The sequence below is a fragment of the Acinonyx jubatus genome, chromosome B3 (genome assembly GCF_027475565.1).
Source record: "Acinonyx jubatus isolate Ajub_Pintada_27869175 chromosome B3, VMU_Ajub_asm_v1.0, whole genome shotgun sequence".
NCBI lineage: Eukaryota > Metazoa > Chordata > Mammalia > Carnivora > Felidae > Acinonyx > Acinonyx jubatus.
This window is the reverse complement of record NC_069386.1, coordinates 75,824,747-75,896,835: the sequence shown is the minus strand read 5'-3', so window position 1 is coordinate 75,896,835 and position 72,089 is coordinate 75,824,747. Positions and strand designations below refer to the sequence as shown.

The 72,089-nt window shown below is 37.3% G+C and overlaps 1 long non-coding RNA gene across 1 annotated transcript; it reads right to left on the bottom strand.

The window, feature by feature from the left end:
- Nucleotides 1-22,458: 22,458 nt before the first annotated feature.
- LOC128316009 (uncharacterized) lies at nucleotides 22,459-51,299 on the bottom strand. Its single transcript, XR_008299327.1, has 3 exons — nucleotides 50,830-51,299; nucleotides 41,850-41,958; nucleotides 22,459-24,934 (listed from the first exon to the last, which is right to left on the bottom strand). It is a non-coding gene; the product is annotated as an uncharacterized LOC128316009 (long non-coding RNA).
- Between the last annotated feature and the right edge of the window lie 20,790 nt (nucleotides 51,300-72,089).

Genomic DNA, 72,089 nt, shown 5'->3' with positions numbered 1-72,089 from the left:
AATTATTACTATACAACCTTTATTATAAAACTTAGATTATACCCAGATGATAACCAAGGTGAGAAATATCAAATATTTGATTTTTAAGTAAAAACATATGTTGAAAAGCATACCAACCAAAAAAAAAAAAAAAAAACCACCCAAATATTAATTGGAATATTCCAGTTGTTCATTATAGCAGAAGTTACCAAAATGGGTCAAATTGGTTTGATTGCTAACATATGCCTTTGCAAAACCAGGATAGCTATAATAATTTTTTTTTAACTAGATAGATAAAAAAGCCAGACAGGCTTTATTCTCTAGTTGTTACTCATGTTTCCTATATTGATCCCATTCTCAAAAAATGCTTCATAAAAAGATTATTAAATTGTTACCATTAAGTAGTTATGATGGTGCTAAAAGTAAACTTGCAAAAGTTGGGTATGCTAACCAGTAGAAATCTGCGATTCAGAAGAGGAAGAGGTCAGCTTCTGGCAGAAGTCGAGCAGCTGAAGACATGCCTTTACCTCTACTTGTTTCTAATACTCTAATAAAACACAGTACAGGTGTAAAGTGCAAACCCAAAAGGGTAAAGGCAAGAGATGAGAGTCAATAAAAGTTGTCTGTTTTTATCCCTTGCCTTTCGGAAAGACTGAACATAGGTATATGAGAAATCACTGCTTTTTCAGAACAAATAACTTCTCTGAACTTTAGAGAATACTTAAGTTCCTACATGGGCATAAACTGATAGGAAGTAAACAAATTTTCTTGCAGAATCCCAGAGATGTTCAGGAGTGTAAGAACCAGAAACCACAAAAAGTGATAGTGAGTCATAAGGTTAAAATCCAGATTTTGACTAGTATGTGGAAAGGAAGTTAACCTTCCACCCACATTCCATATACTGTTTCTCTCTCACCAAGCAGACAATTTGAATTTTGCACTGTAATAACACGTAAAAAAACCTGGGGTCTGCTAGCCATACCCATCCCACCACTGATTTTGTAAATTACTAATGCAACACAGTCACATCTATTTCTTTACATATCGTCTATGGCTGCTTTTGTGTGGAGTTGAGGAGCCATAACAGAGACTGTATGTCCCACAAGGCCAAAAATATGTATCATTTGCCTCTTTACAGAAAATGTTTGCCAACTTTCACTAAACAAGTCAACTAGAGGAACCCAAACTGGGGTTCACCTAAAAGAGGGATGAAAACAAAGACTGAAAGTAGGGAGATAAAGTTTAATTCTACACACTATACCATCGTTTCCAAACCTTCCAAAACTGTCCTCCGCAGAAAACACCATTCCAGGCTAACATACCTACACAGGGAAATACGTATGTATGGATTTGTTTCTGACAAAATGAGTACTTCAGGTTTTTTGTTTGTTTGTTTGTTTTAAGTTAACTTATTTTCTTGAGGGAGAGAGAAAGCATGTTCATAAGGAGGGGAGGGGTCAGAGAGTGACTCCCAAGCAGGCCTGTGCAGTCAGCAAGGCACAGAGCTAAATCCCACAAATCGTTACATCATGACCTGAGGTGAAATCAAGAGTCCAACGCTTACTTCAGGTTTTATTTTTTAACAAATTAGTCCAACAATTCCAAGGCACAAAATTAACCAGTTTTAAAGTGATTAATGATTAAAGCTCACAAATCAACCCTTCCTCAGGGGAATTGTCTCCCTAATGCCCACTTTGGTCACAGTGCAGATTCTGAGTGCTCCTATTGTACACATGCCCCTCCACAGCAGAAAGGAAGAGATCTTTCACCAGCCACAAGGCTCTAAGTTTGTATACTTAGAACATACTCCATGTTTTGTATATTCTTAAAACCAATTTGTCTGTCAAGCAGGGGCTGTAACAATGGCGCTTGCTAAGCCTCCATCTTTGATGGAATCTGTATGCTAGGACCCTTGTTGGAGGATATTTGAGATCAAGAAAGATACACAAGTAAATTATACCCTGTTAGAAATACTCTGATTCTTGATCTGGGATTTTCCACAGATAGAAACCTTCCAAACCTTCCAAAACTGTCCTCTACAGAAAACACCATTCCAGGCTTCCACAGGAACATCTACTGCTACTGTCAGATGAGTAGCAGATGAAGTGAGCTAGGTCACGAATAGAACAACTTGTTCCCTAAGTCAGCTCACTTGTCCTTGGACTCTAATTACCATGATTTAAGGATGTCCAATTTAGCCAATGAAAAGTGACCTTATAGGGAGATGACACAGACTTCAATGAAGAGAAACAGATGCCTCCAGACAACTACCAACGTTAATCACCAAATTCATGAGTGAATAAGACTTCAACCCTTCTAGTTGAGACCAGACACAGTGGAGCAGAGAGAAGCCATCTCCTGGGGCCTCTGTCCACATTCCTTGCCCATAGAAGTCCTAAGTATAATAATGGATGCTTTATACCATAACTTTGGAGGTTATATTTTCATTGTAATTGGAGCAGGTGATCACCTTATAACAACTTAAGTCATCCTAACAGGTTCATGAATTTTTCCATTGATGTTACACTTTTTCAGAATAAAATATTTTTTAAATTAAGTCTTTAATCATGTGCTTTTTTTCCATTTTATGGCATTAGATATGCTGCTTTCTCTTTAACATCTGGCATTTCCAGGGCAGCAAAACTTGTTTCATAGCACATTAGTAAAGTTGATAGATTCCACAGATTTAACTCTAAAAATCTCCACCTTCCCATTTCCACTGCTCACATAATTAATATATCTCTTTTTACATGTTGACTAGACACAACCTCAACAATTATATTTCCTATATCCACTCAAATCCATATTTATACACTATTATGTTATTTTTTCAAATCACAGCACAGATCTTATCACTTCCCTGAATCAAAACAAAAGGTATTAATTTATGATCTAAGAAGTCAAATGAGGGGCACCTGGGTAGTTTAGTTAGTTAAGTATCCGGCTCTTGGTTTCAGCTCAGGTCATGATCTCATGGTTTGTGAGTTTGAGCCCTGCAATGGGCTTTGTGCCAACAATGCAGAACCTGCTTGGGATCCTCTGTCTCCCTCTCTCTCTGCCTCTACCCAGTTCATGATCTCTCTTTATCCCTCTCTCTCAAAAATAAGTAAACACTAAAGAATTTAAATATTATAAAAGAAGGCAAATCAAGCACATATGTTTATTACAATCTGTCCCACTTAAGAATATACTAAGAGGAAAACAGAAGAGTATATTCCTCAATCAGTAAAGAGTATATAACACAGGATATGAATGGGTAAGAAATGCTAAAACTTATCTGTAAGGCAAAAAATAGTTGAAGATGAATGTATCAATAAAAAAAAAGTTTAAAAAATGTAACAGTAGCAGAAGACACAGCTGAATGGTGTTGAACACCAACAGATGTTGAAGTTCAGAAATACAGTAACAGGCAGAGGTATGTGCTAGACGTAGAAGTAGGAAATGGAGGTATTGAGTGCATGTAGGTTCCACCAAGCTCTTCTAATCCTATTACAGAAAAAAAAATACAGATAAAAAAAAAAGTCATCTCTAAAGAGTTTGAATGGATAGTCTTAAAAGGCACAAGATAACAGGATGTCTGTACCATACAGTTGCAGAGTCTCCACACATTTTGTTATTATGGGCTTAGGGATACCCTACGTAATAGCTAAATTTCTGCAGGCTCATTCTTAGCTTAAGTCTACCAGCCTAAAAGTCCCAACCACCATTAGAAACGACCTAAAAGTCCCACTTACCATATCATTACTGGCACAAAAACAGACATGCAGATCAATGGAATACAACAGAAAACCCAGAAATGGACCCACAACTATATGGGCAACTAATTTTTGACAAAGCAGGAAAGAATATCCAGTGGAATAAAGACAGTCTCTTCAGCAAATGGTGTTGGGAAAACTGGACAGTGACATGCAGAAGAATGAACCTGGACCATTTTCTGACACCATACACTAAAATTCAAAATGGATGAGAGACCTAAATATGAGACAGGAAACAGTCAAACTCCTAGAGGAAAATACAGGCAGCAACCTCTTTGACCTTGGCCAGAGCAACTTCTTCACATGTCGCCAGAGGCAAGGGAAACAAATGCAAACATGAATTATTGGGACTTCATCAAGATAAAAATCTTCCACACAGTAAAGCAAACAATCAAAAACAAACAAACAAACAAACAAACAAACACACACAAAAAAACCTAAAAGACAACCTATGGAATAGGAGAAAACATTTGCAATGACATATCCAATAAAGAGTATCCAAAATCTGTTGTAAAGAACTTACCAAACTCAACACCTAAAATATAAATAATCCAGTTAAGAAATGAGCAGAAAATATGAACATTTTTTCCAAAGAAGACATCCACATGGCCAACACACATGAAAAGATGCTCAACATCACTCATCCTTAGGGAAATACAAATCAAAACCACAATTAGATTCCACCTCACAACTGTCAGAATGGCTAAAATTAACAACACAGGAAACAACAGATGTTGGTGAGGATGTGGAAAATGGGGAACCCTCTTACACTGTTGGTGGGAATGAAAACTGGTGCAGCCACTCTGGAAAACAGTGTGGAGGTTCCTCAAAAAGTTAAAAAACAGAACTATCCTCAGAGCAATTGTAGTACTAGGTATTTATTTACCCACAGGATACAAAAATACTGATTTGAAGGGGCACATGCACCCTGATGGTTATGGCAATATTATCAACAATAGCCAAACAATGGGAAGAGTCCCAGCCCCCATTATAATATTAATTATGAATTACTTTGTGGTGAGCCATATGTACATCATCATAATACAGGAAAAGTAAGCCTGGTACAAAACACCTTTCAAAATCATTTTTTTCCTGATGGTGCTAGATCCTCTCTACGAATTTATTCTCAAGGAAAATTACACAGCCATTCATTGATGCATAGTAAACGTTCATCTTTGTCTGTTAAAAAAAATGTATCCCCTTTGACGAATGTCCTCTCACAACAGTGTCATTGAGCTTGCTTAAATTGTTTATTCATTATCACTGTGAGTAAAATACAAAGTCAAAGAGCTTCATCCACAGGTGTATCTGCACTACTGTGAGTTATAATCTCTCTGAAATCTCTCTTGATTTGCAGCCAATAGATTGTATTTTCTTGCTTGCGCCTTTATACCTCAATACACTTTGTTTCACCTCTCTAATGATATTATTATTCAGTTACATACTACAAATATTTAGTTACTTATTTCATCCTTCCCATGAGATTGAATAGTTTTAAAGAGCAGGCAGAGACATTCTCACTCCTATATTTAGCACCTTGACCACAATAGGGGTTTGTTAAATATGTCCTGAATTGAATGACTCAGACCAAATCACCTTAAGCGATGCCTCTGTGTAAGTCATGGGTAGAGGGCTGTTAAGCTGAACGTTCCAAGGAGAGCTTTAGACAAAGCTTATCAGAGATTCCTTCCCTACTTACTTAATAAAAATGAACATTTATAATGCTAGATTGTAGCTTTTATTAGGTCACCTCCAATTCAAACCCTTCTCGGGCTCCCACTGTCTACTGCATCCATTAACAACACAGACAAATATATAAAGCTTTTCTCGGATCGTAAGGTTCGTTCAGAGCCTTCATTTTTGATAATTATATAACTTAAATTTGCACTCAATAACTATTGGTTAAAAGTATGATTTAATAAATTCATGAAGTATTTTGGAGTAGGAGATCTAAGCCTACTACCTTTTAGTTTACGCAGTCATTGATATGCTATGGAGAAAGCACCCGGAAGTTAAAGCTCTTGTTTCACTTTAAAAAAAAAAAAATCCATAAAAGAGAAAGAAAATTCCTGCCACCCTCACTCAGTAGGATACCACAAAGATTAATGAGGTAATGTAATAAAAAGTGCTTTGAGCTATTCATATGAATGGTGCTTTACAGAGGTACTTTATTGTAATTATTCTCTGCATTTACCTTTAATGCCATATCTAAAGGATTTTGGACTAGAAAAGAAAGTAACTTTCCAGTATACAAAAGTTGTTTCAAAGTCATCTGTTCCAATCTTGACTGTTACTATTTTTTCCTAAGTTAATTAAAATCCTCACCTTACACAATTTGTATTGTAGATTACTGGCATGAATTAAGTGAGATAATGTATTTAAAATCTCTGGTTCTTGGTAAGACCCTAGTAAATGCTTGTTTTTATTGTTGTTATTGTTTTCGGTCAAAGTAGTTATAGTAGAAATTGTTTTGGAAGTTATATTAATACAATTTGCAGAAGTATCTGGAAAAAGAGGGCAGTTCAGGGAAGCCAATTAAAGTTGGAATGTTGGCATTTCACAGGCTATTAGGAATACAGTAAATGAATGGAGATTATACTCTTGTATGGTGGCTGCCTGCTTGTTTGTGTGCTGTTGAGGGACCTATTGTTCCATCATATCACATTTTAAAGTGAACTTTCAAGAACAGTTCACAATGATGGCCTAGTTGAGATGTTGTTCAAGAAGCAACTCATCACTAAGTGATCATTATTGAAGTATTTTCTTTTCTGGAACACAGGAGGTATAACCCAGAGGCAGACTACTTTCAATGTAGTGATAAAATGGATTTTAATAGCCACTGGTAAATAACATACACTGAACAAAAGACATGGTGATAAACCTATATGCATCATACTAAACCTACAGGCACCAGTATTCTTAATTCCAAAATATATTAAAGAGCTATAATAATCAAGACAGTATGGAACTGTCATAAAACATACATCTGGGTCCATCAAAGAAATAGAGAGCTCAAAAATACCACCTCCCCCCAAACCTCCCCTGCCCAACACACACACACAAAGTCAACTGATCTTTTGCAAGGACACCAAGAATACACGATGGGGAAAGAACAGTCTCTTCAGTAAACAGTAATGAGAAAATGAATAATCACACAGAGAAGAAAGAAACGGTACCACTCACAAAAATTTAAATGAAATGGATTAAAGATTTTTTTTAGGGTTAAGGCTTTTTTTTTTCAATATATGAAATTTATTGTCAAATTGGTTTCCATACAACACCCAGTGCTCATCCCAAAAGGTGCCCTCTTCAATACCCATCACCTACACTCCCTCCCTCCCACCCCCCATCAACCCTCAGTTTGTTCTCAGTTTTTTTTGTTTTTTTTTTTTAAAGAGAAAGCATTTTATTTTTTTTTTTAACGTTTATTTATTTTTGAGACAGAGAGAGACAGAGCATGAACGGGGGAGGGTCAGAGAGAGAGGGAGACACAGAATCTGAAACAGGCTCCAGGCTCTGAGCTGTCAGCACAGAGCCCGATGCGGGGCTTGAACTCACATACCGCGAGATTGTGACCTGAGCCGAAGTCGGACGCTTAACAGACTGAGCCACCCAGGCGCCCCTGTTCTCAGTTTTTAAGAGTCTCTTATGCTTTGGCTCTCTCCCACTCTAACCTCTTTTTTTTTCCTTCCCCTCCCCCATGGGTTTCTGTTAAGTTTCTCAGGATCACATAAGAGTGAAACTATATGGTATCTGTCTTTCTCTGTGTGGCTTATTTCACTTAGCATAACACTCTCCAGTTCCATCCATGTTACTACAAAGGGCCATATTTCATTCTTTCTCATCGCCATGTAGTACTCCGTTGTGTATATAAACCACAAATTCTTTATCCAGAAATGGATTAAAGATTTAAACATATGATGAGAAACCAACTAAAAAGCTTCAATTCAGCACAAGAAACAATCAACCAAATGGAAAGGCAATCTATGGAATGGCAGAAAATATATGCAAACCACATATGTGAAAAGGGGTTAATATTCACACTATGTAGAACTCACACAACTCAACACCAAAAAATAATCTCATTATACAGTGGGCAAAGGACCTGAATGTACATTTTTTAAAGAAGACAGACAAATAGGCAACAGGAACATAAAAGGTGCTCTACATTACCAATCATCAGGAAATGCAAATCAAAACCATAATGAGATATCACATCACAAATGTCAGACTGGCTAATACCAAAAAATCAAGAGATAAATGCTGGTGACAATATAAATAAAAGGTAACCCTAGTTCACTGTGGGTATGAATGTAAAGTAGCATAGCTACTATGGAAACAGTATGGAGGTTCACAAAAAATTAGAAGAGAACTACCATATGATCCAGCGATTCCATTGCTGGGTACATATCCCAAAGAAATTAAACCATTATCTTGAAGATATATTTGCACTCCCATTTTCACTGCAGCATTATTCACAACTGCCAAGACATGGAAACAACCTACAAACCCACCAAAGAACTAATGGATAAAGAAAACGTACATATACAATGAAACATTATGCAACCATAAAAAGAAGGAAATTCTGCCACTTGCAATCACATGGATGGCCTCGGCATTATGCTAAAGTGAAGTAAGAGAAAGAATAATACTGTGTGATCTCACTTATGTGAGGAAAACAAAAGAATTTATGGAAATAGAGAGCACATTGGTGGTTGTCAACAGTGAGGGTGTGTACGTATGTGTGAGAGGGTAGGATAAATGAGTACAGGTGGCCAAAGGGGGGCAAACTTCCAGTTTAAAGAGGAGTAAGTTCTAGATATATAATATATGGCATGATGACTATGGTTCACAACACCATACTGTGTATTTGAAAGTTGTTTAGAAAGTAAATCTTGTAAGTTCTGATCATGAAAACAAAAATTCTAACTGTGTGAGGTGGTGGGTGTGTTAACTAACTGTATTATGATCACTTCACAATATCCACATATATCAAATCATCATGTAGCACACTTTCAATATGTCAATTTTATCTCAGTAGAGCTGGAAATTTTGATTAAAAATAGAAAACAAAAAATAAATAAATCTAAGGAGACCCGTGATAGGCAGATATCTGAAACAGTCCCCAGGGATGTCTGCCTCCAGGTACTTCTCTTCTTCTCTACTCAACACTTAGGCTTTGAGTGTTTTATTACATAATTTCCCAAATAGTCTTTCTCTTTTGACCCTATCACTAGCATTTTTTTGTTTTCTTCTTTTTTTAGAATTCACCATCTCTCTCCTTATATTACCCATCTGCTCTTATAGCCTATCTACTCTATCCGTTAGAACCTTTACCATATTAATCATAGTTTTTTTGTTTTTGTTTTCGTTTTATAATTCCCAGTTGGATCATTCCCACTTAGCTGCTATGCCTAGTTCTGTCTCTTCACTTTTTTTTTTTTGCCTTTTGGTATGTTTTATTACTTTTTCTCAATAGTCAGATAGGATATACTGAGTGAAAGGAGCTGCTGTAAATATGCTTTTAGTAATGTGGTGGTGAAGTGTCTGGAGAGGAGAAGCATTCTATACGATTAGGTTTCAGTCTTTCAGGGAGCCTATGCCACTTCACAATTGTTTAATATTTTTCTCCCTCCTTGGGTGTGACAAGATGGCTAGAGTGGGCTGGAGTTGTTTACTTCCCTCTGCAGGCCAGTTACTTTCTGATACTATCCCAGCCTGTTAGACTCCGGTTAATTTCCCCTGAAGGCAGGCCTTATTTCTTTTTCCTCTTTTTTCAATAAACGTTTATTCTTTTTTGAGAGAAAGTGCAAACAGGGGAGGGGAAGTGGGGGCGGGGGGGGGGCAAAGGATCTGAAGCAGGCTCTGCACTGACAGCAGCGAGCCCAACGCGGGGCTCGAACTCATGAACCGAATCGTGAGATCATGACCTGAACTGAAGCTGGACGTTCAACCAACTGAGCCACCCAGGCAGGAGGCAGACCTTACTGAACAGAGCAGAATGCTCTGACATATTCCAAATCGGTTTCTTTTACCTTTCCCCAGCAGGAAGAAAGAGGGGATTTTTTCTCTGATGTTTACCACCGCAATCTCACTGAGCTCCTAGAGGTAAACCTCACCCTATTTTGGGGCCCCCTGTCACTGGATCCCCACAGATTTTTTAAACTCAGATTTGTCCACACCTAATTTTCAGCAATGCACCAATGACATTCTGGTTTTCCTCTCCAGCCACTGGTTCCTGCAGCAGCCTCTGCCCAGCAGCCTCTGCTCTGGGAGCCCAACTTCTTTATTTGCTCACCCGTCTCCAACCTTGAGGTGGTTGCCTTGTCCTCCCCCCTCTTATGGACCAAAGTAATAGGACCAAAGAGTTATTGATTTTTCCGTCTCTTTAGCTTCTTATTTGTTGTTGGGGTAGAGTGGAGAGTTTTGTAGTGCAAAAGGAAGTGTTCAATACCCACTCTATATTTTTATATTCATCTACTCCCAGGCTACTCCTCCATTTTCCTGAAGGGCAAGGAATTTCACCGGCTTCTTTTTCCCCATTGCTTTTGTTATTAAATTAGGCGTTATCGACAATAATGTGGCGACAACCCTAAATTTCAGTCACACAATTACTTGCCCTCCACAACTCAAATAATAATACCACCACCCTATTTCTTAAGCAACATTCTCTCATGATGACATTCTAGACCTTCCCACTGCTGGTTAGTGGTCTACCTAAGAAGCTTTAATTAGCTCCATCTAATATAAATGTCTGAGCTGCCTCCTTTCTTCCCATTAAACTCATCACCTTTTTATTTTACGCTTCGGTTCCTTTCCACTTCATTTCATTTTAACCCTTATACTACCACTAAGCCTCACATGTTTGCTAGATGTAATATATTCTATTATTCTTCCCAGTTATCCACTCTCTTCCCAATAGAGTTTCATACATCTTAGATTTGCCAAGCCTTTCTCTATAATGTGTATAGGACCCTATGTTCTGCTTGACCGTGTGATATGGCTTGCTTTGTTCTAGGAGACGTCAGTGGGCATGACAAGTGCAATGTAGAGAAGACTCTTCTAAGAAGACAAACAAGGTACAACACAGCCAAACCAATGCTGACCTGTCCATCTGTCAGCAATCATGCATGTGTGTTGCTATCATCTACTAAAACTTTAGGGTTGTTTGTTGCCATGGATAAAGCTGACTCCTTCCCAAAATGAGCCCCACGGCTGAGTATCTCTCACCAACGTCCTCTCTTCCACCTTCATTTTCGCCTCACATACAAACAAGACAAAACAAAACAAACTCAAAAAGGTCTCCCTTCTCAAAACATGGTTTCATGTTGTAACAGCTTCTGATACAAAATACATAAATGTATACTTTATTGCCATTATACATTCTCAATTTCCAAACTTAGCAAACTCTGAAGGCAATTGATCAGTCTTTTTAGTTACCCTTGATCAACAACTTCTATTCTCTATTGCTAGTCCAGACCACCTCCTCTCAAAGTGTCTCAGGCAGCCAGCACACCCTTCTTTCTCAGCAAACTGCCTTGCGTCCCACTTCGCATATTTATTGATCTTTATTCGGGCACTTATTTACGTTTGCCGCCATTTTCCTCCCGTTTTCTTCCCATCGCTAGATCCGGTATCACTTTTTCAGATCAAAAGTAATACCATTACTCATGTTTTACCTAGTGACTACCACATCGTACATCTTCTTGGAGTTGATAAAACTATTATCTTCTTTCGCTCCTGAGTTACAAATGTATCATCTTTGTTGTTTTTCCATCCTGCAAAACAAAAGAAGTCCAAACCTGACTGTGTGGGTCCTTCTACCTAATCTGTCTCTATGACACCCAAACTTTTGAGTGTGGTTTATAACTGTTCCTCTCAAACACACCTCAGCACTCTTTCATCTGATTTTTATCTCCACCGTTACATTTACGCTACTTTGATAAACTTGTCATTACCTGAAATTTTTCTTTATGCTTAATTTTTTTGTCATTGTACTGCTCTATCCTATATTTTTATATAAAAATTTTTTTTGTTTATGTTTATTTTGAGAGAGTTACAGAGCATGAGTGGGGGAAGGAGCAAAGAGAAAGGGGGACACAGAATCCGAAGCAGGCTCCAGGCTGTGAGCTGTCAGCACAGAGCCCGAGGCAGGACTTGAACGAACGAACCGTGAGATCAAGACCTGAGCTAAGGACACTTCACCGACTGAGCCACCCAGGTGCCCCTATGCTGCAGTTTTTGACACTTTGAAAACAGGTTTTTTGAGTTTTTTGCCCCCACTTATCCCAATGCAGCCTTCTTCCTTGGATTCTTTTATTTTCCTTTCTTTCCTTTATCTGTGATGAATAAATGAATTTTTAAAAACATTTTTTGCTATTATTTGTATTACTAACATAAATGTATCTCATGGTTATTAATAAGTTTAGTTAAAGTGCTTTTCTTAGGAAACTATGTTTATAATGCACAATTTGATTAGGAATAATTAATTTTGCCTTAAGCCATTAAAGAAATTTTCCCTAAGAATGAAATGCTTGTAATGAGTCTTGGAGAATAACATTAAATAGCAGACAAAGAAGAGCACTTGATGAAGTAGGAGAAAATATGGGTAAAAATATATTCTGTAATGGAGAATTCATTGTGGCTAAAGCACCCAGGAGTATAGTAAGGATGTAGCAAATCATGAGATAAGAAGATGTCAGGTCAGGATAGATTTGACCACCAAAGAGCTTGCCAATGTTTTAGGTGGTACCTGTTGTAAGTCGGAGGTCACTGTAAAAATTTTTGAAGGTATTTTTCATGAATGAGGGTTTTATTTGTTTTTTTTTAATGGAAAGGACTCTCCATAGATGAAGCATGTAGGATTAACCATAAAGAAATGAACTTGAGTATATACATAATGGAATACTACATGGCAATGAGAAAGAAAGAAATATGGCCTTTTGTAGCAACATGGATGCAACTGGAGAGTGTTCTGCTAAGTGAAATAAGTCATACAGAGAAAGAAAGATACCATATGTTTTCACTCTTATGTGGATCCTGAGAAACTTAACAGAGGACCATGGGGGAAGGGAAGGAAAAAAAAAGTTAGAGGGAGGGAACCAAAACATAAGAGACTTTTAAAAACTGAGAACAAACTGAGGGTTGATGGGGGGTAGGAGGGAGGGGAGGGCGGGTGATGGGTATTGAGGAGGGCACCTGTTGGGATGAGCACTGGGTGTTGTATGGAAACCAATTTGACAATAAATTTCATATTAAAAAAAAAAAAAAGAAATGAACTTCATAGTAGTGAGGTGACAGGATATTTGCTGCAATACTGTGGAAAGGCTCCCTCCGTTTCCTTTCCTAGCATGAAAGATGCCTCCACCCCTGAGAAGTAAAAACAAAAAAGAAAAACTCAATATATGTAATACATAATATGCAATATATAATATATAAATCTGTTATATTATGTAATATTATACATGTATGGTTATATATAATGAAATAACGTGTATGTATACATATGTTTTCAAACTGAAGGAAATGATGTTGACTTTAGGTCCTACATCACTACAGTATGTAACACAAAGGAGTCAACAAAGGCAAAGTCCTAACAAAATTAAATGTTTCAGGGGAACCTGGGTGGCTTGGTCAGTTAAGTGTCCAACTCTTGATCTCAGCTCAGGTCTTGAACTCACAGTCATGAGTTCAAACCCCATGTTAGGCTCCATGTTGGGTATGAAGCCTACTTAAAAAAAAAAAAACAATTTCTGATTTCCTTTATTATACAATGTTGATATTGGGTATATGTTCCTTTTCCTATACTAAATAATATTCAAAATAACCAAAAATAACTCAGCTACTTGTTTTGCAAAATACATATTCTTGGAAAACTATGAAGCAACTGAACTTACTTATAAGACTAACTTTTAACAGCTTGCTCAAAGTTACTTGTTCTCCAATCCAAAGCTATTATGTCATGAACTCTGCCCAATACCAACTAGTTTCTAGACTTAGAGGATTCACCATGTAATCATCTAGCCCAGGCCTTAAAATCCTATAAATATCTTCTCCTGAATTCCCTGAGACCCTACTTAAACAATGTCAAGATGGCGTTCTACCTTACTTTAAGTGTAATAAACTTAGATGTAATCCATGGATATGTTTTTTAGGTGCTCTTCTGGGGAGTTCATCATACAGTTAATTTACTGATGCCAGTGGTATATTTCACAGTATTATTATTTATTTATATTCAATTCATGCTAGGAAATATTCACAAGACATATTAAGATTTCAAATTGAAGCACACTGCCCTGGAATTATTGATTTTTAGGACACTGGAAGCTGAACAGAAGGATATGGCTTGGAGAAAGATCTACCTTTTCTACTAGTGAGCTCTGTGAGGGATGGCTCAGTGTCTTTTGTATACACTGCTATAATTTCAGGATCTCATGTTATGATTGGCATATAGTAGGAAATGAATAAGTTGAATTAAAAAAAAGGTACCATTGAAGTCACTGCCATCTTAATGTGTGAATTTAACTAGGATTCCATTGGAAATGTTCCCATATACTTGCAGTGGAAAGGAAATTGATTTCAGGATGATAATTAACTATACGATATTTGGTTAGGGACCAACTAATGACAAATTGCTGAGTGGTTACCAGGCCCTCATATTGCTTTTTGAGATTTTATTTTATTTTAGAGAGTGAGAGAGTGCAAGCAGGGGGTAGGGGTAGGGGGGGTGGGGAGAGGTAGAGAGATTCTTAAGTAGGCTCCATGCTCAACACGTGAAGCCAAGTGGGGTGATACCACAACCTGAGTCTCTGCTCAAGAGACTGGACCACCTAGGCTCCCCCAGGCTCTCATATTCTTAGGGGAAGATATGACCTTGGAAAACTGGATTGTATATGGGCAAAAAAATTCCACCTATTATTGTTAAATGAACTGTACTCTTTCTAATTTATTAGTCATTTTAAGTAGGCTTTTATAAACTAAGCATGTTATCAGAGAAATAAGTAAAACCTCTAATACTTCATAAGTACTTAGAGTATTAAAAAACAGAACAATAATTTGTCTTTAGGGTTAACTTTCCTTGTTAGGAAACATCTTGGAAAGAGAAATTCAAACAAACAACCTCTTTGATGGAGAAAAAGAGTCCGTGGCAGGGTCTAAATGGAAAGGGGAAGAATGAAGGGAGGGATTAAATTCCTTTGCATCAGAAATATAGAGCCATTTTGTTTGTTTCTGTAGTGATTTCTCCAAAATGAAAAGGGACAAGAGGAAAGGAAGGAAAAATAATCAAAAAGTGTCATAAGAACATACATTATTTGAGCAGACATGACAGGTGAATAATTTACTAGTGAAGACTTGATGAAGTAGAAAAAAAAACAACAATACAACTAATTTTACAGAATAATGAAAGCTATCAGGTAGTCTTAAAAGGACTCTATTTTGGGGATGTTGATTGTTACCCTTTACTAAATTGTTCAGTAAATTACCCAGTGCCCACAAATATTGTGTGGTTTCATGAATGGATAGCTTTACATCTAAGTGTGTGTAGAATGGAAAGTATGGGTAGGATGTGGACTTGATTCATGAAATTTATGAATCTGTTGAAGGAGAAGCTACTAATCAGAGATAATTATGATAATGTAAGCCACAAAAGTATTTACTCAAATCTTGAGGTAGATTATATTGTCATTAAATTTATGCACACTGTACAATGTAGATTTAACATCATAGATAACTTAAAGGCAAAGTGACACAAGAGCTAAACTAATACAGAATGAAAACAAAATTCCAAAACAAAAGCCACCACAAAAATAATTCCGTATACGGAACATACTAAAAAGAAGTATTTCTGTTTATTTATTTGTAGTTAACATGCATAAATATTTTTTTCCACATCCTATACAATCTTAGGCAAAATTGGAGAACTTGAATACGGTATAGTGCATAGATATAGTACATCATTAGTTATCACTTTTGATAATTCTGTATTGTAAAATATAGTCCCTGAATAATCCAATTTCATGTTTTCCCATTAATACTGTTTTTTTTTCATAGATAATAGAATGTTTGAGGGGATGCAGATTTGATGGAAGAATGTAAAATGATAAATGGCACATTGAAATCACCACATTCAATTAGGATGTGAGCTTGAAAATTTTACCAGCTTTGAACTTCTAACTCCACCATTAAACATGATTTTCAAAACCATCAACTAAAATTTGTTCAGTACTCTAATTTGTTATGTCCTTAAGTACTTCAGGAGTATAATTTATTGACATTAACCTGTTTGTAAGGATATTTAAATTCTATTTGAACAGCCATTAGGATATATGCCATCTAGTCTCCTCCAAAAAATGAAGCAATAATGGAAAAGTCAAAAGCATAATATGCTGATTTTCTTTTCCTCATGAAAGAAACAAAGAGGAAGAAAGAAGGAAGGGAGGAAGTTGGGGAAGGGAAAGAGGGAGAGCAGTTGTGAATACTGAACACTGAGGAAGTGAGAGGGTTGGACACAATTTGACTGTATCATCCCACCATTTTCTATTATAAATTAAAATATGACCTCTTCGGTTCATTTTGAAGTCATTTGGAATTTTATGCCATCCATCTGTAAGACTTTGGATTATTTATAAGCCTGAAATGGACAATTCATTTTCAATTTCAGAGCTATTTATCTTTCTTCTTCTTATTTTTAAGAGACTGAAAGAGCATGTTCACAAGCAGGGGAGACAGGCAGAGGAAAAAAGAGAAAGAAAATCTCAAGCAGGCTCCATGCTAACCAGAGCCCAGCCCAACCCTGGGATCATGTCCTGAGCCAAAACCAAGAGTCAGACACTCGACCAATTGGGCTACCCAGGGGCACCTTTTATCTATATTTTGAAGAGAAAAACAGGTTGGGGGGGAATTCAAAATCAAATTAATAACCCTGGATTTACCCACAAGGAGAACATTGCAAGGTTTTTGTTGTTGTTGTTGTTGTTGTTGTTGTTGTTGTTGTTAAGCACTTCTAACATTCTTCGTGTAGAAATAAGGAACTCTCTGTGCCACAGTGTACATGACCTGATTCTTTAAACAGAATGCATCCACAGGATCACTGAATAGTCCTATCATATAGATGCTCTTTAAAGGCAAAATCCCTTGATGAGAGATTCTTGGTACCTAACCATCCTCTGAACTCAGCAACAGTTTAAAAGCAAGGTAGGGATAAAACTGGTCATTGGCTACACAAGAACCTCTCGGGTTCTCCTCAAAATACCTTGGAATTTCCATGTCACTCGTTTGTACAGATGTTTTATGTATTTTTAAATTAAATTCTAATGGGAAATATTTACCAAAGAAGGAGGAGAAAAGCCAATTCATTCGCCTTAGGGGTGGAGAAATCAAACTTCCAAAAGTATGAAAAGAGAGAAAATACTATCTGTATATTTTTATTTACCTTTTATATGTTTAAAGGATGAAAAATTAACAGTCATAAGAAACAATATTAAACTTTTCTATTAATGTAATTTATTTTCATAGGATAATACTAAAGCAAATAGCTTTGTGACATTAAAAACTGTATTTGATTTAATGAACAGAAAGATTGGTAGTTATTTTAGCTGGGGATAAGACAAAGTCCTTTATGTTTACAAATTTTGAAATAACTAGATGTTGAGCTGGGGAAAATTTACCCTTTTATTCTGGTGGTTTATTATAAGTAAATGTATTCTAACAACTAGCTTAGCTTTTCATTAAGTTTCTGAAATCCTTCTATCTGGGAATCCAAGGGTTCCCACCGTGATGAAAAGCTTATGACCATTCCTTAAGCTACCATAGTTCAACCAATAAAAAGAATTATGATCAGTTTAAATCTTGGTGGCATTCATCAAATGGTAACCCAGGGGTGAAAGGTCCTATATCCCATTTTCAATTCTTTGAACCATCTACTGAACTAATATATTTTTGTCTTTAAATGTCCTAAAAGATTTAAGATGTCCTCATGCTTATAGGATTTTGAAATTTTATTTTAAGGAATGAAAAGAAATTTGCTCTGTGAGCAGGTTTTTCAGTTTGGCCTGAGGCCTTTGATTCAGGGAACAAGCAATCTCCAACTCTCTCTACAGGAAAGATGTCCCCTTTCAACCTGTCTCTTGGTCCAATCCAAATCAATGAACTCAAGACCCAATATACCAGGTCTTAAAAATCCATTTAGAAAACAATTGCTCCATTCAAAGTTCATCTCCTTCCTTTATCAGAAATTGCTGGAAATGTAATTTTGCAGCAAGCATTTCATTTCTTGTCTTGAAATAGATTGAGGTAAATGTAAAGCCAGTGATTGGGTAAATATAATATCTTGGGTTGATGCCACAATGCAATATTTGGTGGTGTGGTCAGTACTGATGGATGTTCTGTATAGTTACTCAGTTGTATCATGGGACAAATTCCCATGACTCTATTTAAAACACCATGTGGCTCTTCTCAATCACTATTACCCCAAGTACTTTGGCACAAATACAAAACCATGAGGGATTAGCACTGAGCACACAAGTCCAATTCATCTTTGCTCTGCATAGATTCTCCTTCATACAATCAACTGTATTTGTGCACAGTTTATTTACCAAGCTGCACTGCATGCTGTAAATAACACAACAAAGATTAGCCCTCCTTCAGAAATCACTTCTAGGAGGTTATAAATAGAAAGCCTGTGCTCACTAATCTCCAATAGTACACTTAAGGATTAAACCTGATGAAGTTAACACATACATGGACACACACAGAAGCACTACAGCCACAGCAACACAACGTTTAATGAAAGTCTCTTCATTTTAATGTCACGAAAACATATTTATCTTCTTTAGTACCTGCTATCAAGGTACATACCATTCAATATAAAAGAGGGGGAAAACAAAGAGGATTTTCTTTGCCAAGTAATAAAAAACAAAATATCAGTAATGCCTTTAGAAAATATCTTTTGGGGTGCCAGGGTAGCTCAGTCAGTTAAGCATCCTACTTCAGCTCAGGTCATGATCTCACAGCTCGTGAGTTAGAGCCCCACATAGGGTTCTGGGCTGACAGCTTAGAGCCTGGACCCTGCTTCAGATTCTGTTTCCCTCTCTCTCTGCCCCTCCTCTGCTAATGCTTTGTTTCTCTCCCTCTCTTTCTCTCAAAAATAAATAAACATTAAAAGAAAAAAAGAAAATACCTTTTGGAAATGTAGAGGTTACATTTTCTGGCACACTGATACCGAGATGGCATAACATAGGAATGAATCAAATGATATAATAAGTAACTTGCTTATCAAGAACAATATCCAGTCACTATCATGTACTTCAAATTGATGTTTCCACTTCTTTAAAAATGAAAGCGTTATTATTTTCTAAAACATCTAACACTTAAACAATTGTCAATACACCAACATTTTTTTTTCTAGTGTCCTCAGTTCCTGGGCTGGATAGTTAGTGATTTAGAAACTTTGTTGTCTCTACTATTCAAATAAAGAATATGTGATCAGTATTTTTAACACCTAAATAAATTTTATGGCCATTTTTTATTAGTAGTATTCATATTAATCACAATCCTATAGTAACTCACTTCAGTAGGACAAATACTACAATTAGAATGATACAAAGTTTTATCATGTTCCGGCACAAGGATGACATACACATTTCTCAAGTGTTCCATAAATGCATGCCCAGGCAGACACCCACACACACATGCAACTATATATCTTCTTCCATAAAATAAAAAATCTTGATACATTGTTAAAGCATATGCTTATGACCATAACTTACAAACACAGATATATTTTGAATTTTTTGTAATTTTCCAAATTTTTCAGTTTGAAATCATTCTTTGTAAGTAACTTTAAATTTTTTTAATGTTTATTTATTTTTGAGTGGGAGAGAGACAGAGTGCGAGTGGGGGAGGGGCAGAGAGAGAGGGAGACGCAGAATCTGAAGCAGGCTCCAGGCTCTGAGCTGTCAGCACAGAGCCCCATGCAGGGCTCAAACTCACAAACCAGGAGATCATGATGTGATCTGAAGTCAATGCTTAACCGACTGAACCACCCAGGTACCCCTGTAAGTAACTTTTTAAAAATTTCTCCAGAAATACTTGATTTTTTTTTTTCTGTATTGCTGGAACTCTATAAACACACAATCCTGTATTTTAGGATATTATTCTTTTTTCTCTCTGAAAGCTTTTCTTCTTATTTCTATTTCTAGTGTTACAACATAGCTTGATAAAGTATATTTAGGTGGGACTTCAAATTCACTGGGCTGGTACTGGGTGACTGCCTTTGCCTTTCTAGGGACTCTTATGCATTATTTCTGTGTTAATTTTTCCTCATTTCATTTTTGTCTGATATCCTAGGACTTCCATTAAAAAAATTTAAACATCTGGATCTTGTTTCCCCTGTTTTTCATCTCTTTGCCTTCTTTCCTGTTTTTTCCGATTTTCTCTCCTTTATCTTCCAAACTTTCTAGATTTTTTTTCAAGAGCCTCCAAGTCTATTGTTTTGGACGCAATAAACACCTCTTTTCTTCTTAAGGATATGAGTTAGGGGGTTTTTGCCTTTTTGTTTTCCCTTATTTTCATCCCCTCAGTTTCTCCTGGGTTGTTTTGTTTTGCCTATTTCTTTTATTCTTTGCTTTTCTTGGTGGAGGCTTCACTAAATGTGACAGTTTCAACTACTAAAGAATTCACAGGACTCGCAATTACAAAGCTTAAGAATCTACCAGTTATTTCAAGAAAAGAACAAAAATGGCAGCAGCATTGAAGTAAGGAACTGCATCTCAACGCAAGCTGCCTCACGGAACAAATCAAAAGCCGCGAGCTAGCTCTTAATTGTCCCCCATCTGCAGGACTGTAGCAATTGTACTCTTACTCAAACCACAAACCACCAAGATAGGTACAGAGTACCTGGGAACCAGGCTACCTAATGTAAGCATATTACTATGAAGTAACCAGACCCAATGGCAGAGTCGGGGGGGGGGGGGGGGGGGGAGGGTCACTGGTCACCTAACCCAGGTGTAGACCATCATCTCACCATTATCAAACCATTTTCATTAAGCCTGTAAAAACCACCAGCAACTCACCTGTGTCCTGTGGTTGAAAAGCAACACTATTAATCTTTACAAGTCATGCCTTGTCTACAGTCAATACTGTCTTGGTACATATCTTACTTCAGCACAACAGCTCAGACTAATTCTAGGCATGCTGGAATTAACCCTCACCACACAGAGGCTTTCGGTAAATCCAAGTGTGAACGAAAATCTTAAGTGAAACTCTGGGTAGACGTGCATGGCTTACCTTCACATCTCGGTGAACAGGCATTTGCACTGGAGACCGCTAAGTGGGAATCTGGGAGTTTCATCACCTCAGTTTATTCAGATTCTCTGAGGCAAGTTGGGATCTGGGAGAAGTCGGTAGTGGCCTGACTTCCAGCTGGGCAGCTTCTGGCGGGACAGTGGGAAGGCAGCCTGGGGATGTTGTCCCACCTGGCTCTGGACCCCTGCGGCAGAAACACCCCCAGTCTACCAGCCCTCCAGCCCTTGCAACTGTGCTTTTCCCCCCTTTACTTTCAAAGGCCTTACCTGATTGGCTGTTGCTGGAGAAGCTCTTTTAATTGTTGCCTCTGACACTGGATTGAGTGAAGGGTTTTCAATTCACACCCAGCATGGCCCCAGTTGTAACAAATTAACAGACAAAGCAGTCATTGAATGCAGCAGTTTTCATGGAGACTGCTTTACCCTGGCAAAGATTATTAAGACAAGACTAAAAATGTACAAGCGCGATAATATTAAGGCCAGAACGATGGGGCCACTGCCGCTATGCCTTCTACAATCCTCTATTCAGGTTGTTTCTTTCCATACTACATTTATAACATCATCAGGGTGAAGAAGTAAAGGGTGCGGGCAGTATATAGCTTTGATCCCAGGGAGTCTGTTGGTTTGCAACTCTGGTATTTCCCCAGGGCGATTTCAAAACTGGCCCATGTGTATGAGATGGCAAAGAGACACTGAAGAGGCAGACAATTCCAGATTGGTAGGTGGCAGTTTCAACAAACAAGAGGAAATTTGCAACTTCTAATGTTTGTGAGCCCTACTCCTGGGCTCCCAGGGAAGCTATACTTTAACATTTATCAAGGTCAAAATGACTCAGCAAAATCCAAAAGCACAGGCTGTATTTCTGCCCCGAGCACATATTGAATGTCTGCTTTTTAAAAATAAATTAAAAAAAAATGAAAAAGGAGTATTCTGAACACAAGATAAGAAAAGGAAAGAAACTTCCCTGGTCCCCACAAGATTAAAGTCATAAGGCTTTCACATATTAAAACATAAGATAAAGTCTATAACTTTCTGGAATGTCCTTCATCATGATGATTTGTAACTCTTTATGTAAAAAACATACATGACCCGGTACCAAATGTTCCTTTCCAGAGCACTCTCTTCTCTGTGAATATTGTGTATCCTAGCAGGTGTCCTAACTTGGCCTCAAATAAAACTCTTTTCCTTTCTTTTTAAAAATTTTAAAAAGGTTTGTTCATTTGGGGGCACCTGGGTGGGTCAGTCGGTTAAGCATCCAGATTGGGCTCAGGTCACAATCTCACCATTTGTGATTTTGAGCCCCACATCGGGCTCTCTGCTGTCAGCATAGAGTCTGCTTCAGATACTCTGTCCCCCTCTCTCTCTGCCCCTCTCCGCCCCTCTCCCTCAAAAATAAATAAACATGAAAAAAAAAAGTCTGTTAACTTCATGTTGACTAAGGGAATTTACAAACCAGACTTGTTTTGGGTGGTGGTAAGAGGAATAGATCTGTGCATCCCCCTGCCAGAATCCTAGGAGATTAGAGGCCATAACAGGGTTCAGGCACATGTATGTAGTCCAGATGGTCTCAATACCACAGTACTCTCTCAAGGCGGAGGCCTGAAGTATCTCCGAGTGTGGGAAGAGTGTAGAACATACATTTTAAGAATAGGAGAGGGAATAAGGAGCCTCTGATAACTGGGTCCAACTCAGTGTCAACCAGCCATCACATCCTCTGGATGACTCCCTCCAACACTCCACCCTTCCTGACCAGCTCTTGCAATCTAACACGTCTCTCCACCTTGGCCCATGTACCCTGGGTGCTTGGGAGACTTGGTAGCATGAGAAGTTCACTTGGCAGCTATCCAGCTGCAGGGTAGGCAGATAATGGAGCAACAATATTAGCACATGCAAGAGAAAATACAGATTAAGATCGTGATCCCCCAAATCAGTAACAATTTTGTTTTCCACCAAGAGCTCCATGACCCAAATCACTGATTATTAAGTCCCATGGGCTGGGGTCAAATCATTCAGAGGATCCATTTGTGTCCTTGTGATCTAGTAAAGATGATATAACATTAGTGTAAATAAATAAATAGTTGGCCAAGCCAAGGTGGTTTTACTTGTTAGTAATCTAATCTGATGCTTTAATATTTCATTCTTCCTTTCTATAAATCCTCCTGCTTGTGTGCTATCGGGGAGATGGAACCTCCATTCAGTGTCATGGTTTTTGATTTGTTTTGTTTGTTTTGCCCACTCATGTTCATTACCTTTGAAATGTGATCCCCATCACTGTCTATTCAACAAAGTTATCTGTAATTAGTAGTATGCTTCTCTAATTCCCTAATGGTGGCAGCCTGATTTGTGGGGCAATAGGAGAAACTTGGGTTAGGTCAGACATGTGTCCACACAAATCAAGGCATATTTAGAACCCTCACTAGGAAGGAGGGGACCAATATAATCAATATGCCAATCCCTCATCAGTTGGGAACTCCTGTGGATGACCTCAGACTCCTTTGGCAGTTACCTTGGGCATTGTTTAGAACACATGGATCATATTATTACTGCATTAACCAAGTCACTATATTTTAAGGGCAATCTAGCTTCCTTGGCAACATGCCTTCCCTTTCAGGCACTACAGTGGTTGTTCTTTCTGTGCACCCAATCTGCTATATCTACTGAAATGTCAAGTTGTTAGGACTGGTACCTGACCTAGGGCATCAGCTTCCCGATTTCCAGGGAGTGTGAGCACTTTATAAGCCAGGATGTGGAAGACAGTGAGGACAGCTCCAGCCTCTTGCAGGTGAACCCAAATATTCTTCCACATATTCTGACCCCACAAGGGCTTATTCATGATCATCCACACCTCAGCTCCCCATTATTCTCAGCTTTAGAACAGCCCAACTCTCAGTGTAAAAGGTTATGAGGGATCACCATCCAAGCCACTCTTGAGTTCAGCCCACTGGCTACTACAGTTCATTCCTGTTTCCATCCAAAGGTGTCATTATTGGGCTCAATAGCGACTACAATCCAAGTAGGTTGGTTGCCCTGACTAGACCCATCTGTATACCAGGCAACAGCAGGAATTTTCCCCATTCCCTCTCTACAGGCCACAAAGGCCACCACAGGGATAGGGGTGAGGGCATTTGAAGGATCAACATACTCTACAGGGCTTAGTAATGTCCATATTTCTAGAGACGGTTGGTGGACAAGGAACTTCTCAGGTACAAATAGGCTTGCTATTTAGTCAAAGTGGGAGTTTTGAGCCCTGGCAAAGGTAGATCAATGGAACACAGTCTCAATCCACCCCTTTATTAGCAAGATAAGTTCTTACCATGATATGCTGTTCCTTTGTGAAAGGCTCTACCTCTACCTGAAGAAGCACAACGTATACTGGGAGGAGCTGTCGTTCTATGGGGGTATGTTGAGTTTCTGCTCCCTTCTAGAGATGGGACCAAAATCCTAAGGGTACTACTCTCTCCTTTTGTTGTCTCAGCCACAGTGCCCAACCCATACCTTCCAGAGTCACAAATACATCTAACTCAAATGATAGCCCTGATTGGGAGCTGCCCAGAGCTTTCATCTGCTTCACTAACATTTTTGCCTTCCTGAAGGCAGCTTGTTGCTCTGGTCCTCTACATGTCCTTTCTTTACCAGGTGGTATAAGGGACAGAGGCACTGTGCCAAGTGGTGAATAAAAGTCTTCCAAATCCTCAAAATCTCTACAAGAGCTGGCTCCTCTTTCACATTCTTAGGAGTTGGATAGGCTGCACCTTGGTGATAACAGTCTCAGGGACAATGCAGGTCTTACCTGACCATATGACTCCACAAAACTTGGCAGTGCCTGGGCCTTGAATTGTCTGCATTTTCCTCTCATCCCGTCCCTCACAGATATTCCAGCAAAGTCTGCACAGTGTCCTGTAGTAGAGACAAGGTTTCACATGTCCACATGAGATTGTCAGTGTAAGGGGCCCATTTTATTGATGTGGGGAAGGAGAACAGTTCTTGGGCTACCATCCCATGATAAATCACAGAGCTGTGTAGGTAGCCTTGGAAGCACTTGAAAGGTACATTGTTGTCCCTTCCACTTGAAGGAAAATTGATCTTATGACTCAGTGGCCAAGGGTATACTGGAAAACAACAACAACAACAACATCAGCAAACCTTTTGCTAAGTCCAGTTCAGCACAATACGCTCCTAAGACCATGGCCAAGGGATCTACGATGGTGGCAGTGTTGGGCACAGTTGCATCAATGGGAGGCACTACCTTGTTCAGCTATCAGTAGCCCACAGTCATCTCCCATGAGCCATCTGGTTTTTCTACTGGCTATCCCAGGATGTTAAAAGCACTGCGCACAGGGTGCACAATATCCACTCCATGCAGTTCTTAGTTTCTCCTGTTTCCTTATGCTCCCCAGGCAGCTTACTTTGTTTAACAAGTATCACTCTTCCAGGAGTGGTACTGGTTCCCAGCTGACATTTCTCCTCAGCATTGGTTTGATTACTCTAGCCCGAAGGTGAAATTCACTGATAGAGGTTTGCAGAATTTGACCTTTTAGGATATCATTGCTCAATATGTTCTCTAGCATTGGAGAAATAAAACTTCTTGTTCTAGGTGGGGAGAATGCCCAATTTTCAGTGTCAAAAGGATGTTCCTGACTCCTGACCATAACCCCGGCCCTGGGAATATTAGGGATACTTATTCCCTGCAGGTGGTATACCTACTTTTGAAAGCAGTGATGTTGATATCACATATACCAAAAGTATGTTTATGTAAACATGATGTATGGACAAAATGTTCTTAGCAGAATTATTTATAATGTTGGAAAAATCCAAATCTTTATTTTCATTAAAGTGGATAAGTGAATCACTGTGCATTCATAAATTTAATGCAAAACTGTGATACTGACACATTATTTTATTCACTTATATATTTGACTGGTTTCAAAAATAAGCTTAGGCAACACAAAACATGCAGTAAAGTAAAACAAACAATAAAGGAAGAAAAGCAAAATAAGGGTAATAGATCTATATAGAAGCCATTAATAAAGTGGCTAATGTTCACATAGGCTATTTAGATATCAAACTTCTGAAATTTGCATGAATTTAGTTTTGTTTTCACAACATTACAAGGTTTATGTTCTTACAGATATGTCTAACCATTTCTCAGTTATCATTACATTTGGGAGACCATATATAAGGTTCAGCACAGTCGTGGCCTATAGTCCATTGTTATAAATGTAATTTAATTATGTGTCTGGAATAGGATGTCAGCTCCCTATGAGCATTTTAAAAGAAAGTAATTTGTTTTTCTCTCAGTAATGTTTCTTTGAATTTTAGATAAAATGACATTAGGATAATCTATACCCAATGCTTCCTTTTGTCAAGGAAAAGATGATTTTCCTTCTTTCTACTCCCGATAACCTTTTCATTGGACTTTATTCTTTCCAGCCTTCCGTCTGAGATCTTGCCCAGTTAATTATACCCTCTCTTTTCAACAACTACAATCTCCTCTGGCTTCTCTACCTAAAACACAAGCTGGATTCTCCTATTAAAAATAAAGACAAAAAGAAAAACAAATGCCCCTTTGATCCTTTATTTTGTCTCTCTGTTCCCTTCTCTTCCAACTTTCTAAATGTTCATTGGCTTCTCCACAAATTTTTTTTTAATGTTTATTTGTTTTTGAGAGAGAGAGAGAGAAAGAGACAGATAGTGAGTGGGGTAGGGCCAGAGAGAGAGGGAGACACAGAATCCAAAGCAGGCCCCAGGATCTGAGCTGTCAGCACAGAGAGTGACATGGGGTTTGAACTCATGAACTGTGAGATCATGACCTGAGTCAAAGTCAGAGGCTTCACTGACTGAGCTACCCAGGCACCCCAGCATCTCCACAAATTAAATTGAGAGTGAATACTTTATATCCCTTAAACTCTTTCCTAGACTTCTGTTATAACTTTTTTTTTTTACATTTTCTTACGATTTTGATGATTTCTCCCCCAAAGTGATTCCCTCCTATTCTTATAATTCAGGACATAATTTCTAAACCACTAACTCCCAAATCTAAAATGATCTCTTCTCATTTTCTCAGGCCAAAGACTGGCATTCATCATTTCATTCTAGAATGACATCTCTACATGTATCACACAAATACATTAAACATGTGCCTAAGTCAACTGTTTCATCTTCTTTTTTTTTAAGTTTATTTATTTATTTCGGGAGTGAGGCAGGGGCATAGAGAGAGGAGACAGAGAATCCCAAGCAGGCTCCATGCTGTGAGAGCAAAGCCCAATGGTGGGCTCAATCTCATGAACCCTGAGATCATGACCTGAGCAGAAATTGTTGAAACTTAACTGAGCCACCCAGGCAATTCTCATCTTCTTCTAAAACTCCATTTTTCTATGTGCATTGCCAAAAATTCTATGTTCCAGGGCACTTGGATGGCTCAGTCAGTTAAGTGTCCAACTTCAGCTCAGGTCATAATCTCACGGTTCATGGATTTGAGCCCACGTTGGGCTCTGTGCTGACAGCTCAGAGCCTGGAGCCTGTTTCGGATTCTGTGTCTCCATCTCTCTCTGCCCCTCCTCTGCTTGCACTTTCTTACTCTCTCTCTCTCAAATATAGATAAACATTAAAAAAGTAATAAATAAAAAATTCTATGTTCCACACAAAAAGTCTGATTTTTTCTCATCAATTATTTCCTGTTTTCCTTTCTTACCCCCTACCATATACACACATGCTCTCTCCATTAGTAGGACCTGAAATTTCTACCTTCAGTATATCTCAGAATACATAACTTGTGTGTTATATTCAAAACTCTATCTTATTGCCTAGTACAATGAATAGCCCATAGTAGACTCACTTTAAATGAATTATTTTGAGTGAATGAATTAAATATTATACTCCCCACCCCCTGCAAATCCATTGGCACTGCTTAAATTCAGGCTTTCAGAGGCCCTTCTCTACACATAACCATAAACCTTCTCACTATCTCTTTGAAATTGGTCTGCCCCCATTGTAGTCAATGCTCTGCACTTTGTCAAGATTACTTTTCACGGGGCACCTGGATGGCTCAGTCGGTTGAGAGTCTGACTTTGGTTCAGGTCATGATGTTACGGCTTATGAGTTCTAGCCCCGCGTTGTGCTCTGTCCTGACACCTCAGAGCCTGGAGCCTGCTTCAGATATTGTCTCTGTCTCTCTCCGCCTGCCCTCTGCTCATGCTCTCTCTCTCTCTCTCTCTCTCTCTCTCTCTCTCTCTCTCTCAAATATAAACATTAAGAAATTTTTTAAAAAGATTACTTTTCACATATATGTACACATTACATTACTATTTATGCATAATATCCATTCTATGAAGAGTTTTCCTAAATCCTAAGGGCTCATGGGGAAAAATAACATACAATGTGACATGCCATAGAGACTCATCTTTAGATCTCAACCTACCTTGGCATTTTCATCCCCTTCATGTTTGGCCACTGCTTCCCACAGTTTCCATACTTAACTGGCTCAATGTTCACACAAATGAAATTGCTCAGTTTCTCTGATAAGCTCTTCTTAGCTATAGTTGTAGAACTACAGTTCTGTAGAACTTCTGCAATATTTTTCCTCTTTCCCTAGCCTTGAAAACTGCTATTTATCCCTGACATCTAAGTGCATTGACAGCAAACAGAATATCTTTCTGGATTCCTGCAAGCAGAATTTGTCATGCCTTTACTATAAATTCCCAAAGCATTTTTCCTTGGAACATTGTATCATTCATCATTTTGTGGCAGAATTATCTAATTATATGTGTATCTCTCTTACAAAAATACTAGTATAAATCTCTCTCTATTTTTTTTTACTACCTTTTACATTGTCTGGCATTATTGTAGGCACTTAATACATAGTTATGGAATAAACTGTACTTCAAAAATGTTTTTCACTATTTAACCCATTATCAAGACTTCATATTTTAGAGTACATGATACAAACCATGTTGATATTGGCTTATACACAGAAATCAGGGAAATGTCTGTTAACATAGTCCTTGATTTCTAAATCTTCAAAAATATAGAGAAAATAGATTTTAGGAGAAAAAGAAGTACTGGGGAGTTACATTTCTATATATTAAGTACATATCATATTATGTTGAAGTTTTACATTGAAGTTTTATTAACAAATTATATTGATATAAACCATTGATTGCACTGCAATTTTTTTTTCTAAGCAAGTGGCAATGAACTTAAAATACTGTTGTTCCCCAAAGCCCTAAAAAATATCTATAATGTAGATTTTAGCAACATAATATTCTTTAAGTGATAAATGTGCATTATGATTATTTCATGAATTAGTATTCAGAATAAAGTAAAATTGATCATAGTATGTCAGGGCTTGGAGGCTCTCTACATGTGTATACATGTATACACATGAAAGAATTGAGTCAAAGAGGAGCTTCAAGTTAATACTAACATGTGGAGTCTGTGATTTTTTTTTTTAAAGTCATCCCGTGCCATCTTAAATGATGTTCAAAAGCTCCCGGTTTCAGGCTCACCTCTAATAATTCTGAGGTCTAGGGCCAAAGTACAAATCAATATGCATGTTCCAAACATTTAATGTATAAATCCAGCCACATCCATGATCTAGCTGTCATTTTTACCAAGGAGCCCCCACCCAACCCATTCAGCAATGATGTATTCCACTTCAGACTATGGCTAAGGATTTCATGGAGCAGGGCTGGATAGGGCATTGTATAAAGTGATGCTAAGCCCAGAATTCCTGGACAGTGGTTGAACCCACTCCCAGTCCGGATGTTGACTGACTTCATCAAGCTTCCCAATGAGCCAGGTGAACCAGGTTCCTCCCACCAGCTTCACTTCTCCAGCTTAGAATTGGCAGTTTTAAGTGCTTCTGTAAACTAACTCCACAAAGAATAAGTAGTACAAACCTGGGAAACACTTTGGGTGTTTTAAGGCAGCAATTTTTAACGAAAGCAACCACCCTTTTGTAGGTTTTCTACTTTACCTTCACTTGGAGTCAAGTGGACATTTACAAACTCATAATCCCTCATCTTCTTGCCTGCGGACTCCAGTCTGGTTTGAGCAACTCTTTAAGATAATTGCAGTTTGTTAGGAAACATTCAAAAGTTTCCATACAAGCGTAATGGAAAAATAAATTCTGTTTAAGTATTTGTGAATTGCAGACACTAAAGTATATTGCTCCTGATGCATGGAACTAAAATGGTATTGTCCTAATTTCTAAAATTGGCAGTCTTGAAATACATTTTTCTAACAAAGATAATAATGAAGGCTTTTGACATGCATATGTGGTTCACACTGATTTTAGACTGGGTATAATCAGCTGAGAACATGGACAAGGTAAATTAAGGTTTTCTAAATTTTTTGAGCACATGAATATCTGCCAGAAAGATTTGCATATGTAAATAGTGATGTTCTCCCCCAGCCACTGAAAAATCACATTAAAATAACTGCAATAATTATAAAATTACTTATAAATCGCTATAAAATATAAGTATGAAAATACTTATAAAGCAATTTCTCCATCATATTTTTTATATTGTGGTACTATAGACGTGTAAGAAAAAAGAGATCTTTTGTAGCTCAGTATACAAATTGTAGTGTGCACGTGAATCCTTTGGCTGAGATTAAGTTTCCATTGCTAATGACTATAATTACCATAAAATTCATTACATTTGGGCTAATTACTTTAAAGTAAAAATAAAGACACATTGTTCTTTCAAATCCTAAAGGCTGGAATTAGAATAACTATTTCTAGACTTAGTCCCAGTTATGCTAATATTATTAGGTTGTCTGTCCTTGAAATTTAGATTCAATTTCATCCGCTGTTTAAATCTGATTTTACAAATCAAACTCAAGTAAGGAAACAAATGGAAATGCATCTTTCAGCAGCATCATCTGACAGTATATGATAAACAGCATCATTTACAGGACACTACATCATACCATTTACATTTAGAAGGAAGAAAAATGCTGATTAAGCTTCCATTTGGCCCAGGATTTCCAATACATAGCGTGTTAAGCAATTCAATCTTTTCAGTTTTAAAGCCACACACATCTCTAATCATAACACGCCAGAAGCAATAAAACTACCAGAATGAGTGGGGGGTGTTTACTTCTTACACATTATAACATCTCTGAGCCAGCAGTATTCCAAAAACATGTGTTACTATGATCTCTGGATTGACAGCTCAGCACCCAAGGGTCTCTTCCTCTCCCCAAGGTTTGTTTTTAAAGCTCACAAAGGGCTCCCTTAAAATAAGAGTAAAATTGCATTTCCCATTCAATGACTCACCACTTGTTTCAAAGGGAAAAAAAAATCATCTGACCCTTTTTGCAATTAAATAATAATCATGTTTGGAGCAGAGTTAAACAAAACAAGAAAATTGCTAAACATTGTTGAGTTTTTGTTATTCTAGTTGGTGGAAGTTGTGTATGCATTAAAACTGCTCATTTTTATTTTTGGACATACTAGAGATGGTGATACTTCTAAAGGAATACCAAAAATTTATAATACAAAGAGGAAACCTTTATAACTTTATAAACCTTTGTAACTTCACATGATCAAAGAAATGTCTTATTTGACTCTGACCTTTTTATTAATTATGAAGAAAAATTTCTCCATGGAAAGCATTGATAGTAAAAAAAGAAAATTGTAGATAGACTATTAGATCTAAATAGTCTGTTATTTAGATAACTGTTTTTAAACATGCTTTCATATTTCAAATTTTCTTACCAATCTGTCTACTTATAAATCATTCTTATCTGTTCCTAAAAGCAATTTCCAATATGTAGTCCTGACATCCAATTTTTGTTACTGAATGTAGTTAGAATAACTAAAGTATATACATTTGAAATAGTTTTCCATTTAAACTGGCCTTCTTTTCTACAAGTCCAATGTACTGAGATATATATATTTTTTTCATTTTAGAAACTCTTGTTTGGAAGCTAATATTCTTTCTTTATTATGCCCCATTTACTTTAATTATCCTTGCAAAAAAACAAACTAAAGGAGAAAAAGGAGGATACTTGTGTCTTAAATAATCCCTTATTAAAATTCAGAAAGAAGACAATGTGGGTGATCAGTTCTCATACATAAAGTTTGTAAAATAGGGAATTAGAAATTATATCTGAGGACAAGTATTTTATATCAGTAAAATTCCAAATTATCTGAAAAAATATTTTAGTTATAGTACATTAGACTTCATGGCTGAGTTGTGATAAATGTGGTGCATGTGTGCATGTGTACGTATACATAGAGAGAAAGACGGACAGACAGACAGACTGATCTAACCTAGGTTCCCTTTAAAGTCATTACTGAGATAATATCCAAAGCCTAAGTCTTTGTCATGATCTGGACAAATCATGGCTCAAGTCTAAACTTGGACCACTTCTGGACATTGATTTTTTTTTTAACTACAGTTATTATTGAATGTGCACTTATCAGACAATGCCTTGTGGGCTATGTGCATGTGCATGTGTGTGTGAGTAATCTGCCTATTTAAAGCCTACTGAGATCACTCCCAAATGAAGTCAGATACATTAATTTTATTTTTTATAGTTTTTTTTAATGTTTATTTATTTTTGAGATAGAGTGATCACGTGAGCAGGAGAGGGTAACAGAGAGACGGGGACAGAGGATCCTAAGCGGTCTCTGAGATGACAGCAGCAAGCCAGATGTGGGGCTCAAACCCACAAACTGTGAGATCATGACCTGAGTCAAAGTCGGACATTCACACAATGACCTAGCACAATGCATGGTCATACGTTGGGAGTGGATTCATGATGAATGAATATAAAAATGAACAAATACATGAATGAATAATGTTGAGGATCTTTCAGAATCATAGAATAAGTTTCTTCTTCTTCTTTTCTTCCTTTCTTTCTTTCTCTCTTTTTTTTTTTAAATCTGAGTGCATATTCCTTAGAATTGCTACTAGAAAAGAGTTCCAAAATCTGTGCTAGGAAATGAATAAGGTATCTCCCCTAATAGACCTATGGTTTAGTGAAGAGAAAGAGGTTAATCAAGAAACTACATAAATGAATACAAAACAACACTGTAATAACTGTGTGATAATAAAGGAAATGTATATGGTATTGTGGTAGATGGAGCAATGAAAATGTATACTAGGCTGATTTCCCTCAATCAAGAGGAAATCATGCCAGGCTTTTCTGCAACATTTAAAATAGAGGTGAAATAAGAAACAAGCTTTGGGTACGGTTGATTTGATATTATCACGTTTCTGATAATAAAAGTAGGTCCTAAAAATGTTTATAAATTTGCCATATGTGCAGCTAATTTGTGTTACGGGGTTGCTTTGTTCTTGGCCCAGATGCACCAAAGAATTGGAGACCTGAGACCAGAATGCGGAGACAGAGTTTATTAAGTAGATAAGTATAGTACACTTTCAAGAGTGAACGCAGGCCTCTGCTCTGCCAGAACAAGAGTGGCAATGGCCCCAAGAACCTCTAGCTGCGTCCTTTTAAGGCTGCTTTGGGTACAGGTAAATTTGGCTTTGATTGACACTTTTGATTGACCACTGGTGGTTATATAACCTTTTGGTCTCTGCGCATGCACTCTCCCATGATGCATTCTATTATAACTGTATTTTTTTTATGTATTGTATATTTATGAATGTCTAAAGAGCTTTTGTTGTGACCTTAAAGGTAGTTAAGGACAAGTTTCACCCTTTGTGCACATGCTCAGCTCTTACAAGTCCCCTTGTGGCTTTTGAGCCAGCTCTGAGGCTAGGCCTTTCTAGTTTCATTAGCCCTTAGAGGTGGCTCTGAAGGTGTGGCTGTTAACACTTGGGGATGGCACTGAGGGTGTGGCCAGCACCTGCTTTATCCCTCCTTGCTCATGCCTAACTAACAGTCTAGCAATTTGTACAGAGGTCAACACTAGATTTCAGGGGGAATTAAAAGTAACATTTATTGAGGCACTATCAATTGTTAGAAACTGCTTTAAAGATCACTTGTTTTTACCTCATATATTCTCTCTCTCTTTCTCAGGAATTTTAGTTCTCTTTATTCTACTTCTTGCATTCCCCATAGAGAAAAAGAACTAATAATCTGAATAATCAGCAAATAAATGGTCTACATTCACTACTAATTATGAACACCATTGTCTAAAAAACAAATTCATACTAATTTATGGGTGATCTCTTTCATACTTTCTCTGGGCATGTAGCTGTCTCAGTAAAGTACACTGTCTCCAGTTCTGTAGTTGGAGCTGCTCCATTCCACCCATCCCTACTCCATTCAGTATGGTGGTTTAGTGGGTGCCCACCTGTCTTCAGGAGCCATGACAGCATTCTTTATCTCTGAATGATTGCCACTGTTTCTATTTCTTGTGGCATGAGACTGGGAGTAAATCAATAATATCCAAAGAGTCAGATTCTTTCAGCGTAGATAAAAAAAGAAACTCTCATTTAAGCCTATAGGCTTATTTACGTGATTCAATCAGATAGATCCATGGCTCTGCATTGGCAATTGCTCAACTTCTATCTTCCTAAAAATCAAAAACCTATAGGGTATTTGATTCCCCACACGACCACTACTACTGTGTATATTCTTCTAGGGTACTTCTTGAGAAGTAGTGGATATGATATTTATGGCAGGATTTAGTAGTCACCCTTGATTTCTTGACTCTAATATCACCTAATCCAGGGGGTTAGCATCTGATGGTTCATGAGCCAAATTCTATTTGGTGCCTGTTTTGTAGATAAAGGTTTACTGGAATATAGCCATGACCATTCATTTGTGTATAATTTCTGGCTGCTTTCATACTGTATGGAAGAGTGGAAGTTGTCAAAGATTATATGGTCTGCAAAGCTGAAAATATTTACTGCTTGATCCTTTACAGAAAGGAGACCTTTATCTAAGCTGATCTTTATTTCTTATGATAAGTACTGATTACTTAATACTTCTTACCCCCAAAAACCTATATTGAATCATCTCATAGAGGTACTGAAGATTTATCGTAATGTAATGTTTTGGCAAGAAGAAATTATATGGTTAATGGGGCGCCTGGGTGGCTCAGTCGGTTGAGCGTCCAACTTCAGCTCAGGTCATGATCTCGCGATCTGTGAGTTCGAGCCCGGCTTTGGGCTCTGTGCTGACAACTCAGAGCCTGGAGCCTGCTTCGGATTCTGTGTCTCCCTCTCTCTCTGCCCCTCCCCTTTCATGCTCTGTCTCTCTCTCTGTCAAAAATAAATAAACATTTAAAAAAATTTAAAAAGAAGAAATTATATGGTTAAGTAACCATTCTTGCCAATAACCGATACATATAGGAAGAAGTAAAGGGCTCAGAGATACTTTAATTTCCCTCTGCAATGAGTTAAAGACCTGAGGTATACAAAGGAACTCCTGGAGCCCTTATGTTTCCCATTTTTATACATAAGCCATATTGTGATTGATTTATTCCCTTGAATGTCTCCTTAGGATTTATTTCAACTAGATTTCCCCTGTACTCTTAAAGTTGATTCTGGGCCTCACTCTACCCTAGGGAGGTTTTGCCTGAGGGCCTTGATAAATAGCATTTTTTGGAGCTGATGATAAAGAAAATGTTCTGCAGCATGTATGTAAGAAGATCAAGGATGATTTGACTAGTTGGCTCTGCCGACTGCAGTCATCTAGACTAAGTGCTGACAGAATATTAGGAAATGACATGTCAAAACAAAACAAAACAAAACAAACACCAGAGATATATTTTTAAAATACTCTATGAATCAAAGATTTTTCATGCTGACATTTTCAAATTAGATTAATGGAACCATCATGCAGTATGATATGTTTATGAAATAGTCCAGGATATTTCTGGAGAGATAACCTCTTCAACTTTCTGTGAAAGCAATCTGAATTAAAATTTAACTAAGCCCCTATTTTTATTTGGTGTAAGAGAATTAAAAAAATTGTAATTGGACGTCTCTGCTAAGCATATGACAGTACTAAAAGATTTTCCTATCATTATGATTATTTGCCAGTAGAAATTCCTCCGGCAAGTCATTAACTTCCAAGGGTCTCATTTAGTTCTCCTCTCAACATTGATCGAATGATATGTAACATTTAAATTACTTACAGTTGATCTAAATAGATTATATTTCTATCCTGTGGTATGTCAAGTATTCTCAGAACATTCATGCAAGGAATATAAGACTGCACAAAATTGTGTTTATTTTACAGGCAGGTGGAGAAACCAGGAAGGTTCACATATGGGCAAAAATGTACCTTTAGCTCAGTTGATTATTAAGGATACAAGTCTAGAATTAAAATGCAACACGGGCTATCAGCACTACAGGTACTCCTCTGGGAGAATGTCAAATTTATGGGAACTTGATGCTATTTCTTTTGATTTCGTTTGTATTTCTAGCTAATAGTTGCATGTAGTTTAAAGGCTCAAATAATACTGTAGGACTTTTGGCAAAAATTAGCAGTGTCTTAATCCCCACTTCAATTTACCATTCCCCAGAGGCAAACACTTTCATCTCTTGTAATTTATTCTTTTGATACATAGCTCCATATATCTAACTAAATTCTTTCATTACTATTTTTAAATTGTTGGCTCTAGGCATTCTCTGTTGACATCCCTCCACGGAAGATGAGGATCTAGACGTCCCCTTTGTACATTGCCACCTCCCGCTCACCACCCCTAGCCCACACTCATACACACTTACTAAAACCCTCATTCTCCCAATACAGTGATACTGTGATTGTCATTTGGGCTACATCAATGTTCCCTATATACCATTCATGAATATGTAAATGCTGTTGACAGCCGAGTACTGCCTCACAACAGATAAAGGAGGTCCAGGTTTAAATATGAAACTTGCAACGGTCTCTTCAATTTTGATTTCACATTTTTGCCCACTTCAAAAGGCACTTGATGTCCCTTTTAAGTGTTCCATAGTATAACAGATTTTTTAAATCATCTTTGCTCACTGTCAGGTAGAAATTATCTTTCTTAGGTTTCTAAAGGCCTTTTTCATGTGCATTAGTCAGAGTTCTCCAGAGAAACAGAATGAGAGAGACAGAGAAAGAGAGAGAGAGAGAGAGACCGATTATAAGGAATTGGCTCATACTTTTACAGAGGCTGAAAAGTGCCATGATCTGCCATCTGCAAGCTGGAAACCCAGGAAAGCCAGTGGTATAGTTACAGTCTGAGTTCAAAGGCTTGACAACTAGGAGTGTAGATGGCATAAGTCTCAGTCCAAGCAGAAGACCAGTGTCCCAGCTCAAGCAATCATAGGGAATTCTCCTTTCCTTCACCTTTTTGTTCAGGTCCTCAGCAGACTGGATGATGCTCACCCACATTGGAAAGGGCAGTCTGCTTTACTCAGTTCACCAATTCAAATGCTAATTTATTCTAAAGGAGCCCTCACAGACACACTCAGAAATAATGATTGATCAGATAACTGGGCATCCCATGGCCCAGCCAAGCTGACACATTAAATTAGCCATCATACCATGTATACATCTGGTTCCCACTTTTCTTAACATTGCAGTATTATGTTCTATCATCTTTGCCTTCTTTGGCTTAAGTCTTTTTTTTAAATACATTCCTTTATTATAAGTTTATTGATATTTCAAGAGGGAATGGAAGATCATGTGTGTGACCAATCCACCACCTTTAACTGTATACCACTAATATTTATTTAAATCTTCATGAGTTGAAACTCTATTAGATGGAGAACATGCAGACTACTCACTCCTTGGAGGTACTCTTCTATTTACACTTATATTAAATGAAAGAACCAGCCCATCTCCAGAGGAAAGACTCAGAGGAATGTAGTATCTGACTTATAATGGTTGTTAAGTATTCTGAATTACTGAATATTTTTAATTCCTAGGAAATCATCAACTGAGTAGTGTGAGAAAACTTGTGAGGCCACAGATGGAAGGAAGGGGAATATTTTAGCACAATGCTGATACCAAAGAAAGGTGAAAATCCTTATATCCATTAATATGTACCAAACACTGTGCCATCCATAAATTCCTTACACAGGTCCTTATGAATATCATACCACACAGATAAATATGGATTTCCCTGCATTTTCACATGCAGTACCTTCTAAGAACTTCATTACTTTGCTCATATAACTATTAATAGTCTTTTAAAACTCAGATATAATGTCATCTTTTTTTCCAAATATATCTTCATCAGCTTTTACTTGGTAACTCTCTTCTGTACTCCCATAACACCCAGAAAATATCTGTATGTTAGTTGTACATAGGTAGGTATGTAGACTTGCCCCAAACATTTGTTATCCAGGGCAAGAATACAAAGGGAGTTACCCTGCTCAGATTCCATGTTCTTTAGCTTTCTACCCTATCTCTATCCTACCTCCTTCCCTCCCAGGGTGCTTATGCAGATATTGCTTCCAAAATTGAGTCACTTTCTACAAAAACCCATCCCTTACGCACCTTTCAGGCAGAGGGGGAATACATAGTAGTAGGACAATCTTCTAGAAAACAATCATCTAGACGAAGTTCACATGGGCCCTTAGCCATTTGGAAAGCTAATATTATTCCAGAATATCCAGAGTGGACACTATGACATCTGGGCCCTGGAGACAACTTACCCTGTTGGGAGGAGTTAACAAAAGACCAGAGTGGATATATCTAAAGTATCAAAGCCATTGGTACTGTATATATCCCTTAAAATTGATTTGTTTTCTTCTGTCTCCTCCACTCCAGTATGACCTCCATAGATACAAGAACTATGTATTTTTAATCTCCGCGTGTGGCAAACTAACATAATGTTCTTCCCATGGAAGTGTTCAATTAATACTTGAATAAATGGAAATAAAATATTTTACAAATGCCAATTGTGTCAAGTTCTGTTTTATCTTTTTTTTTTACTTCATTTTCTTTTATTTTTATTTGAGAGAGAGTGTGTGCGCATGCGTGTGTGTGTGTGTGTGAGCCGGGGAGAGGAACAGAGGTACTGGCACAAAAACAGACATATAGATCAGTGTAACAGAATAGAAAACCTAGAAATGGACCCCCAACTATATGGTCAGCTAATCAACTAATTGACAGAACAAGAAAGAATATCCAGTGGAAAAAAAGACAGTTTTTCAACAAATGGTGCTGGGAAAACTGGACAGCAACATGCAGAAGAACAAAACTAGACCACTTTCTTACACCATACACAAAAATGAATTTGAAATAGATAAAAGGCCAAAGTCCAGTTTTGAAAACTGTTGTTAATTTGCTAAGATTCAGAATTGATTCTGGTCACTGGTGTACTTTGAATATATTGATTAAGCTTTCACTAATTTGGGATGAATGTTTTTCAAAACTGATAAATTATAATTGGGGCACCTGAAAAACATTAAATGTGTTACAAATCAAGGCTAACATAAGCAAAGCACTTGATTAGAAGCCCAGAAAGCTGAACCATATTGATCTGCTAATAACCTTGGGCAAGAGAACTGAATTTCTTATCTTGAGGTCACTAACAGTTTTTCCATTTTGAAGTCCAAATGGTTCTATCAGAAATATATATGGATATAGTTTCATGACATCATTTAAACAAAGGAGACTTTGTATAATTGGAATGTAGGTTTTCACTTCCACAGAACTGAATGTGATGTTGTGTTCCCAAGTGTAGCAATCGCACAGATGTCTTACAGGACTATTGGAATTCACAAAACTTTCATGTGGATTGGCTTTCTGAGGAATTCAGAGTCCAGGTTGGCAAATGAGCAACAAGAAATTCAACATAAGAGTTAAATATATACTTAAATTGATATAAATAGGGAAAAGATCAGATAAAATGTATGAAACATTTTCATATAATCTAAACACATTCTTAACCTCCCACACTAAGGAAATGAATGAACAAAACAAGGAGGGATGGGTATTATGACTCTTCTCAAAAACATCTTCATGAACTCGGTACTGCCTCTGTTAACCTTGGGTTAAGAGCCAGACCCATTACTGAGGCCAGGATCAAGTGCATTTGACAATTACAATATGTCAATGACATATTTGCTATGGAATTGTAGAGTCTAGATTTTAACTTATTTGTAAAGCTAGGGAAAAGGTATTAGGAAAGATCTCTTTCTAAGCTCAGTGTATCATTCAGGTTGGGATGGGGAAGAGGTAGAGAGTAAGGTAGAGAACTACTATATTTGAAAAAAATAAGGGACAGAAAAAAAAATGGAGTACCTTCTTGAAATGCCGTGTTCTGATGTAATCTGAGCAATTGTTGTTTTTAACTTCCCCTCAGTTAAGTATGCTGCCATCATGCTATCTGTACAAAACAATGATTTGTTTCACTGTTGCTGTTGGCAAAGCTTTTCAAATCCTCCAGAGGACTGTTGAAGTATTCCCTACCCCCAGTTGAAGATTAATTTAAATTACAGCCTCTCCCTCTTTGGCGGGCTTCCATGTATGAGCTAGAAAATAGTCCTCCATCTGGAATTCTCAGTGATGCAACCTTAGCAAGCCCTTGGGGAAGGGGGAAACTTAAAAATCAGTACTCTGCCACTAACAGTATTGAGAGTGTTGAAACTGTGTATGATAATGTACATATAATGAACCTATCTTTCGCAACTAAAGCACTAATTGCTGGTACCAATAGATACACATGCACCTACCATTCTTTTTTTTAATTTTTTTTTCAACGTTTATTTATTTTTGGGACAGAGAGAGACAGAGCATGAACGGGGGAAGGGCTGAGAGAGAGGGAGACAGAATCGGAAACAGGCTCCAGGCTCTGAGCCATCAGCCCAGAGCCTGACGCCGGGCTCGAACTCACGGACCGCGAGATCGTGACCTGGCTGAAGTCGGACGCTTAACCGACTGCGCCACCCAGGCGCCCCGCACCTACCATTCTTCAACTCAAAATCACAAATGTGAAGGAGGGACAATCACATGTATGATTTGGAAGGAGTCCTAACCTGTCCTGGATCCTTTGGTGTTTCATACATGGCTCCTAAAAATCACTTGGAGACCTACTTTAGTTTTCACATAACTCCAAGAAGAATGTATGAATCATACAAAATGCTCAAAAAACCAATACATGGAGATAGGTCAACAGACACAGTTACCACCCCTTTATGTTTGTCATCTAAGAAGAGAATTAAAAGCTTCTACCCATGAGAAGAAGTCATCTGCAAACAAAGAAGTACATGATACATCCATTCTCCTTTAAATAAATGAACAAACACTACATCATTGATTATAAAACACACATACTCATTTAAACATTTCTGATGTTGAGAAGTATCAGACAATCAATATATGCACTTAATATAATGTTTCCTTATGTTTTGTCAGCATGATATAATTAAAAAGATGGGGTGTCATAATCATTGGCATCTTCAAATGAAGAAAAAATGGTATATGGGAACAATCACCTTGACAATAGATTGAATAGGTAGATAGTGACATCATTCTTGTACGTTCTCAAGAGCTGAGGAGAAATTAATTTTGGCAAACTGTGATAATTCTGGCACAGGGTCACAAATATTTAAAAGGTCAAAATATAAAGATTATGTGGCTTCTCTCTTAAATTATTTCCTATAGTATTCAATAATCAAATATTATAAATGGAAAGTCTTCCTAATTGGTGAGGTATGAAACTGATGCACGTACCTTGAATGAATTATTTGTGTGCCATAATGTGCATCTAATTGGCCTGTATAAGCAGGAGCCCTAAGCTTGTTATCTCTGTAGCATTCATTTATATTAGTTCACCTAAACACAAACCCAGTTTTATGCATGTGCCATGTTATAGAAAGTTGGGGAGTCATGTACATAAGAGGGAAAGATGGGAAAAATATTAAAAGTTCATTATATCTGTTTTATGAAGTACCTGGTATTGCAGACCACATGTAATGAAGTCCAAAATCAACTTCTAAGTCTTCCTCAAAGAGTCAACTGGATAAACAAGTTGCAAGAAGCCTTCAATGACTGCTGACATGCTATAAGTATCTGGTTGGAAATAAGCCAAAAGTATGTTAACACACAGGAACTAAAGACAGAAATTAAACTATATTTTATAATAAATCATAAATCAAGGACATTTAAAAAATTTTTAACATTTATTTATTACTGAGAGACAGAGAGACACAGAGCATGAGGAGAGGAGTAGAGAGAGAGGGAGACAGAATCTGAAGAGGGCTCCAGGCTCTGAGCTGTCAGCACAGAGCCCGACGTGGGGCTCAAACTCACAAACTGTGAGATCATGACCCGGGCGGAAGTTGGTCGCCCAACTGACTGAGCCACCCAGGGTGCCCCAATAAATCAAGGACATTTTAGCCATGACACTAATGGCACTAACAAATGGAAAACTCATAGGGAAACAAAGCAGGAACTGGTATGAAAGTGAATGTATAGGCTCACAATGGATTGGTTAGACAGGCAAGAAACTGTGGGAGGTTGTCTAGTTTTCCCAACATAATTTGTTGAATCACTGTATTGTACACTTGAAACTAAGAGCACACTGTATGTTAACTACTGGAATTAAAATAAAGCAAAATTAATTAATTAATTGATTAATTAACTAAAAAAAATTAAAAAAGAAAGAAAAAGAAACTGTGGTAGGGCCTTAAAAGAAATTTTCCCTGGGGCACTGGGAATGTATTAGATCTGAAAGGGAAATTCTACATCAGGGCCTTGGTAAGACTGTACTTAGGCTTTACAAAGATTACTGTGCTAATTAAGCTACTGGAAGAGGAGGACTGAAAATGAAGGATCCAGTTAACATATAATTTCAACAGCCTTACAAAGAAATAATAACAGGAAGAGGAAGATGGCAATGAATATAAGGGGCTGATGAAAGCAGCTTACTGCATGTGGACAGCAAGGAAGAGGAAAGAGAATTAGAAACAATACACAGTTGTCATGCTTGAATGACTCAGAAGATGGCAGTGGAAATATGAGAGGAAAAACAGATATGAGGATAAAATGGTAAAATCAGTTTTAGAAATATGTGTTTTAGAGGTGCTAATGGAATATGCAGCTGGAAATTATTAACAGGTACTGATAATCAATAGCAAAAATCTACATTCAGAAAGATACGGGTTTAAACACATTTCCATGTGTGGTTAGCTCTCTGTGTTTGTCTTCTCATTAATAGCTGAGATTACTTTTCCTTTTTAAAAAATCTACGTTGTTCATGATGTGTCATTGCTACTGTAACAGAAGTGATTAATACAGTATTCATAGAGTAGATGTACATACTAGGGGATAATATATGTCAGTGCATCATAAAATGACCTGTGATTAGTAAGCAACTGAAATTAGTTTCTGTCCTTGGGAAGTAAGAGAAAAGGCTCTCAGATATGATTTAGGGAATTATTTGCATGATACTCCATGGAGGAAAGTGAGAGACATAAAAGAGACAAGACATAGACTTGAGAGAAATTATCTTAGAGAGGACGAACAAATGTGGAGGGAAAGGACAAATTATGTAGACTTTTAGAGGAGAACCACTAAAACTCAAAACAACAAAATAAAGACAAAAAAAATATTAAAAAGCAACCATACCAAAGAAGGAGAAATAGTAGTAATTTTTTTCAGAGGTACACTGAAGGACAGAAAGAAATGAAAGGACCATTGAATTTTACTATTAGGAAGTTCCACCAATGATCATCTGAAAGGAAATTCAATGGAAAGGCAGAGACATATCACACTTTCAGAGCTAACGACTGTGGGTACCAAGAAATAAACTACATGTTGTATTCATTTGCTAGGGCTACTATAACGAATTACTATAGACTGGGTAGCTAAAACAACAGAATTTGTTCTTTTATCATGTTTCTGGAGGCTGGAAATCCAGGTTCAAAATGTTGGCAGGTTTGGTTTCTCCTGCTGCTTCTCTCCTTGGCTTTCAGATGGCCACTTTCTGTCTGTGACCTCACATGGCCTTTTCTACATGTACTCTCACTGCTGGTATCTCTTCCTGTTCTTATAAGGATCCCAGCCTTCTTGGATTAGAGCCCCACTCTTAAGTTCTCACTTATTAAAGGCCCTACTTTCAAGTACAGTGTCATATCGAGTATTAGGGCTTCAACATATGAATTTGGGGGGAATACAATTCAATACAGAACACGTGTATCCTTTCATTATGTATATATATATATATATATATATATATTCACTTTGATCCTGTTTACCGTATTGTTATATTTTATTATATTATATTATATTATATAAATATATATATTTACACCTAAATTTATTTATAATATAATATAATATTTATATTATATAATATATAATATATAATTAATATATATAATATATAATATATAATATATAATATATAATATAATATAATATTTGTATTATAAAATATAAATATTATATTTACACCTAAGAGCTGATCAAAATATAGTGAGCACCAGCATAGCCACGTCATAATTTAAGGGAAAAAAAAACCATTTTTCAAACAGCCGAATCTTTTTCATACCCATCTGTCATGACTCAGAATTATCCTGCATCCTGAATATAGTATTATCCTTATTATTATCTTTAAGTGATCTATAATATAATTTGCCTGCAGCTAAATTTTATATAAATAACATCAGCAGCAATTTATCTTTTTGTGTGGTATTTGTGTTTGATAGATGCAGCTCCAGTTCATTCATTTTCACTGCAGCCCACTCTTTTGTTGCATGAATAAGGCATAGATTTCCCCTGTCTTGTTAATGAATATTCAAGTGATTTGCCATTATTTACACTATTACAGAAAAACTGTAGTGAATATTCTTGTGCATGTTTTCAGGTGCAGATGAGTGACTTTCCCTGGGGTAATTTATTTCAGAATGGAATTACTAGTTTATAGGAATGTACATCTCCAACTTTAGCTGAATTGCTTTCCAAAGGTTCTATCAATTTACATACCCACTAGTCATGTGTAAGAACCACTTTTGAGCCAAGTCTTACTAACAAGACTTTCGTCAGGCTTTTAATTTTCTCAATCTGTATGCCACATGGTATCGAATTCTGATCTCAACTTGCATGTAGTAACAAACCATGATTCCTCTTCTTTCTCCTGCTCTGGGCTTCAGGAGTCTCACGCTTATGGATGACATTGTTTCATTCCTTGCTATCTGGCTTCTGGTTGAGTTTGTCCAATAAAAGGAATAGGAGATCATCGGGATGAAGGTAAGAAAGAGATTAATATCCCCCCCTCCTTTCCTCTGCTTTGGCACAGGGATTCTGTCAGTTGCTGTGTCCCACTACAATTACAGATCTGATCAGAAAGTCCCTATCCTATCCTATCCTATCCTATCCATTTCCTCCTCTTTTCCATGGATAGCAGGTAATAATGGCTTCTCACTGTTACTAATCTCTTTGTGCCTCAACTTCTCATGTTAATTTCTTCAGCCTTGCCTAATACTTAGGTAAAACCTCTTCATTAAAAATATCTTCAATTTAAGCATCTATTTGAATTTGCTTTCCTGACATAACCTTGAATGATAGAAAGATATATTATGAAAACTCTCTATGGAATCCTGTTCCCCCAATTCCTATTGCCTGCTGTTAATATCTTTTTGCTAGTGCTATCTCCCAGAGATTTTTAGACCTATTGAAGCAATTTAAATGTGTGTTCTCACCCTTTTTTTTAATCACAAATGGTAGCATACACAGTCACTGTTCCTCTATATATATATATATATATATATATATATATATATATTTTTTTTTTTTTTTAGTTAGTAATGTACTAAGGTGGTAATCCTTTCAGTACACAGGGAGCTTCCTCATTGTGATTTTTAACAGATGCATAGTAATCCATTTTATGGATATATCTTAATTTATTCAGCCATCTAATAACTGGATATTTAGATTATTTATATCATACTATCACTAGAAATCTTTCCAAAAATAACTTAATGGATAAATAAATGCTCATGTAGATTTTCTACTTCAAAGTTATATAAATCTGCCAAATTGAATTATTTTGTTTTGTTTTTTAAGTTTTTATTTAAATTCCAGTTAGCATACAATGTAATATTCGTTTCAGGAGTAGAATTTAGTGATTCATCACTTACGTACAACATCCAATGCTCATCACACCAAGTGCCTTTCTTAATGTCCATCATGCATTTAGCCAAGCCCCACCCACCTCCCCTCCAGCAAACCTCAGTTTGTTCTCTATAGTTCTCTTATGGTTTGCCTCACTCTCTCTCTTTCTCCTCCTGCTATGTTCATCCACATATGGGTGAAATCATATGGGTGAAATCATATGGTATTTGTCTTTCCCTGACTTACTTTGCTTAGCATAATATATTTTTGCTCCATCCACATCATTGCAAATGGCAAGATTTAATCCTTTTTGATAGTTTAGTAATATTCCATTGTGTATGTGTATACATATATATATATATGTATACACACACACATATATATATGTGTGTATACACACACACACACACACACACCTTCTTTATCTATTCATCAGTCAATGGACATTTGAGCTCTTTCCACACTTTGACTATTGTTGATAATGCTGCCATAAACATTGGGGTGCATGTGCCCCTTCAAGTCAGTATTTTTGTATCCTTTGGGTAAATACCTAGTAGTGTAATTGCTGGGTCATAGAGCAGTTCTATTTTTAACTTTTTGAGGAACCTCCATGCTGTTTTCCAGAGTGGCTATACCAGGTTGCATTCCCACCATCAGTGTAAGAGAGTTCCCCTTTCTCCACATCCTTACCAACATCTGTTGTTTCCAGTGTTATTAATTTTTGCCATTATGACAGGTGTGAACTGGTATCTCATCATGGTTTTGATTTGTATTTCCCTGATGGTAAGCGATGTTGAGCATCTTTGCATGTGATTGTTAGCCATCTGGATGCCTTCTCTGGAAAAATGTCTATTCATGTCTTCTGACAATTTCTTAACTGGATTATTTGTTTTTTGAGTGCTGAATTTGATAATTTCTTTATAAATTTTGGGTATTAACCCTTTATCAAACATGTCATTTCCAAATATCTTCTCCCATTCCACTGGTTGCCTTTTAGTTTTGTTGATTGTTTCTTTCACTGGGCAGAAGTTTTTTATCTTGATGAAGTCCCAATAGTTCATTTTTGCTTTTGTTTGTCAAATTGCATTCTTTAAGGAATGCAGCCTTTTGCGTAGCCATTTGCAGTTCTATTTGCAATGTGTGATAGGGTGTGTGTATCATCCTACAGTCTAAATAGTATGGTGTATCATACAGATGTCTACAATTTTAATATTTTGATATAAGATATATTTCCTAGTTTTAATTTGCATTGCCTATGTATTGATCCAAAGGAATGCCTTTTCCTATTTGATAGGAATTTGTACTTCTATTTCTTTTTTTAAATATTTTTAATGTTTATTTATTTTTGAGAGAGAGAGAGAGAGAGACAGAGTGTGAGCGAGGGAGGGGCAGAGAGAGAGGGAGACACAGAATCTGAAGCAGGCTGCAGGCTCTGAGCTGTCAGCCCAGAGCCCAATGAGGGGCTTGAACCTACCAACCATGAGATCATGACCTGAACTGAAGTCAGATGCTTAATCGACTGAGCCACCAAGGCTCCCTTGTACTTCCATTTCTGACAATTACATGCTCATTTCCTATACTCATATTTAATTTTAGTCTTTTTTCTTTTCAATTTGCAGGCATTTTTAAATCTTTTTTTTTTTTTTTTTTTTTTTTTTTTGAGAAAGAGAGAGTGAGTAGGGGAGGGACAGAGAGAGAAGAACAGAGTTTCCAAAACGGGCTCAAACTCAGGAACCAAAAGATCATGACCTGAGCAGAAATTGATCACTTAATTGACTAAGCCACCCAGGCATCCCATAGACATTCTTTATTAATAGGGGGGGGACAGGTTAATCTTTCTGTAATATGAGTTTTAATTTCCCCCATTTTGTTATTTTGCTTTTCATTTTGTTGTTGTTGTTGTTGTATGCTACCATGTAGAAATTTTCTATTTTCTATAGAGGAATTTTTCAGCCTTTTTTTCTCTATAAAATCTTCCACGATTCCTTCTAATACTTTCATCATGTCTTATTTTACATTGAAACCTTTGTTCCTGTTGGAATATTTTTCTGCTACACATGAAGTGTGGATGCAGCTTTTTTTTCTTTTTGAATAATTTTAGTAATGTTTTCAAAATGTCTTTTTATTTACTCAGCTATTTTATTTAGATCTTTTAAGCACACTTAGCTTCTACTCTATTTCCAAATTTTCAGTGTATGTAGTTTTTGGAGCTCTTCATTTTGCTTCTTGTTATTTCTACCAATTCTTAATTCTGGGGCTTGTTTATTTCTACTTTTGGAAATTTTGTATTGTGAGCTCAGTTTTGGCAGGGTTTTACGTGTGGGAATCTATGTGCCCTGAATTGAGGCTGAATCCCTTCAGAGAATATTTATATTCTTTTCTGCTAGGCACCACGAGGCAATAACAACTTTTAAATTAATGTGTCAACTTAGAATTTCCTGGACCATATAAGTAATATAAATAACAAATTTCAATCCCCAGTGAAAGAAGAAAGATCTCCACATGTGAAATCTCAGGAAAGATGTTATTTTCCCTAGATCCTAAGTTAATAAGATCTGCAAACAGCCTAAGGCACCTGTGGTTTCAGCATAATAACAAACGTGTTGTCTACTTCATCACTTCTACTACCTGTAGCCTTCACTTACTTTCTTAAGAGCACAAAGTTTGTGGTTATATTTTACTTAGCATTTTTCGGATGTCCACATTGGGAGGAGAGTTTTTTCTGGGATATCTAGTCAACTATCTTGCTGGCAATAATACTATAAGATGATTTTTGGTATAAACAAAGATAGTGAAATAGTTTAAAGTGAGAAGAGTATTTAGGATGCATTTACTTGGGGACAAAAATATTTTGACCATGTCTTTAGGCAAGAATGTACCATGTAAAACTTCAGGGAAAATGGGGTATGTCCAGCAAACAACATCACTTAAAAGGCATTCTGGACAAAAAGAACAGAAAGAACACATATAAGGGCCAAAAGGATAGAGCATGCTACAGTAAAATGAAAAGTCATATTTAATATTAGAAACATAGTTTGTCCAGATGATGGGGAGTCTGGAATATGATGCTCAAGTTTGTAACATCTGATCTGAATCTAAATAAGAATCTTAGCAAATGCTGGCATCACAGAGAGCTGAGCTTTAGTAATCTTGTTTGGCACCTCATTATTAGACTCTATATTCATTTCATTCTAAGCTGTGGCCGTTTGAAATGTTCAGTTCTTTCCCTAGGACCAGAGTGACCTGTAACAGGGAGTTCTCATGTGACAAAATAATCTTAGGTTGTTTTTTCCATCCGGATGTGCCTGCATGCTTATATTGTTGATGTACTCTCTCAGTATTCAGACATGACTTGAAAATGAGTTTATATTGAAGAGTCCCCAGCAAAACATTCAGTAACTTATATAACTATTTTGTATAATGACTTGAGTCACATAAATGTGCACCTAAGAGTGCCAAAGAGGGGCGCCTGGATGGCTCAGTCACTTGAGTGGCTGACTTCAGCTCAGGTCATGATCTCAAGGTTCGTGAGTTCAAGCCCTGTGTCGGGCTCTGTGCTGACAGCTCAGAGCCGTGAGCCTGTTTTGGATTCTGTGTCTCCTTCTCTCACTGCCCCTCCCCCGCTCACACTCTTTCTCTCTCTCTCTGTCTCTGCCTCTCTCTCAAAAATAAGTAAACATTAAAGAATTTTTTTAACAGTGTCAAAGAAACTCGGGGGTTGCTCACTGAATAAGATAAAAGAGAGATACATGGGTTTGTTAGAAAAATTAGAGAAAAAAATTATAAAGAGTCCAAACATTGTGTGGACTGATTCCATTTAGAATGGGGTGAGAAGTGACTAACTGCTGATACTTTTCATTAAGTCATCTTGTGAGAGTAGTTTGGATTGTTACTATGGATGTTTGCTGAATATTGTTGATCAGAGACATGGACCTGGGCTCAAATCTGTTTTTCAGTGCAACCCTCTTTTCCCCACTCAACACACAATATGGGTATACTCAGTGCTAGTCAGGGAGCTAGAGCCTCTCAGAGAAATTCTCCTCCTTGTAAGACCTATGGGTTGCTCTAAGGAGCAAAAGGGTCATTTTATTTATGTGCCTATATATTTGTAACTCTACCTGCACTTACATGCAAAGATCTTTGGCTTGGTTGTTTAGATGTCAGTGATAGCTCTTTTGTCACAGATTAGGGAGAAATACAGACCTCTCTGATCCAAACCTAAATTAAAGTAACTACAACACAGACACTGGAGTCTTAGACTTCATTATATTCTATCCCATTTCTCATAAGAAACTATCATTAATGGACCTAAATCCTGTTCCTGCTTGCTAAGGCTGCTGGCATTCATTAGAATAGAACCCTGACTTTGTGCAGTTATCATCTGTTAGATATTTGAATGTTGTGCCTGGAAGCCAATCCCATGCTATGAGTTTACAAACTTCGCAACATATAGTCAGCTTAGATATCAAAATATGTCTGTTTTCTTATCTGCCATATTTGAATACACTGTGCACTTGTTGCCAACATGCTTTTGTTCCATGTTAAATGTCTGAGTCAGATATGTACTGCTTATCAGTCTGGGATTTCTTTTAGCCCAGCTCCTGCACAGGGTTCAACTCTCATTCCAACGTTTGGACATTCTATATTTGTCTTATTAAATTGTAATTAAATGCAGTCTGCCAGTCCACATTTCAAAATATGACAACCTCAACAGTTTTTCATGTTAAGCTTAGAGAAGAATTTGGTGGCAGGAATAGAGCATTGGTTGATCTACTGCTGCCTAGCAAATCATTACAAACTTAGAGGCTTAGAACAACATATACTTATTATCTCACAATTTTCATCGGTCGAAGGTTAGGAGTGATTTACCTGTGTCTTCCGCTCACCATCTCACAGGTTGCATTCTTGTTTGCCAGGCTGCTCACACGGTTGTCAGAAGATTGTGATTTCTAGTGGTTGTAGGATTGTGGTTGCTGCTTTCTTGCTGGCTATTAGCCAGGTGTCACTCTCAGCAACCAGCGGCCCTTGAGGCCCCTTGCCACTTAGCTTTCTCCTAACAATGCAGCTTACTTCTTCAAAGCTAGCAGAAGCTCTTACTCCAGTCTGCTAAGGCAGAATATTATGTACTATAACATTATCAAGGGGATGACTTTCCAATTATCTTGGCAGAATTCTATTGGCTAGAAGCAAGTCACAGGTTCAATTCATACTCAGTGGGAGGTGGTTATATGAAGGCATGACTCAGTGCAGCTCATTTCAGAATTCTGCCTGCAACAGATACCAATCTGAAAACTGGAGCACAAAGGATTTCACCTATTACTAATAGCTCTCCTCAAAAAGTAAAAATAAAAAATAATAGCAAACAAAAAGGGAAATGCCTAGTAGTTACATGTAGTAACATGTAGCTACATGTAGTAAATGCCTGTTGTGATGGTTAATTTTATACGTTAGCTTGACAAGGCCATAGGTTGCCCAGGTATTTGGCCAATCATTATTACAGGGGTTTCTGTAAGAGTGTTTTTGGATGCATTAACATTTAAATCAATACCCTGAGTAAAGCAGGTAGCCTTTCCTAATGTGAGTGGGCCTCATCCAATTAGTTGAAGGCCTGAATAAAACAAAAGGCTGCCCCTCTCTCAAATAAGGGGGAATCCTCCTGCCTACTTTCTAGCTGGGCCATAGGTTATTTCCTGCCTTTGGACTCAAACTGAAACATTAGCTGTACTGAGTCTGAAGTCTGTGGGCCATTAGACTGGAACTACACCATTAGCTCTCCTGGGTCTTCAGCTTATTGACTGTAGATCTTAGTCAGGACTTATACTCCACAATTGCATAAGCCAACTACTTATAACAAATTGAAACTCTCTCTTTCTCTCAGTTCTATTGGACCTGTTTCTCTGGACAACCCTAACATACCTGTTAATATATTAATTCATCATCAACTAAGCATCATCTAACAAATCACTAATTACTAATCAGGCATTATTAAATAATTTCCATTATTTACATGGAAAACTGGTTGTTGTTTTTAAATAAGCATCCTACCATCTTTATGGCTGTCTGTTTTAATAACATAGCCCATCTGAAAATATAAGTCAACACACATGTTTTTATTTATTTTTTAAATGTTTATTTATTTTTGAGAGAGAGAGAGAGAAAGAGCTCACAAGCAGGGGAGGGGGCAGAGAGTGAGAGAGGGAGACACAGAATCAGAAGCAGGCTCTAGGCTCTGAGCTGTCAGCACAGAGCCCAGTGCAGGGCTTGAACTCATAAACCGTGAGATCATGACCTGAGCTGTTGTCAGACGCTGAACCGACTGAGCCACTCAGGAGCCCCACACAAATGTTTTTATTATAACAAACTGGGCAAATCTGACTTGGAAATCTTCAAGAGGCCTATGGGATCCTGCTATCGGCATAGCTCACTTTGAGCAGACACAGGCTAATGGAATCCAACTTGTTTGACCAAAATAAGTTTTAGATGTTTAAAGGGAAGAATACAGTCATTAAAAAAAGACCCCCAAATTTTTGTTCATCCTTAAAGCAATATGCTGCTGTGCAAATTTATATTATTATCAATTTTATTAAACAGGAACTAATTATTCATGCTTAAGCATTTTGTTTAATGAAGGATAACTGTGCCTGTGAAGACAGATGATCGGGGTGGTTAGAAATCTAGCCATAGGATGGTCCTACTATGTGTTCCATTAAGGCATCAGTTTTGCAATATCATAAATATGGTAAACAAAAGCAAATTAAATTTTTGTAAGAAGAAATTTATATTTTTAGGAAGTCCAGCTTCATTAATTAGAACTATTACTAAAACCATCACACCAAAAAGTATTCAGATAACACTAATATGAGCTCATTCATTGATACATTCATCCAGTAAATATGCATTTTGTTACTTATAGCATTGGGAATGAAAAGAAGAATAGGAGAGACAATCTCTGTCCTTGTAGATTTCCAGTCTAGTGGGAGAGACGAAAAAGGAAACCAACAATTACAGTCAAGTATACTACCTATTAGCGCCTTATGGAATAACTGAACAAGCATACTTAACCTATTAATAATGGATGGTGGGCAAAGGAAGGTTTCATAGTAGAGTGAAAGATGAAGAGACTGCTTGAAGAACTGAGTGTAGAGAAGTGAAAATTCGAGAGGTATAGACTTGAAGGAGGTTTAACATGACAGAAGCATAGAGTTTGGTGTATCTATCGTTGGGGTGGGGAGTGCCAAGAAATGCAATGAGAGTTACATAGAGATCATCATTAAAGCTCCTGTCAAGGCCTTTGAAATTTATCGTAAAGACAAGAGGAAGCCACTGGAAAGCATTAAAAAAAATCAGATTTAAAAAGGTTACACTTTCATTTTAGACAAATTGCGTTGGGTTGGCTTTATTTTTATGTCACCATTATTGAGAAATGCATTACACACCATAAAGTTCACTCTTTAAAATGTACAATTCACTGTTTGTTAGGAAATGTACAGAGTTGTTCAACCATCATCACTAATTCCAGAACATTTTCATCATTCTAAAAAAGAAACCTAACGGTCATTAGCACTCATTCTACATTCCTCCAATTCAGCCCCTAACAACCATTGATCTATTTCTGTCTCTATGCATTTGACTAGTCTGAACATTTTATATGCATTGCATTATAAATTATGTGGTTTGTTATGACTGGATAATTTCACTTAGCATCATGTTTTCAAGGGTCACCTCTCTTGTAGCAGGTATCAGAACTTCATTCCTTTGTATGGCTGGAAATATACCACATTTGCTAATCTGTTCATCTGTTGATGAACTCTTGAGTTGTTTTTACTTCTTGGCTATTCTAACAATGCTGTTTTGAATATTGTGCATAAGATTTTTTTCATTTATTGTTGGTATGTACCTAGGAGTGGGTTTTCTGGGTTATATGGAAACTCTAGATTTAACAATTTGAGAAGCAAACTGTTTCAAAGTGGCTGCACCATTTTTACATTTCCACCAACAATCTATGAGAGTTATAATATTCTCCCCAGTCCTGCCAGCCCTGTTATTGTATGTCTATAAATTTTTAAAAAATCATCTTAAGGGTATGAAGTGGCACCTCACTGTGGTTTTGACTTGCATTCCCCTGATGATGAATGATATTGAGCATCTTTCATGTGCTTATTGATCATTTCTATATTTCCTTTAAGAAATTTCAAGTCTTTGCCCATTTTTAAACTGGGTTATTTGTCTTTTTGTTGAGATAATAGGGTCTACATGTATTCTGGGTACAAGTCTCCTATGTTTTTACATTCTTGATGATGTCCTTTGAAGAATAAAAGTTTTTAGTTTTGATGAAGTCCAGTTTATGTTTTCTTTTGTCACTTATTCTTTTTATCATATATAAGAAATCATTGTACAATCCAAGGTCACAAAGATATTCCCCTATGTTTTATCCTAAGAATTTTATAATTTTATTCTTCTATTTAGGTTGTTTATCCATTCTGAATTTATTTTTGTATATGGAGTGAGGTAAGGATCTAACATCATTCTTTGACATGTTGATATTCAGTTGTGTCAGCACCATTTATTGAAGAAAACGTTTTTCCCTGATAAAAGGTTGTGGAACTCTTGTTGAAAATTATTGGGCATATTGCATGGATTTAATTCTGGGCTCTCAATTATATTTCATTGCTTTATATATATCTATCCTTTGCTAGTACTACAGTGTGTTTTGATTGCTGTAACTTTGTATTAAGTTTTTAAATCAGGAAATCTAAATTGTTGAACTTTGTCCTTCTTTATCAAGATGGTTTTCACTATTAGGATCAACATGTGAATTCTGAAAAAGGAAAACAAAAAGAAACTGGGACTTTTACAAGGATTGTGACAAATCCATAGATCTGGAGTTTAATGCTCTCTTAACAATATTAAATCTTCTAATCTATGAACATGAATTTTTTTTTCATTTATTGACATATTTATTTTCTTTCAATAATGTTTTATAGTTTTGAGTGTGTAAAACTTGCATTTCTTTAAATATATCTAAGCTTTTGATTATTTTGGATAATGTTGTAAATGGAATTGTTTTCTGAATATCATTTCCAAATTGTTCATCGGTAGTATACAAAAATACAACTGATTTTTCTGTACTGATTTTATATCACAGAAACTTGATGAACCCATTTATTAATTCTAAAAGTGTTTTTTGTTTGGTGGTTGGTTGGTTTGTTGTGGATTACCCTGGATTTTACATCTACAAATCATATCATCCATGAGGTATAAACAGAGATAGTTTTACTTCTTTCTAATCTTGATGCTGTTTATTTCTTCTTAACTAATTCTTCTGGCTAGAACATCCAATACAATACTAAAGAGAAGAAGTAGCAATAGTGGATATCTTTTTCTTGTTTCTGATCTTAGAAGAAAAGCATTTGTTCTTTGACACTACGCATGAGGTTGTCTGTAGGTTTTCCATAGATGCCTTTATAAATTTGAGGAAGTCCCTCCTATTTCTAACTTGTCAAGTGTTTTTATCATGAAATGGTATTGGATTTTGTCAAATGCTTTTTCTGCACCAGATGAGATGACTATATTGTTTTGTCCTTTATTCTATTAATATGGATTACATTGATTTTCATATGCTAAATCAGTCCATCATTCCAAGTTATATATACCACTTGGTCATGAAGTATAATCATTTTTATATGTTATTGGATTAAGTGTGCTAGTATTTTGTTGAGGATTTCCTCATCTATGTTCATAAGGGATATTGATATGTATTTTTATTTTCTTGTGATGTGTCTTCCTGGTTTTGACATCAAGGTAATACTGGCTTCACAGAATGAATTATTTGAGATTTGAAGAATGGATTAAAAAGAAAAAGATAGTGCATGTTGGACCAATGAAATAGCTGTTTCAATAACTCAGGTTGATATTATTAACATATAGTTTAGAATAATGATAATGAGAGTAGAATTGGAAAAGATGTCAACATTCAATATCAGGGGGGAAAAAGTTAAATTTTTCCTTGGTAAGACATAGTACTTTTGAAGAAAACAAACTGCCAATCTTATATAAGCTTTGAGAAGCAAAATAAAATAAAATAAAATAAAATAAAATAAAATATTCAGGACTTGGAAGACTTTCAGGAGGTGGGTGTGTGGAGTGTGGCATTGGTAATTGGCTGCTACTAATTGGCTCTTTTTCAGAAGCATGGTTACTGATATGAAGTTGTAATTGATCAATTAGCATGGTTTTAAGCTTCTTGGCATGAGAGTCCAGTGATTACTTAATATTATAGACAAAAGAGAATAAGAATATGTTATTCTCAGAGAGAAATGAACATATTAAAACTGAATCCAAGCCATATATGATTTGATGGGACAGTGAAGAACAGGAATACACAAAAGATGCCATTCAGATTTCTGGCCTGGACAATTAAATGTAAGCTCTTCTAGGTCAAGGATCTATCTCTTTTGTTGCCTGATGTATTCCAAGCCCCTAGGAAATAACCTGGCATATGGCAGGCATTTTACAAATATTTTTTGAATAAAAAAATTTCCATTAGCATGGAATAGATTAATGTAATTACAAAATACAGACACGCTCAATTTCAGTTACCTACAAGGTATTCAAAAGAAGATAATTTATAGTAAACTGGATATAAACGTTTTGAATTAGGACAGACATTTACTCTGATTAGATTTTTTAGCCACTAGCATACAGATGGTTATTGAAAACATAAGATCAGATGAAATATACAAATATTGAACACCATTAGGACAGACATCTGTCAATCACAAACAGTTAAGGAACCAGGGCAGCTACAGAAGCTGCAAAGAAGACTGACAATAAAAGACCTAAAATAATAAGAGAAATGTGGAAGCTAGGGGAAAATTTTTTTCTTTGATTTTTCCCTCCTGAAGGAAGAAGTTAACCTTGTCAAATGATCTCTGGGGAGTAAGCAAGAAAAGGGCTTCAAAGTACCCACTGGATCAAGCAACATTCAAGTCATGGTGTCCTTGACAAAAGCCTTTTCAGTAGAGTGTTAAGCTCCATGTGTGGAAGAGTGCCCAGGTGAAAAAAAGTGAATAGGTCAAGATGTGAAGGAAGAGAGCAGGATAAGTAGTATCTAGAGATAGGCTTTGGGTTGAGAAAAGGGGTTTATTTTATCTTAAGTTGGAGAAAAGGAGAGCATGTTAAATGCTGCCCAGGAAAAAAATGAAGAGTGGTTTAAAATATAGAAAAGCTAAAAGCTGATCAAAAAGCTAACATATAGGGAAGTAGGAATTTGTAATTCTATATTTTCTCTCTCAAAACCCTTGGAACTCTAAATTTCCATAATTATTTGAACTGTCTACATAAGTAGCTATGTTTTATCAGGAAATCATTAATAGACATTTTATTCTAAGTAATACAATTATAATGTAATACATGCCAAAATTGATACAGTCCTTTTTATTCTTTTATGAAAGATATAAAACAGAAAAAATACTGTACTTTTTAATTCTTTCACAAATTTTATGTTGAAAGACTATACATTTATCAATAAGTTGCAGGAACTTTTCAATATTTGAAGAACATATGCCCTCACCTTCTATGTATCAATTGTTAATATATTTTTAATTTATTACTATATATCAATGTTTATTAATTTTTGAGAGAGAGAGAAGGGAGGGGCAGAAAGAAGGGAGATAAAGAATCCCAAACAGGTTCTGTGCTGTTAGCACAGAGCCTGACACAGTGCTCAAACTCACGAACTATGACATCATGACCTGAGCTGAAATCAAGAGTCTGACGCCTAACCGACTAAGCCACCCTGGCGCTCTTCGATTGTTAATATTTTACTCATTTTTCTCCCCTTCTCTCATTCCCAACCCTCCTCTTTCTCAGTCTCTCTCTCTATCATGTTCTTTAATAAACCATTTTAGGATTAGTTGCAAATATTGTGACACTTCATCTCTAATTAATTCAGTATGAAACATTAATCATCTAAGAACAGGGACATTCTCTTACATAACCATAATAAAATTGTAATAGAAAGGACATTTAACATTGATACAATACTATTATCTAATATAGTCTCTATTAAATTCTGCCCACTATCAATTATCTCAATAATGTGTTCTATAAATCTTTATTTTAAGATCCAGAATGCAAAATAAGGATGGCACATTTTGTGTAGTTGCCATATATACTTCAACTTCCTATAAACTACAGACTTTTTATACATTTCTTTCTAAAAAGTACAGAATATAAATATTTTTATTTTTTTAACGTTTACTTATTTTTGAGAGAGAGATGGAGAGAGAAAGAGCACAAGCAGGGGAAGGGCAGAGAGACAGACAGACAGACAGACAGACAGACAGAATCCAAAGCAGGCTCCAGGCTCTGAGCTGTCAGCACAGAGTCCGACATGGGCTCAAACCCACGGACTAGGAGATCAAGACCTGAGGCGAAGTCTGATGCTTAACTGACTGAGCCACCCAGGTGCCCTGATATTTTTAGATAGTCTACTCCAGATTGCTTTACAGAATGTCTCTTAATTTGGGTTTTCTAATTGTTTCTTCATTTATTTTTTCATGATTAGATTTAGTTAAGAAATTTAGGTGAGACTACTACTTGAGTGATTAATTCATCATATTGTAAAGTACATGATGTCAATTTGTATGATAAGTGATATTAAGAATAGCCATTTGATTAAACTGGTCTTTATCAGATTTATCCATTGAAAAGGCACTTTTTCCTTTTGTAGTTAATAAATATTTTTTGAAATAATGCATTGAGCTTGCACAAGTATCCTGTTTTTCAAAGATATCTTACCCAGGGTTTTTAGCATCTACTGATGACTTCTTCCTAAGTCTATTATCGCTATGGTGGCTATGAAATGGAATTGTGCTATCACTGTCATTTCTTCTATATTAAATAGTGTAGTTGGCCTTATTGTTTTTTGCAAATGAGATAGTTATGTCTATATCCCCTTTAATTTTAATTTTTTACAAATAATTATTAGTCTAAATTAATGGATTGATTTGTAATTCAGTATTATATTTTTTCTATTATTATTTTGATGCTCTGTATCTCCTAAATTTAGCCAATGAGACAACTTTTTAACATCTTGCCTCTGTCAAGTCATTCCAGTGTTTGAGTACTTTGTTATCTAATTATAAAATTACATTCCTTTATGTTTAGAATTATATGAATATGTATGTGTACATATATGTGTTATGCATATATATAAAATTATAAGTTTGTTCTGTCTCTAATTCAAATTAAAAAGCTAAAGGTTTTCTTTCTCTTTCTTCCATGTTTTATCATATATCCCTTTTTTTACAATGAATTTAATTCTCAATAATATTGATATTTTAAATTATTTTCTCAGTTCTATTAAACCCATGAAATAGTTTCAGATTTACTTCACTGATGCCACTAACAACACATTTAAGTAGTATTCAAGATTGCTTTTTGTTCCTAAGATATATTCTATTTATTGGTAACAATAGTAAGTAAATAATTCTCTCAGTCTTTTAAAATAAACCAATGCTTTTATATTTTTATTAAGATAAGTCTTATAATAGCAAAGTTGATCACAAATATAATTATAAGGATATATTAATGAAGAGAAAGCCAACCAAAATTTAAATCAACATTACAGTGCTCCCTTCTCTCCTTTTACTTTGTGAATGTCACATTAGAAAATGACTGACTTGAAAAAAGACTGACTTTGAAGTTAAAAAATGACTGAAGTTAAATTCTGATGGTAATTTGGGGTACAAAAGGCAAAAAATATATAATTCTCTCTCGCCAAGTTTATTAAAATGTCACCCCAGTATTAGGTCTCGCTTGGAGGGAGAAAAGAATTACTGGTGCTCATTAAAAATAATAATGTTCATTTCTGAATGGTTATCAGAGATGTATATTTTTGGGGACAAAAGCCACCTGTGTTCTCAAAGGTATGGATAAAAAGAGATGAGCCCATTTAACAGGCTTCGTTTCACATTCTCTGTCTTTATTATTTCAAAATGATACCTTTGCAGTTTAGAGGGACCAGTAGGCAGTGTTACAACTAAAATTGAATAAAATTCCAAGCTGTGTCAAAGACATTGTTTGAATTCACTTAAAAGTGTTTTATGTCACTGCTCACCAACTCCCCTTCTCTAGTCATGATCTGCCTGTGGCAAACTGTTTCTCTCTGGGACTGAAAAGATTACTCCCACTGATACTCCTCTGACAGTGTGAATATTGACTTGCACTTATAAAGGTCAGACAGTTCCACTAGTTAATAGGAGTGAGAAGAGCAGTTCCAACAAGTCTCTTTGAAGGGAATTTAACCTTAAAATTGCAAAGCATGCTGCTCTGTGGAGCCAGTTTTGGCAACTAACACAATACACGCTTCTCTGCTTTCCAAAAATACCAACGGAGCCCAAAAGTTAACATCAGAAAAGGGAAACAAGCATGCCATGTAGCAGACAAACGTAGTCCATGGGAACACCATCCAGAATGTTCCTTGTTATTTTTATTTTTTAAAGAGAGTTGAAGACTGTGGAGTCATTTGCCGGGCCTTTAACTTTCTTCAATGTATAATAGCCTTTTCGACTTTTAAGAGCCATGTGCTGTAAGACGATAAGACACCACATATATTTTTCTCAGCGTCATTCTGACACAAGATCAAGAAAGAGAGTTAATCCCAGCGGAGCCTGGCATCTCCTTACTTACCTAGCCTTTGAAAAGTCCTCTGCCTTCTGTTACTGCCTCATGACTGAGAGTTCAGGAAAGGCGGACATAATTTAAGGTCTCTGGGAATGTAGCCTATCTGTTAATAGCAGTGTCCTGAGGTACAATGCAAGAAGGATGGCAGTGAGAAAACGGGACTGAAAACGAAAATGAGACTTCACTTTTCATCCTGATGGAAAGTAAAACCAATATTTTTAATTTTTAATAAAACCCGTTTATATCGTGGCACCAGCAGCAGAAAGATTGTGCTGCATATAGATGAAGATTATTCCCTAGTTTGTCTTGAGCAGTGCAAGACAGGCGACATAATGATGAAGAGGGCCTTTTACAAGTAATAAAAAGGAAGAAGAAGTCCTGGGTATCTTGGGGAGCAGAGCCCGCCTGATTCCAGAGCATTATTTTAGAAATGGCATTATGGCTTTCACCGCTTTAAGTTTGGCATCAGCGAGATTTTAGATTGTGCTAAAATCATCCTTAATGTCCTTTCTGCCTCATCAGTGGGGGACCATTCAAGTAACAAAGTGCCAATCAGGGGCTCTTGTTCCTCTTTAGCTTGGAGATATTACTGTGGAGGTTTTTGAGAGCATGATCTCTCCGCTTGAGATGCCCTTTATTATAACTATAGTTAAGGGTCTGCTGACTTAGCCATTATAAACCCCTAATGTTCTCCACTACAAAAATCTGCTCTAAAATAAAGCTTAGCATACTAAGTTGGAGCCCATGGGAGCCCTGATTTTTATAAATTTGAAGGGAATAAAATACGCATTTGAGTTAAAAAGAGAGTAACACAAATATAAACATCAAAGCTATGTGAGTTATGTGTGTCACTGCTCTGGTATCTCCAAAAAAAGCATAATTAATTAAAATGAAGTTGGAAAGTAATTAGCTCATAATGTACACTAATCATTTTTTGTAAGTTTGGAGTATGAAAATGTAATTAAGAAAAAGAAAAATGGGTTATAGACAGGATCGTTTTGATTGAGAAAATTGTGAGTTTTTACCTCAACTATTTTCTAAAAACATGGACCTGTATTGCTATTACAGAATCTATGAAGTGTTTTAGTCAATGAGTCAGATACTTCTAATGCTTAAGCTTCTCCAAGTTTCTTAGCCATCCATCTTCAAGGGCTTTATTAATTGAGTTGAGCAAGAAACAAATTGGTTTAAAAAAAAAAAGAGCTGAAAAGCAGTATTACAAAGGAAGTAGCAGGAACTATATCTCAGTATCTTTTCATTCTGAAGACTATTATTATTAGAATATATACTTTTAATGTCTTCTTTTTTTAAGAAAATGCCTAAAGAAACATGCACTTTTCTAGTGATACAGGCTTTTCAGAATTTTTTAGAAATCAAAACATGTTAATAATCTTCCAATGCATTAACCTTTCTGCAGATAACAATTGTAAACTCAGACAAAATTAAACAAAACGAAACAAAACAAAAAAAATCCATCTTAAGGCTCTGGAGAGTAAACAAAGGTAGGCAGATTCTGGAGATGAGTTGAGACTTGGAAGAGGGGGCCTCCTCCACAGGATGAGTTTGCAATTTGTACAAAACTTTATAAAGGAATAAACAAGGCAATACCTTAGAAAGTTAATATCCTCTTTTAGATAATGTGGTCAGGAAAGGCCATTGTGAGGATTCATATTGAAACTAAGAAGTAATGGATATGAATTGGCCAATTCGTAGAATTTCTGAGGAAGGATATTAGAGTCAAGAGAAAGAACAGTTGCTGAGGTGCTAAGGCAAGGCTTGACATGATCCAGAAGCTGAGAGAGACCCATGGAGCTGAAGACTAGTGATTAAGAGGAAAAGAGGTGAGAAGTGAAGCTGGAGAGGAAGACAGGAGTCAGATCATACATCAAGAAGAAATGTACGTATGACCTACATTATGCAAGAATTGCATACAGAAATATAAATAAGATATGATTCTTTTTTTTTAAATTTTTTTTAACGCTTATTTATTTTTGAGACAGAGAGAGACAGAGCATGAACGGGGGAGGGTCAGAGAGAGAGGAAGACACAGAATCTGAAACAGGCTCCAGGCTCTGAGCTGTCAGCACAGAGCCCTATGCGGGGCTCGAACTCACGGACTGCGAGATCATGACCTGAGCCGAAGTCGGCCGCTCAACCGACTGAGCCACCCAGGCGCCCCAAGATATGATTCTTATACAAAGAGATCTCCCAGTCCAGTGGTGAAATGAAGTTTTTTGGATTTGCTGTCAAAGTGGCTTGCTACAGGTGGATTCTAATCGTATCTCTATTCGGTCACTTTCCAGCTTGGAGGCAGGCCGAGAAGGTCCTTAAAAAATGTGGGGTTTTTTTGGATGGATGGATGAATAGATGGACAGATGACACATTGAGAAAGTCCAGCTGGCTGCTGAAACAACACCTCACAAGTGACATTTTCATGGCACTGTCACTATATGCAGATTCTCAAAATGAGGTATAATTTAATAAAATTCTCGCTCTCTCTCTGATGTTTTCAATTTTCTTAAATGAAATTGAATAATCCCAGAAGCAATAATCAAGAGTAGCAGTGGCATAAGTCACCCAGGAAACTAAACTTTGGTGGCCATAGAAAAAAATCAGGGGAAAGGAATTTCTGGGTTGTTAGAAAGCTAGATAGAGTCTCTTCAGGAATTCCAGTTCATGTCTTGCCCCCCACCCCGCCCCCCGCCTTATTTTATTGGAATGTCTCTCTTTTTGCTAACTTTATGTAACACATGCTCAAATATTTTCACATCTTAAGGATGTGTTCTTCCTTTAACCTTGTATTTCCAACTACTTATGGCACTATTTCTGTGCTTTCATTCTTAGACAAGCCTCTAGGAACAATAAACTCTAGTCATCACGCCCACTTCTCCACTTTCCATTCATTCTCCAATGACTAAAATATGGCTTCTGTTCCTTTTTTTCCCCACTGAAACGGTTTTCTTTTCTCTAAGGTTCTAGTAACACACTTGTTACTAAACCAAGTATGCATTTTTATCCCCATTTGTTGTCTTTTTGTAACTTTTGTCTCTGTTAACTACAGCATCTTTCTTAAAATGACTTTATCATTTTCTGTCATGCAAATTCCTTCTGATTCTCTTCCTATTCTATGAGGCATTCCTGAGATCACATTTCCACTGGCATTTCTGTGGTCACCTAATCAAACCATCAATTTATTTTAATTATGTAATTTTCTTGGACAATATTTTAAAATTCCACAATGCTAACTGTGGCATATCCTCAGATGGCCCATTCCTGTATATCCAGCACCTACAACAGTTCTTGACAGTAAGGAAATATTTAATTAATATGCTTTGAATCAATAGGTGTGTATCTGGATAAATCTGTATGAGAAGTCATAAACTAGAAATCTTTGGGATGAATGTGAACCACATGTGTTTTGGGGGATCACATCATTACAAATATACTTCACACAAATATTTAGAGTTTTTAAAACCTAGATTGTAAGTTCTCTTGAAAAAAAAAAAAAGGAAGCTTTTGTAACATCAATCCTACATTCTAGCATGGCGATGGTCAGTCGGAGCTAAGTTAGCATGTGTTGTCCAATTTGTCACTGTCAGACTGACTCCATCTTCCTCATATAGGTTACCTGCCTGGTCCCAGTAAGCATCCAATTAAATACTTAGAAAAGAAAAGAGAAAAGAAAAGGAAAAGAAAAGAAAAGAAAAGAAAAGAAAAGAAAAGAAAGGAAAGGAAAGGAAAGGAAAGGAAAGGAAAGGAAAGGAAAGGAAAGGAAAGGAAAGGAAAGGAAAGGAAAGGAAAGGAAAAGAAAAGGAAAGGAAAAAAACAGCTTGTACATACATAAACTATTTATGATCCAGACTATGTTACTTTTCCTCCAATTTTCTCATCAATTTCCTCCTTAGACATGTACCAAATTTCAGTGAAGAAAAATATGAGCCATGTTACTTAAGCCAGAAAACAGGGGCCTTTGATTTTGCTCCCATTTACTTATTACATCTTATCAACCCTACAACATATCAATATACATCATAAATATCTCTGATTTATCTCTTCTCTTTTTTTTAAATTTTTAAAATATTTATTATATATATATATATAGAGAGAGAGAGAGAGAGAGAGAGACAGAGACAGAGAGACAGAGAGACAGAGCATGAGGAGGGGAAGGGCAGAGAGAGAGAGGGTGACACAGAATCTGAAGCAGGCTCCAGGCTCTGAGCTGTCGGCACAGAGCCCGACGCGGGGCTCAAACCCACGAACTGTGAGATCATGACCTGAGCTGAAGTCGGGCGCTCAACCAACTGAGTCACTCAGGCGCCCCTCCTCTTCTCTTTATTTTAGTCACACATTATCTGTTCCCTATAAATGCTATAAGCTCCTAACTGCTCTTCTGGCTTGTCCTTGTTGCCTCTGTATTTATCCATCTAAAAACATCCTGTGCGTCCTTCATGTCTCCATTCTCTGAGAAGCTTATCTGACTTAGGAGGAATTGCATCTATTTCTCCCTGTGTCTAGTAAATTATTATTAATGTAACATTTTATTAGAAAAAAATGACAATAATTATAGGCAAAATACATTAAGCAGTTTATATAGAACAGCACTATCCTAATAATATATGTGTTATTTTATTTGTGCAATATTCTGAGATAGATAAGATTATTATCAATATATAGAGATGAAGAAGCAGAGATACCAACAGATTTATTAATTTGACTAAAGTAGGGTTGGTGTTTAAATTCCACTAATCTGATTCCAAAGCATATAGTCCCTCCTAAATCTGTGATTGTTTACTCAACAAACAGCAGCAATTTATTATAGGGTTTTGATAATAGTTTCATAGTTTTTAAAATCTGTGTGATTAACAGTGATTGATATCCAAACGATCATAGAAGTTTGATGCCTATAATGAAGCATTTGCATTTAGGTCTCAATGTTATGTCATTGGCTTTTAATATGTTATTTAATGTGCTGAGTGATTCTTATCTGGGCACCCCAGGTTCTGAGCTACTAGTTGGTAGCTTAACCATACTTTGCGATTTTTTTTTTATTTTGGTAAAATAGCCAAGTCATATAGAGTAAAAAGAATATGTTTCTGGACCTTCATTAGTAACTAGAAAACTTACTTTTGATTAGACTTATTTATTGACTATGAGATGCAGGTACAATAGAAAATGGTATGTCACCAGGAAAAGGCCACCGAGTTAAGTTACGCTAAGGACAAAAACAGAATAAAGACATTGTAAATTCAAATTTTTGTGGTTGAACAGTTCCAAATGTTGATATGCTGCCACTCTGAGTCTGCTTCTTAAAAGCTAAATTGAAGAGGAATGAAGGTCACAGGGTTAAATAGTTCGAGAAAATATAAGGTCAAGGTAGTAGCTGTAGATATAAATGTTGAAGATAACAGCACTTGTTGCCTCTACAACACACTTGACATTAACATGCTATTTTCTTAAGACATCTTCTCTTTGATATGCAAATTTTTAAGTAACCTTGTCCTTTTTTGTTGTTATCATTAATAAAATTATAACAACCCAAGGGCAGGTACTAATTATTATATCTCTTGTATCTATACGGTACTTACTTAGCCCAGTATGCCCCCACTGGATACTAGAACATCAGGGTGAACTATACATCTATCAACTAAGAAGGAAGCATTTTCAACCCTGTGAGATTCAATATATTCAAGTCTCAACCTGATAATCTATAATTTAGAATTTGTCTGTCTCTGAGACTTCTTTTTTCCTTTTTGATATTGTGACTTTGAAGCAGGAATTTAATGATCCCAAATAACTCTAGTTGAATAATTGTATTTGAAATAAATTTGATTTGAGAAAAGCATTGGTTAAGCCCTATTTTTTTTTCCTGGAGAAATATGTATTTAGACTGTCAGAGCAAACTAATAATTTTCCTTCAAATTTGTATTAATTTCTCACAGAAGAACAAGAGAGTAATCTTTGTTTATAGAACTTCTTTTGTGTTGGTGGGATGATTCATATCAAAATGCAGTTTCTGTCAGATGTGTCATTATAATGGAGGACTTCATAGTTCTTTTTGTTAAATTACAACATTATAATATGTGGTGATGTTTTAAGCTTTTTAAATGACAATGTAACTTTGTGAAACATTATTGCTATTAAGAGAATAAATCCATGCATTAGGGAAGTTCATGACACATTTTGAAAATACAGACGTTCTGACTCATGTATACTCTATCTTAACCTCCAGTTTAGAGTTGTACAATTAAATTCTAAAAATAGTTTATTCATCTTCTATAAAATGCTGATCCCACAGACAAAAGTTGGAAGGGTAGTGTTTAGTAGGAAAGGCAACTCATTTAGATGATAATAGAAGTTGATTTTTAAAGGGTATTTTGTATTATTTTATAAATGAGGAAACGGAAACTCAAGTGATGTGCCCCAAATCATAACATTAAGTGGTGCTAGAAAATGGTTTAAAAACTAACCTGGAATATTCTGCTCCTATCTATGATTGCTAACTACCACTGGACTAACTTTCTTACAAAAAAACCACCATAAAAGTAGGGGGGAAATAATCAGCCAATTATTTTATAAGCATTGGACTGCAGGCAGCAGAATATTTTCTTGAGAGGGGGGCTCAGAGGTGGACACGACAACACTCAGCTTTTAGTTCTGGAAGAGGAGAGGTGCAGTACTGGAACCACAGAAATCCATGTGGAAAGGTCTCCTAGGAATCCTGGGTAATGAACTTTCACACAGGGTAAGAATATCAAAAGGTAACCAAAGAGCAGATGCTACAGAGTTGAGAACAGAACAGACACTAAAGGAGGAAAGCCTAAGGGACTCCATTTTAGAAAGGTTCTACTTCTGTTTTCCTGCTAGGCCTCATTTACTCATGTTCCGTATTTTGGCTCTGAATAAGCCAAAGAAGCTATGTTTCCATTTCAAGGGAGAAGGAAGGAAGTTAGTCACTCTCTGAGTTTTGTCCTAGGCTCCAAATACCTGATAACATCTAAGAAGAGCCAGATCCCAAACATGTTCCAGAACATTAGCTTCAAACAAACCTCAGCTGACACTGGTGTCAATACCCCACTTTCAGTAATATATGGAATAACACCTATTGTTCACATGATATTCGCCTTTGATTGGACCCTACCATGGATTCCTGAAGAAACACATATCCTAGACCCTTTTCCAATATAAATCCCTAGCCCCACAACAACAACAAGAACAACAAATCATTCTCCTTTCTTTTCTGAGTCACCCAGACATTCCATTTGCTGTTCTATGTCACTTAACGCTATTCAATAAACTCTGTTGGATCAAGCACTGCTGGGAGATGTTGGAATTCTGATCCAATCAGAGCAGAGAGACTTTAGTGATACTTTACTGCTGTTGGGCATGATCACAGGCTTATTTTATTTTTTAACTTTTTATTTTACATAATTTTAGATTCATTTCCAGTTGCAAATAATAATTATACAAAGAAACTGTGGCAAGTCTTCACCAGTTTCCCTATCGGTTATAGGATTATAATTATAGTAATCGTATTACAACCTAGGAATTGATATGGATACAATCCACAGGACTTACTCAGATTTCAGTAGAGTGTATGTACTCTGTGCGCGCGCGCGCGTGTGTGTGTGTGTGTGTGTTAGTTCTATGCAATTTTATCACATGTGCCAGTTTATTTAACCATTCACTATTAAAGATCAGCTCCTACTGGGCAGGCAGACAACGGGCTCAGACTGCCAACTAGCCCTGCTTCTGGCTGTTGTCTTTTTAGTCCTATTGCTGCTAGGTGAGGGGGGGAGCTCAGATCACTGTTGGCCCCCAGTGACAGTACCTTGATGGGTAAATTGGGATTCAACCTACTTTCTCAAAGAGGAGGCTAGAAGATTACTTCTCTGCTCAGCTCTGCAAACACTACCTGGGGAGAAAAATAAGAGCACTGCCTGCTTCTTCTGGGTGGGGATGGAAAGTAAGCTCCCTGCTTCCCACCAAAGCTGTGCGTGGTGTGGAGATGTGAGCAGAGGGTTAGGATTCCCAGAAAAAGACAGACAACACTTGGTTTTCAGGAGAAAAGAAATCACTTTAGCCCTCCAGCTATCTTCTGTGATCAGTGCCTCTACTTGCCTAAGCATACTCCTTGCAGAACTTCCTAGAAGTGTCAGAATTACAAAGGAATGCAAAAGTTAAGGATTTTCAGGGAACAAAGGGAATGCAAAAACTAACAGTCTCCACCAGGCCAGGAAATAGCCTAACCATATCAGAGACAATAAGTCAGTGCTAACATTCCCAGTGCTGTTTGAAAAGTAAGCAAAGCCCTGAATTTCTTACTTGAGATAAGGAGCCCAGTATGCCATCCAGTTTGTACCGGCTCTCAGAGCATGCCCACAGCATCCTTCTTTTCTACTGACAGTTACCTCTGCTTCATTACACTGTTAAAGTCTCCAGCCTACGAGGAGCACGGGCTTCATTACTATACAGGATACATGCACAGGCATGTTTTCTAAGTATGCCTCTGCACCCTTATACTTGCCTTTACATGCCATGACAAAGCTCTTCTTTCTGGATGGATATCCATCCTAAACCCTAAATAAAAAGAACCCAGTCACCCACTCACTCTTACTTGTGGTTCATGGCTTTGGAAGTTATCACTGTGACCTCCTTATTTGTTGCAAATGAAATTTCCTTTGTATGACAACTCCACCTGGTCTATTGTCTATCTGTAAATCACCAAGGAGCAAACTCATGTAAGTTTGGTTACACCCAGAGGAAGTTCTGGGTGTTGAAGCTGGAGGTCTAAACTGCTAGAATTATGGGATTTCTGATTAACCAGGATAGAGTAATCTCATTTCTCCCAGAATCTTCTTCTGACAACTAAATAGCCCTGGCATAACAGACTGAATAAACATAGGAATACTGTGACAAGTGAAAGAAGATAGGCCTCCCAGGAACTTGGGATTTTAGGAGCAACATGGTGGTGCATTCTCTGTGATTCTTGTTGCCTCCCACACATCCTGGCTGGGGGAAGGGGAAGCTGGAGCTGTGGACAGGACAGACAAAAAAGCCTCTTCTCCTTAGCTAAGGGACAGGGAAAAGGATAGCCTAATGACAGGAAATCTTTTTTGGTGATACCCACCCTACTCCAGCCCCAAATCAGTGGGTATGAAAGGGCGGGCCTACGCCTGCAACTCCATCTTGTTCTGTGTCCTTCACCTTGACCACACCTCCTCCCCTAACCCCTGCCCTTCACCTGCCTAACAGGACTCGGACCCTTCCCCAGCCAATCGGCTGAGGCCACAGCCATTACCTCACCAACTGCCCCTAGGCCCCAATAAAACCTTTGTCCTTTTGAAACTCGGTCCCCCCCCCTCCCCCCCCCCCCCCCCCCCCCCCCCCCGTATCTCACCACTGCATCAGTGCAGATAGGGGATTGAGCTCAAGCTAGCTTGAATGAGACTCTTTTGCTTTTGCATCGGACTCAGCTCCCTGGTGGTCTTTGAGGATCACAAATTCTGGGCATAACATTTGGGGGCTTGGCCCGGGATCCCCAAGACCCCCAAGGGACCCCCGACCCGGAGAGCCTGACTGGCCACAGTTAGTGTCTGTTCGTTCCGTCTTTTCTGTGTGAGCTCATTTCTGAAATTCTGGTAGTGCCCGACGTGGTCTAAGTGGACGCACTGGAGGACCACGGGCCGGGAGTTTCAGAAGACATTCCGATCCTCCCTTCTGGAGGGATGTAGAATCCCCTCATCTGTTTTGGAGGGACGTGGAATCCCCTCATCAGTTTTGGAGTGACATGGAATCCCCTCAAAGGTCTAAGCTAGCTTTCAGTTTTGCCTCCACGGAGTTGGAAGACTTTCTAAGGGCCCTCTGTTTGTCTGTTTCTGTGTTTCTCTGTTTTGCTCTGTGGACTTACTCGACGGACGTTATGGGACAGACTCAGACTACCCCTCTACCCACCCTCTTGGCTTAAGCCCTTCCTAGCCCCGCTCCCTCCGGAGCCAAAACCCATTCTTGCTTTGCAGGGGACAAAGAAGAAGGAAAACAAAAGTCTTACCCAGACTTCAGCAGCCCTCTACCCTGTCCTACAAGGGGGGACTGAAGAAGAATTAATTTTTCCTCCCCCGTATAACCCCTCTAAGATGCCGAAAACACCATCCTCCCCCTCCAGGGGAGGCAGACGCTGTTCCGAGAGCGGGTGGTGGAAGCGCTCCAGTGGGAAGCCTGCCCCTCACCCGACAAAGGGCTCAGAGGGGGCAATCCGCCTCTGCCGCCAACTCCACTATTCTGCCCCTGCGAGCCACCAGACCCCCAGATGCGGAGGGGAATCAGCCCCATCACTATTGGCCTTTCGCCACTAGTGACCTCTACAATTGGAAAGCTCAGAATCCTAAGTTTTCCAAAAAACCGGCAGGGCTTATTGATTTATTAGACTCTGTTCTTTTTACCCATCAGCCCACATGGGACGTTTGCCGGCAGCTTTTGCAGGTCCTGTTCACGACTGAAGAAAGAGAAAGAATCCTCAATGGGGCCCGGAAACTAGTTCTGGGCGCAGACGGGAATCCCACCACCAACCAGGCTCAGATAGATGCCTCCTTCCCCTTAACTCAGCCCCAGTGGGATTTCAACACGGCAGAAGGCAAGGAGAGGCTCCGGGTCTACCGCCAGACTCTAATGGGGGGTCTCCGAATGGCTGCTAGAAAGCCAACCAATTTGGCCAAGGTAGAAAATGTACAACAGGGAAAAGATGAATCTCCGGCTGCCTTTTTAGAACGATCATGGAGGCATTCCGTACCTATACCTCCATGGATCCAGAGGTTCTGGAAAGCAAGGCAGCTGTTATCATGGCCTTTGTAAACCAATCGGCCATAGACATTAGGAGAAAATTACAGAAAATAGATAGACTAGGAGAAAAAAGTCTGCAGGACTTACTGGTGGTAGCTGAAAAGGTATAAAATAACCGGGAGCCTCCTGAGGACAAGCAGGCTCGCGCCATGGTGGCTGCCAGCAGTAAGCAGACTCGAGACCTGGCCAGAATACTACTAGCTACCACTGCTGACTTCCCCGAGGAATGAGACCACTGTCTCCGGCAGCTGGCAGACAATGCAAGAAAAGGTAAAGGAACCACCAAGGGGGGGAAACAGAGGCTGCAGAAGGATCAGTGCACACACTGCAAGGAGATAGGGCATTGGGTCCGAGACTGTCCGAAAAGGGCCAGCGGGAAGGGAAGCAAGACTGATCGAGTAAAAGTCCTAGAGCTAGATGAACTAAGTGATTAGGGGAGTCGGGGTTTGGACCCTCTCCCTGAACCCAGGGTAACTCTTAAAGTGGAGGGGACCCCTGTTGACTTCCTTGTCGACACCGGAGCACAACATTCGGTCCTCCGCACCCCACAAGG